This window comes from Gastrolobium bilobum, unplaced genomic scaffold (assembly GCF_033153095.1).
Source record: "Gastrolobium bilobum isolate Gb01-03AN ecotype WA unplaced genomic scaffold, APGP_CSIRO_Gbil_v1 utg7702, whole genome shotgun sequence".
In the NCBI taxonomy this organism is placed as follows: Eukaryota; Viridiplantae; Streptophyta; class Magnoliopsida; order Fabales; family Fabaceae; genus Gastrolobium; species Gastrolobium bilobum.
This window is the reverse complement of record NW_026897275.1, coordinates 146,995-219,083: the sequence shown is the minus strand read 5'-3', so window position 1 is coordinate 219,083 and position 72,089 is coordinate 146,995. Positions and strand designations below refer to the sequence as shown.

The window sequence follows — 72,089 nt, the reverse complement described above, 5'->3', positions numbered from 1 at the left end:
GCATCCAAACGGAGAAACCGAGGCAAGAGGGAAGGACTCATGGAATCAATGAGCCAACTCTTAATCTTCTTGTTCTCCGTGACCAAAGTGTCGAAAGCAGGATCAGTGGATGGGGGTTTCGATTTGGTTCCGGTGAGGAAACCGGTTTTGTTTCTGGCGCCGATCCTCATGTCCATCAGTTGGGACCATATGGGGTAGTTGGATTCATCTAGGATGATGGAAATAGGGAAGGACGATGAATCTTGATGGATGATTATGGGTGATGGGTTGCTGATGGGAGGGTGTCGTTCAAGGGATGAGGGATTCGATCGTGCAGGGGATGAGGGATTCGATTCAGGTGTTTCCATTTGCAAAGAAAAAAAAAAGGCAATCGAAGGAAATAAATGAATTGTGGGTTTGATGAACAGTAATGGGCTTCGGAAGAAAAAATACGGAAAGGAAAATTTTTTTTGAGACTTGTTCTCAAAAGTTATTTAGAACCAAGGCTTATGGTACCATGTTACAAAATAGATACATAAGAATTCATTGTCGCTGTATATTTCTTTACCTCAATGAAGGTTCTTTTTATACAAGAGGTCAGTAAAACTAATTGCTAATTAGTAGGTAACTAATTCTTCTATTCTAATCTCTATAGAATTAATTACTGAATAATAGTCTAACAAACAGCCTAACAAACTACAAACAGTCTAACAATACATAATTTTAAATTCAAATATATTTCAACAATAATATAGTAATAAAGTTGTAAGAGATTCTCGTAATCCATGATATCATCGATACTTCAAAAAATGTGATGTATTGTGTCTGATTTTTGACACTTCCAACACTACAATACATGTTACAGAGATTTAAAAAAAGGTTCAAAATTTGCGTTATATTTTTAAGTCCAGTTATCAGATTTGTTGGAGTACAATCACTATTTTATTGAATTAATATAAATATTTAGGATATATTATATTTCTTTGCAAAATTAATAGATATTATAAATTTAGTTTATTTTTTTGTTAGATTATTGAATATTAAATATAATATAACTACATAAATTAAAAATATTATTTAATATCAAAATGTGTCCTAATATGTCAAAATCTAACCTTTTTTAGAATTAACGTGTTGGAGTGTTGTGTCATGTCGTATCTAGGGGTAAAAGAGGGCCAGACCGACCTACAGAGGCCTACGGCCTAGCCTATATCAGGTCGGGCTTAACCTATTACATATAGTCAAATAGAACAGACTCGAGCTTTTAAAGAAACCTAATTAGAAAGTAAGTGATAGACTTTTTTATTTTACATGTCGGGCCTATAAGCCTACAAGTCGGCCTATATCATATTATTTGTTTTAAATTAAATAAAATAATATTATTCATAGTAGTACCAAATGCTGATAGTTTAGTTAGTGTACGTGAGCTAAGTAGGTGATGAAAAAACTTTAGTTCGTTCCCTCACCAATACTATGTTCAAGAGTGGCATAAAATCTATATCAATCTCTACAGTATCATCAGAATCAACATTTAGTGTTGGAGAAAGAGTTATTAATGCCTATCGTTCTAACTTGGCTGGAGATACCATCCAAGCTTTAATATACGTTGAAGATTGACTACGTAATAGGTATGACTTGAAGAAAAAATAAAAGATATAAATTTAATCAATTAAAATTATTTTATAATTTAATTATATTCAATTAAATTTTAATAGAAATTTGACTTTATTTTTTATGTAGGAGGAACTAACATCTCAGCATGTGAGATTGCCTATATAAATATATTAAAAGATTTTTTGTTTCTTAATCTTATTTTTTTGTTTCTATTATTTATTCTTGTTTTTATTTTTTATATTTGCAAATTGTTTGCCAACTTATGTAATCTTGGAATTGTATTTGTAGGGGAGAGAAGATGAAGAGAAATTTTTGGCTACTACAAGCATCATAATGTATTTGTTGGATTCATGAAGTTATTTTAATTTACATAGTATAGATTTATTTGTTGAGTATGATGAAATATATGTTATTTAGTTTGAGTATTTTATTTTTGAAAGTGACTTAAATGCAGATTGTGACGAGTTTTGTTGTGATTCATGATTTTGTTTGGACGTTGAAATTGTGATTTTTGTTTTAGCAACAGAATTTGAGTATTTTGTGAAGTTGATTCATGGTTCTGCTTAAAAGTAAAAAATTAATAAGTTAACGGGCCAAATCAGGCCATTTGATTTTTTTTTTTATAAATGAGTCAAGTCAGACTAACAGCTCGTACTAAGCTCGGGTTAGGTCAAATTAAATTTTTTTAACATAAACTTAGACTTTTTGGAGCAAAACTTAGCCCAGTCCAACTCACTTTTACCCCTAGTCATTTGTGCTTGTGATTGCCATATGTGTCAGGTCACAATAGGCAACAACAGCAGTTGGGTTGGGTATCCCACATTCAGTGCTCCTTTTTATTAAAAAAAATTATTTTTTTCCTTTTTTACCTATGCTTTTTATGGTGCATCAAAGTTTTATTTCTCACATAGATATATATCAAATAGACACTTATATTTACAACTAGTTTTTTTTTGTTCCCTGATTGCTTGGTAGGGGTTTACATGTGTTGTTTGCTCTTACCCCGACTGCTATTAGTAGCACTCAGAGATATGCGTTGAATTTATGTCGTTCATGAAAGTCACTGTTAAAGTTAAAATATTATGATTGCTCTGTGAATAAATTCCAAGTGACAGGAGTGATTGAAGCCCACTTATATGACAGATGATTGAAATATAACGATACATTTAGGTATTAATATCATGGTTGAATAACCTTGGGAAATGGGCTTATAAGGCCCTGGTTGAATATCTTCAGTCTATAAGCTTAGTTGGATGAGCTTAGGTGGGCTTATCCTTTTTTTTTTTTTTTTATTCTTATTCAAATTTATAGCTTAAGACACTAGGCTGAAGATAACTTATATATTGTCGAAGAGCGGTGTTAATGGACCGAATCGAGTCAAATTTTGGTCTTAAAAGATTAAGTTTGTGTTTAAATGTGTCAATCTGACCAAGTTTGTTACCTGTTATAAATATAATTATTGGCCTGTGGCCTGTCTTATTTACAAAAAATAAAAATCTGGTTTAGCCAGTTAAAAAAAAATAAGATAACACAAATTTATTCAAGCAGAATGTACAATCAACAATACTAGTAATTCCATAAATATTCATAAATTCAATGTATATCCAAACAGTATAATATAAAACAAAATCATTCAAAAAGTCTGTTTTAACCAATAAAATGAGGTGAAATGAATTAAGGAGAAAGAGAGAGCTATTACAAATAGTATAAAAAATATAAAATAATATAGTAGGCCAACATGATAGGCTCTAAGGCCCGGGCTTTTGAATTGGAGCCTGATGCCTTTTTACTAAACGAGCTTTTATACAAGTTCAAGTCTGGTGTCAGCAATCAATTTTAGACATATAAGCTCAGGCTTTCATGAGCCAAGCCAAAGGCCCCTGATTTGTTTAGCACTCCTATTGTCAAGCAACATACAAAACTGTTGTGGGGATTAGGGGTGTTCGCGGTCTGGATTGGATCGATTTTGGAAGCAAGAATCATCCGATCCAATTCCTTCGGTTTAATCATGTAATCATCCACTTAGTTTGGATTTTTTTTCAAATCCGATCCGATCCAATCCAATTTTTTTCGGTTTGGATTGGATCGATTTTTGGTTTTTTGAAAATTTTAAAATTTATTTCATAATTATTGTTCAAATAACATCTTTTGTATATATTGGCTTTGTAATTTTTTTTTTTGAAATTCAAAAGTACTAGTAAACGATAATATAGTTTTTCCTTTTAGACAATGAGATATGAAGCTCTACATAGATGAAATTTTGGTGATGAGATGTGACTATTTTTTCATGGATTTAGTTTATGGGTTAATGGTCTTTCATTTAAAAAATTTTGGGTTACGATTGAAGAAATGAACAAGTAGGTAGAGAGGAATTAATATATTGGATCGAATTGGATTGGATCGGTTTTCATCAACCAATCCGAAAACCGATCCAATCCAATTAAAATTTGCTGATTTTTTCGGTTTTCGTTTTTTCGGTTATCGGTTTTTCGGTTCGATTACCGCGGTTTGGATCGGTTGATGAACACCCCTAGTGGGGATTGTCACCAATAGATTAAAGTGTTTTACTAATCTTATGTTAAAGGAGATAAGTTATCTCGTGTCATATAGACAAATTTGTGGGCTCCACTACTTAAAAAAATACATAAAAAGAAAAGAAAAAAGTGACACAGTTATCAAAGGGTATATAAGAAGAAAAACTTATCTCATGTAACATGATAATAGTTTTTTCCTAGATTAAATTAGACTAATCACATTAAATGAGTCTGATATTATATTTAAACCTAAAACTTTAAAGTATTAGATTTATGAGTCTTTTCATTTACATATATTCTGCTTAATTCATTCTTTTGTGACTTTTTTTATCACTCACCTTTGAATTTAAAAAGATAAATTGTTTAAAAACGCTATTGTTAACCTATTTTGTATGTCCAGCATATCAAAGCCATTAAAAAAAAAATGTCATGATCAGTTCTAGATAATGCTCATGTTCCATGTTGTTTTTTCTTTACTGAATTTGAATGAGGATCGGAGTGTGTGTTAAAACAGCTATTGTTAGCTTATCAACAATGGTTGTGTGTGGTTATAAGCGATCTACTCTCTCAAGAAAGAATTATATAATTAAGTTCAAACTCTGGGTTAATCTCACAGTGAGGAACATTATCTTCGTTGAAACGTGAGCTTATAGATTTATTTGAGATGCCATAAAAGGATTTACTAGTGTTATATTACATTGTTCATGAGCTTCTTGTTGGGAACTCGGTTTCCTCAAGCTCAGCTAAGCAACATTTTGTGCGAAAGTCAATCAACAAGATCCTGATCTCGGATCTCAGCAATACCTCGGCCTGAACTTCACCAGGTCGGGCAGCGCAGCAAAAAAATCAAAATAAAAAACATGAGAGAGAGGAGAAGAAGAGAGAGAACACAAGCAATTTTTAACGTGGGAAAACTTTCTCCAATGAAAAAGTAAAAACTCACGGGACCTAGTCCAGATCAAAAATCCACTATAAAGATAATAATTACAAATAATCAAACTCACCAATGTGGTGGTTAACTCAACATTTCCAACAATGTTGATAATCAAATCTCCCTAGAGATGTTTCAGTCAAACTTTCTAGAGATCTCTCAAATACAAAGCATAAAACTTTGCTCAAATCTCTCAAATAATTCTCTCAAAATTTCTCTCTAATCTCTTAACCTAGCCTCCACCCACAACTAATGAATATATAGAGGAGGTGAGATCTAAGGTTAGGGTTTTTAGGAAACCCCTCAATGAACTTGAGCTTAACATTGAAGGAGGAAGTCCAACACTTCTAAGGGTGCGTTTGTATTGGCTTTTAAAAAAAGTTCTTTTTATCACTTCTTTATTTTAAAAGTACTTTCTGTAAAAGTTACAGCTATCTAGATTTTGAAAAAAATATTTGATTTTTGACTTTTTTTTTTTTAAAGTTAAAATTTTTAACTTCTAAAAAAAAGTAGATTTTTGACTTTTTTTTATGACTTATGCTTTTTTTTAAAGCTGACATCCAAACAGACTTTTTTTAAGAAGTGCTTTTTTTTCTTAAAAAAAAGCAGCTTTTGAAAAAAAAAAAAAGCTCATCTAAAGAGGCTCTAAGTCTAAGTCTAATTAAAAAGTAACATGTCGAAAGACTATTGGCCCTTATTCTTTTGAATGCTAAGCTGGCTTTGATAGGAAATCTAGGCCTTTAGACTTGAAAGATAAACTGCATCGTGTTAGGCGGTAAGTAGAGCCTAAAATTGAGACGTCCTTATCAACAAAAATAAGGGAAAACTATAATTATTAGCTTAATATAACATTATTACACAGCAGGCCGTATTAAATTTATCGGTCTTCACAGACTTATATAGTATTTATTTAGGGTCTGTATCAAACTATCAATGTCAAATTTCATACTCATACTCCAACACGCTTGCAGTTGTCTTTGCTGACTATTGTGTTTATAGTCAAAAGAATAATGACAATTTCACGTAATATTTTTGTCGCGTAATCTCAGGTAAGAGATATGAAGCAATAATCTGAACGAAGAAAAAAATATGAACGGTATTTATTAATATTATTATGGGACATTTTTTTATTTACTTTTTTGGATGTATAATATAAAGAAAAAATCTACTTGATACACATTTTCTTAATAACAGAACCATAGGATATAAAAATAATATATATAAAATTGATTGAAAGTCACACATGAAAACTCTAGTCAAAAGGCTCCTTTGTTCCGTAATTTCTTTGTTTATAGCATGTGATAGGGGCAGCAAAATGGACTTAGTTCGACGGAATATGTTAAGTTTTACAATTCACTATAAAAAAAGGAGACGGGTAGACTCATTTATTTTTTAACGGGTTAATGACAGTATGAATTAGTATAAAAAAATTCGGGTCAACAAGCCAACCCGGCCCACTCGCTAAATGGGACTGAACCGGTAGAGTTTTCCAGCTCACTCTCAAAAGTGGGATGAAACGGATAATCTCATTTTTTGGCAGATTAATAACAGGAGACGAGCCGCTAATTTTACCACCTCTAGTATGTGTCCATGCTAATCACACGGGCCAGAGGCGGACCGGTATTGTTGCCTGTGTCTGCACATGCAGACACAAAAATTTGAGAATTTTTTTTTTTAAAAGAGTGGGTGATTTAGGTCAAGTAAAAAAAATAAAATTAGGAAGATTGAAAAGAAAAAAGTAAAAATAGGTCCAAGGCCAACTCAACCAACCCATATAATTAAAAGCTTAAACCTACCCCATTGCTTTGTCTCTTCTTCTTTTTTTGAAACATAAACCTTATTAGCTCCAAACCTTAATGGACATCAATGATTTCTGAAATTCAATCTTCATCAAGTGTGGAGGAAAATCGCATGAGATTTTTTACATTTTTTTATGAAGCAAAAGTGGTCAACTTTAAATTAAATAGATATCGATAGAGGTTGGTTTTTGATCAATTAACCTTTATAATTAATACATTTAAAATTTTATTTAATTTTTTTTTTTGAAAGAGCTGCCCCATTAAGTTGCTCCTTTATGACCTTGTATGTGTCTATGCTGGTTACGCGGGCCGTCGCTGCTTTCTGACCACCGAGAGACACGCAAAGAGAGTATATACTTTTTTGAACCGAAAAAAAAAGTGAAGGGAGAGCGAGACATATGATAAAGGATGGCAATACCAATGAAACACAGTTCACACCAAATGATTTCAGCTTAATATACATCTTTTCAATGAGTGGGCTCAACATGGCCGACTTTCTAGAATAAAATGTCTCCAATCTCACATATTTCCCTCTTTCTATTCCCAAACACTACATATCCTTCTCATAAGAATCACGTAAATTCTGATGGAACACAAGTGTAAGTAGTGAAGTTTTATATTGGTTAAAAATATAATATTAGTCCCATTCTCCTTTGACGGTGAAGTTCAATATATTCGTTGTTTCAATGATAGAGGTAGCTTTTAGAGTCGTATTTCAAGTATAAGATGACGGGAGGAGGTTGAATGAGGTTACCCTCACTTTATACCAAATAAAATAAAATATACTAAGTGAAAAGATCCATAAACCTGATGTCTTAAGATTTTGGCTTGAGATGTGATGTTTAGCCCATTTATTATGATGAAATCCTGCTTAGTCAATTTGAAATCTTCCCTGATTATGGGCCCCCTGTTACCCATAGTGATATCAAAACCTATGGTTGATTGTCTTTCAAGACTAACAGTTGAGGGGGAATCTGAGTGTAATTAAGTAGTGAAGTCACTATTATTGGAGACCATATAAGTGAAAGGACCCATAAACCAAATGACTTAAGGTTTTGAATTGAGATATAGTATTTAGCCTAATTGCTGATTTGCTTAGCTTGTATAACCCATAAACCAAATGACACCAATGTAAGAAAAAGAAGTCTAACATTAAATCTTGATCGTTGATTTATTTAGTGATTCAAATATCTAATTAATCAGAACCATTAGATATAAATACAATTAACGATCAAGATTAAAAGTGTAACTTACACAGGTGAAAAATAATCTTGGCATACAGGGACAAGATCAACTTACATAGATGTAAGATTAATAAATTTTACACTAAATTTTAATTGTTGATTTCAATGTATCTAACAGTTGTAAATTATTAAAAATTAATAAATTAATAAGTATGACTCAATAAATTACAATCGATAGATGTACGAAAATCAATAGCTAAGATTTGATCTAAGACTTATTATTCTTACACTGGTGTAAATTGATCATATCTCTTTCTCTCACACACACACACACAAACACACACATATATATATATGGCTTCAATGTTTCTACAGTGAATATAGATAACTTATCTACATTTACTCCCAAAACAACGTCGTTTTGGCTCAATGTAGATAACTTATTTACATTAACTGCAGAAAAAACAAACTATATATATATATATATATATATATATATATATATATATATATAGGAGAGAGATCATTTGACTCAAGAGTAAGACTTATAAGTCTTACTCTCCATCATAACCGTTGATTTCCGTCCATCCAACGGTTATAATTTAGAAAGTTAAATTAATTAATTAATTATTAATTATACTATTAATGACAACCGTTGATTTCCGTCCATCAACGGCTGAGATTTGGAGTAAGACTTAAAAGTCTTACTCTGGAGTCAAAAGAACCCTCCCCATATATATATATAGGCTTATCATTTCTCAAGCTGTCGGAGATAAAGTTATCTCCGGCTACTAAATCATAACCGTACAAAGATAGATCAATGGTGATAAAGGAAGAGAGAGAAAAAAAGAATCATAACCATTCAAAGGTGAATCAATTAATATGAGGAAATAAATAAATAAAACGACGTAGTTTTGGAGTGGCCGGTGATAAATTTATCTTAAGTTGCCGGAGAAATATTTTTCTCTCTCTCTATATATATATATATATCATATATATGAGCTTATCATTTTTCAAGTAGTTTGAGATAATTTTATCTCCGGCTACTAAATCATATCGGTACAGAAAAAGAAAATCATAATCATTCAAAAGTGAATCAATTAATATAAGAAAATAAATAAACAAAACGACATAGTTTTTGAGTGAACGGAGATAAACTTATCTTAAGCTGCTTGAGAAATATTTTTCCCATATATATATATATATATATATATATATATATATATATATATAATATGGGAAAAATATTTCTCAAGCAGCTTAAGATATATTTATCTCGGCCACCCAAAACTACATCGTTTTGTTTATTTATTTCCTTATATTAATTGATTAATCTTTGAATGGTTATGATTCTCTTTTTCTCTTTCTTCTTTTATCACCATTGATCAATCTTTGTGCGGTTATGATTTAGTAGTCGGAGATAAAATTATCTCAAGTAGCTTGAGAAACGATAAGCCTTATATATATATATATATATATATATATATATATATATACCGGTGTCAAACTAAAAAGTTTAATATCAAATCCTATCGATTAGTTTCCGTCAATTGATGATTATAATTTCAATTAATAAGTGTGACTTAAAAAATTATAGCTGTCAGATGAACAGAAATCAATAGTTAAGATTTGGTGTCAAAAAATCCTGACCTTATATATATATATATATATATATATATATATATATATATATATAAAATCGTCATTTAGAGATTTGAATATAAAAATATAAAATATGTTATTCAACAAAATGACGTTTCAGACAATATATAATTCAATAGGCCTTTTTTTGGGTGAGGAATAAGCCTTTTCAAATTGACGTTGTCGCTGCAGTAATTCAATAATATATTGAATTGTAAATAGTTTAATTTTAACGCAGAGTTCTTTTACTTTATTGTTATCAAATATTGTATTAATACATCATTTCCCAAATTTAATTATGTACACGATCACACGAGGTATATAATAAATTTATTAAATAATGTGACTTATATATTGGTAGACGTAAATGGAAATTATTTTCCTAATTAAATTCTAAAGAGCTTTTTTTTTTTTTTTTTTTTGGAAATAAAGAGCTTTTAATATATCCTAATTGCGAATGCCAGCCGAATTCAACTTTTTTCTTTTTATTTCTTCAGTGAAATTAATGCGAACGTGATATTTCACCCAAAAAAAAAAAAAAAAAAGTGAACGTAATCAAGATATATTAGATTATGTCTCTCACATGTTGCACAATTTCTTAAAAGATTATTTAACAACCGTGAAAAGTTTGAGTCCAACAATGCGGTGCCACTATATTCGCCTAAAATCAAAGGCTAAGGCAGTAATGGCTTTGCCTCAGCCCACATGAGAACTGCACACAGAACAAACATTTCACTTTCTGGACCCTCCCCATTTAACAAATGATTCAAAATATTAATGATTCTAACAACTGAGAATGCAAAGTATTTTAGGGAGGGATGCAAAATGGTGTCGGCAATTGTAGAACATTGCATACTCCAAATTCAACCGATATATCATCAGTGTTCAGCCTAATGGACATATATATCACCTAATGGAATCAACAGGAACTTTTCTTTTGAAGCTTATAAGGAATCAATTTTAACTCAACATTAATGAACGTCAAGTAGGAAATTCATATTCTTATATTCTATGCCTGTGTTTTTCATAACATCATTATTATAATATATTGAATCAAGTAACATGCCTTCCAATCAAATTGCGTTGACTAGATCAAAAATAATAAGCATATGATATCGACCTAACGTATGAAAACAAAAGTCATTATATATATATATATATATATATATATATATATATATATATATATGAGACAGGATCCTTTGACACCGGTGTCAAAAAAAAAGTTTGACACCTTATCTGAGAGTCGTTAGATTAAAAAAAATCAACAATTCTGATTTGTAATCATGTGACACCATTGATTTTTTTAAATCTAACGGCTCTAAGATGAGGTGTCAAACTTTTCCTTTGACACCGGTGTCAAAGGATCCTGCATATATATATATATATATATATATATATATATATATATATAGATATTAATTATTTGTCATGTCATTTGACCATCGTGTCACCCAAAATTACGTCGTGTTGGATATTTATTTTTCTTATTTAATTGATCGAAAATGAATATTATATTTCTCTCTTCCTTCACCATCAATGATCAATCTTTGTATAGTTATGATTCTTCGACTAGACAAATCCTTATGTCAAATGATTTGACACATGATTAATCTTATTTATATATATATATATATATATATATATATATATATATATATATATAGATATAATCAACTTATATCGGTGTAAAAATAACAAGTTTTACACCACATCTTAATCGTTGATTTATGTGTATCCAACGGTTAAGATTTATTGCATCCACCAGTGTAAGAATAACCTACCACTATACACATCTTAATCGTTGATTTTCGTATAGGGGTGGGTTATTTTTTACCGGTGGATGTAATAAATCTCAACCGTTTGATACATGAAAATCAACGGTTAAGAAGTGGTGTAAGACTTGTTATTTTTACACTGATATAAGTTTATCATATCCCATATATATATATATATATATATATATATATATATGAGTTAATTATGACTGAATTGAAGCATATTATGTGAAGATGAAGTTCATTGTTGTGGCAAATCAAGGGGCCTCTATGTTCTTTCTTGTATTCTTTATAGCTCTTGTTTTTCAGACCCATGGAAGCAAGACCGATTATAGGAGCAGCAAGCAAGTTGCTTTATTCATTTTTGGTGATTCATTCTTAGATGCAGGCAATAACAATTACATCAACACTACAACCTATGACCAAGCAAATTTCTGGCCTTATGGAGAAACCTACTTCAAGTTTCCGACCGGGAGATTCTCTGATGGCCGGTTGGTACCAGATTTTATGGGTAAGATTTGCAGATCTTATGCTTCTTGTCTTGTTACTTGTAAAAAATCCAATTTGGTATAACTAACTTATTTTCTGTCTCCCATTAAAAAATAAGCTTCTCTGCATGCTCATATAACTTTTGTTAATTTTCCTCTGCTTTTTCTAGCTGAATATGCAAACCTTCCATTGATTCCACCATTTCTACAACCTGGCAATACCCAATACTATAGTGGTGTGAATTTTGCCTCTGGTGGAGCAGGTGCTCTTGTTGAAACTTTTGAAGGGTCGGTAAGTCTATTTCATTCCCCTTAGTGCTCTATTTTGCTTTGGTTAATGGCACTTTTAATATTAAGATTTTTAAATTAAGTTATGTGGTGAGAAAGTTAGTAGTATATAGTAATTGGGTTTAGTGTATCTCACGAAAACAAGGATGTCTCCCGCGATTATAATTATGTATTACGGATAATATATAGTTATAATATTATAAAATTATATATTTTTTTACTCTTTACATCAATAAACAGTTTTTAAAAAGAAAAAATAACTTTAATATTATAATTATATATCATTCATAATATATAATTATACCTGCCAAGACGACACAATTTTTTTTTTCTTTTAAAAGGATAAAAAATTTTCGCATAGTAATTTGTAATTGACCAATTATATGCATGTCAAGCATAGGCTGCATAGCTAGCTAAGCACGATCACATGGGGAAAGTCTATGGTAGCTTATTATTGAGTAAGCAAATGGTTTTTTTATTTTATTTTTTGGTAGATAGGATACACCTGATATTTATGTCCACAAGTTTCTCGAAGTGCATGTCATTGTGGTGATATGCTGAATATCAAGTAAAACCGTGACTCAAACAAATACTAGCTGTACGTGAGCATTTACCTTTTGGAAGATAGCATTGTCTATGGACCCATGACATTGAACATGCCCTCATGGGCCAACCAATGGATTATAATAGGCTATTCCTGATAAAAAAATATGTACACCGATCGAGCTGATCTTTTGAAAAAAAATGACGATTCTCCGAAATAAAGTGTGATGATTTCGTGAAAAAATATATAGTTCTATGAAAAAAATGTAACTATTTTTTTTCATGGTTAACATTTTATTAAGAGTTGGTGACTCAGTGTGTGTATTTTTTTAAATAATGTTCCAAATAAAAACCAAATTTTGCTAAGGGTTTGCAAATATATATTGAGTGAGGATATTCTAACTATCAAAAATTCTTACTACTAACTTACTACCCATCACATCACCATTGGATCAAATCAAAGAGAAAGAATGTTAAAAAGTTTTTGAAGAAAGAAAAAATATTAATCTAATGATGATTAGATAGGTAGTAAGTTGGTAGTGAAAATTTTTTGTAGTAAGAATATCCCTCCTCGTATATATTTATGGCTTTGTTTAGACTTCAGTAGACAGAAGGGACTGAAAATTATACATAAATGAATCAGAGTACAAGGAAATTAAATTTTAGGAAAATGCAATTATTATTAATTGAATCGATATTAATTACCTTAATCTACAGTTTCATTATTTTCTCTTTTAATTTTCTCCATTTATGTGACATATTATAGCAAGACGGAGACAATTGTAATATTCATCTTATATTATTCTCCTTTCCTTTTTGTTCATATACTTCATAACATTACGATAAATTATAGCCTCAAATATCCTGTTTCATAACAATAGAGGAGGGCTAAATTCATCTCAATTAAGAGGATGCACTTTTCTTTCCCCTCTATTTTGTTAACTCTTTGAATTTTTATTGAAATGCACTAGGCAAATAGGAACTAGGAATGGCCTAAAGCATGATGACTTTGTCATTTCAAATTTTCAGGTAATACCCCTCAAAACGCAAGCAAGAAACTTCAAGAAAGTAGCAACTTTGTTGAGGCACAAGTTAGGAAGTTCTGACGCTAAAACATTGTTATCAAGCGCTGTCTACATGTTTTGCATCGGATCTAATGATTACTTTGTTCCCTTCTTGACACATTCTGATGTTCTTAAGTCTTACTCTCATTCTGAATATGTTGGCATGGTTATTGGTAACTTGACTTCCATCATCGAGGTAAAAATATTACATTATTTTTTATGGAGATATTAATCTTATGTCACATAAGATAAGTATCTTATGTGGGTGAAACAAAGTTGTGGGGTCCACAATTTTTAAAAAAATATAAAAGAAAAAGAAAAAATAGGCAATTTCATGAGTGTGCAACGTAAGATAGTTGTCTTATGTGACATAAGACAACTATTTCCTTATTTTTTATATCTGGTTAAAGGCTAGTATGAAAACAATAACAACATACAGGAATGCGTATATTCATGATATATAGAGCTAAGAAGTGAATGAGAATGACATATATGCATAAATTCCATGCCATGACTTACTGAGAGGTATGTGCAGTGGCGGAGCCAGAAGTAAAACTCAGCTGGTGCTAACAGACCCAACCACATAGAATTTAGTCGGTGCCAAAGTTATATTATTTATAAAAACTCAACTAGTGTTGAAGTTGTATCATAATTTTTAAAGAAAATTTATATCATTTTTAAAAATTAGCTGGTGCCAAGGCACTAACTAAGCCACAAGTGGCTCCGCCACTGGGTGTATGAGTTAGTTTCACAACATTAACTTTAGGGAGCATTAGGAAAATATTTAGGGTGGTATGAGAGTACTTAATATTCTGTACATCATTTATTATATACGTAAAAAAAAAAATATTTATATTGACCTCATCTTTATGATTATTTTCACGCATATATTTTATTTTTCTTCTACTTGATGAGGACGTTATGTAGTTGTTTGAGTTTTGATTACCAAGTGATTAAGTCACACGCATGGTTCTGATTTATAAATGGTCTTTGCAGGAAGTATATAAGAGAGGGGCTAGAAAATTTGAGTTCATGAACTTGCCACCCTTGGGTTGTCTTCCAGGCACCAGAATAATTGAGTCGGAAGGAAATGGAAGTTGCTTACAAGAACTTTCATCCCTTGCAAGTTTACATAATCAAGCTCTATCTGTAGTTCTCTTACAATTGGAGAAGCAGCTAAAGGGCTTTAAATTTTCTCTCTATGATTTCCACACTGATGTCACTGAAATGATCAACCATCCCTTGAAATATGGTAAGTCTTTAGTAGTGTTACCATAAAACTGATTATATTACACTTTGATACTTTAATTATTTAGTGTCCCCACTTCTAAACTTCCATTTTGCAAATTAATTAATAATTGAGAATTGTTGTTATTTATTTGATGCAGGATTGAAGGAGGGAAAATCAGCATGTTGTGGAAGTGGGCCACTTAGAGGAGAGTACAACTGTGGGGGAAAAAGAGGGGAGAAGCAATTTGAATTATGTGACAAACCCAATGAACATTTATTTTGGGATTCTTACCATCTTACAGAAAGTGCTTACAAACAATTGGCAGATCGGATGTGGGGTTATACTAACAACTCTCACACTATAGGGCCTTACACTATCAAAGATCTCTTCCAAGCCCCATGATTTGTTTCCTGATTTATTACTTTCCCTTTCTTACTACATAAATAAAAACTTGATTACTATATCTTGTGTGAATAAAATGTATGTACAACTCTCACTCCTATAATTTTTTCATTACTTTACTACACTAGTGATAGTACGTTATAATTATAAAGCTTGTTTAGTTTGACAGACATTAATTGAATTTTGAAGAGAAAGGAAACTGTGATTATGGTGTGCTTGAATTTTTTTACTCTGAATTGATCTAAATTCTTGATATGGTGATTGGAAACCTGACTTCAATGACCAAATTAGTAATGAATAACCCTTTAAAATATGGTATGCCCTTTGCCTGCTGCTGTTTTATATGCGTGTTTATTTGAATATGCAGAGTTTTTTCCCCCCACTTTAGACATGGTCTCAAAGAAGGGAAAGTGGCATACTGTGGTAATGGTCCTGTTCTAGACCCATGTACATAGGCTCATTGTGGCCACGAGAAGTGGGTCTGATCCACCGTCAGGTAAAATCCTTTATAAATAAAAGGGTTAAGTCTCTTAGGTATGTTGCTAGAACCTTAACCTTTATTATCGCTATTGTGTGCATACACATCCCCTTTGGCTTTTAACCTTGTTAGAAATAATATTGTGTGTATTGATACGAAGAATGTTGAGAAATATAGTCTCACATTTGTTGTATGTGCAACTAATGTGGAGTTTATAAGGCCTTGTGTAAAGAACCTTGGGATACACCACCCCAAAAGCTAGCTCAAAGGGTGGGAGTGCCCAAGGCCTTATAAAGGCCATATTAGTTGCTCATCTAATCAATGTGGGACTATATATCTCAACACCTTGGACACTCCACCCTTTGAGCTAGCTTTTAGGGTGATGTATCCCAAGGTTCTTAACAAATCTCTTGTTTGTTCACGGTGATCTGCAATCATATGCAACTCTCTTCTCCATAAACATTACTAATCCACAGATCTAATAGCATCCTAGATCCACAAGGATCAGGTCCACAAAGAGGAGTTCCTAGTTGGAATAAGTACAACAGGAGAAGATTTTATGTGATAACGATAATAATTATGGTAGTCATCCAACAGAAAAGGTCAACCAGATGCTCTCAAAAGTAATGTAGGGGTGGAAAAGGCCGTGGACCATACAATCTCGTTAGATAGATTAGGTATTTCACTGATGCAAAGGGTTTTTAACAAAATTGGTGAAGGTGCACCTTGATCCATTGGGCTATAATTGCCAATTGGGTCATATATCAAGGATTTGCTCCAACATCTTGCATGGCAACAAGATTTAATGGTCCATGCCCGTGTATTCTTTCTTGCTTTGTTGCTAATCAATGGTCAACAACATAATCCAAAATTTCAAACTATATATAATTAAATAAAGAATCGGATAAACGATGAAGGATTGCATGGCACCATTTTGATGAAGGAAAAAGAGGAACCATACCGTGGCTTCGAAATTGTGATTTTTAGTTAATAAATAAATGGAAGTTGCAATATGTGCTCGCTCTTCGCCTCTTATTCTCACTGGGATTCCTTCATTTTTCAATCTTCCTCTCTTTTCTTTTTAAGTTGAAAAATGATAATAAGTTACTCTAATGTTACTAGCTAGGGCGGTCGTAATATGTTTGGTATTCACATTAGGATACCTTTATAAACTATTTCTCCATACAATTCACTAGTAATCCCTAAGCATTTGCAGATTTCGTTGGTAGTTTTTTTTTTATTCCAGCAGTGTTCCCGTTCATTTGGATGAAATTAATTTCCTTTATGACATAGAGAGTAATTTTTTTTGTTTTGGTATATCAGAGAGTAAATTTTTTTGTCACTGATCTGAGTTGTTTGGCCTAGGATTCGAATTAGAGACCATGTGTGTTTCATAATGTGTGGTTGGATCATAATTGTTTTTGTATAAATTATTGCTGCTTAAACTCTCTGCTGCAACATAATTTTTAATTGGGCTAAAGATTTAAATTTTTAAATGTATGATTGTATTTCTTGCACCTTCAAAACTAGGCTCCTAAATTAATTTCTCAAGCAAACGTGTTACCCTTTTTTGGTTGATTTATATGTCTGCAGCAAAGAATTGTTATATTGTCTGTTGTAGGAATTGTCAGTTTGTATGTGTGCTTCTCTGACTGTGTCAGTTTGAAAAAGTGTTGAGTGGTCACAAAATGTAGTTAATGAGGTAACATGCTGGAAGTTATGTGCAGTCACGATTATAAATGAAATTATGGAATCACTTTTTAGATCTTTTAGCATCAAAGCTTTAATGTTACTCACTGCCTCGAAGATAGATAAGGGAACAGTGGCACCTTAATGCTGATTAATATCGCAGCATATATGCACTGCATTTTACTTTTAATTTTCTGAGTTGTTTTGGAACCCCACTCTTTACTTTCCTCTGTTAAGTCATCATCTATGAGGCCTTAAGATGATAGCATTAAGTTAGTGGGGAGCATGGAGGCTTATTTGGAGGGAGGCTTTTATGTTCAAATTGCATGGATTTTGAGTAATTGAAGTTGATATTTTTTGAGTTCAGAGAAAAATTAATTGGGTTGGTTTTAAGGTGTGTAACTAGCAATGACAAGACATTTAAACTTCTTGTTATAATCAGAAAATTGTAAGGTCATATTCATATGGTACATAACAAAGAGCAATAAACATTTGCAAGAGTAGAAGTATGGCAAATACAACAATTTTTGAAACTCCGATATTTCTAGCTTATCAAAGTTAGGCCTCTTCAGACATATGCTGCAAGCTGATGCTTAAGTTTCGAAGCTAATCAACTGCGGAAAATTTCTATTTGATGATGGGATGTATTCCTACATTTTTTTTTCATTATTTTACAATAATGCTTCCTAGTGATTATCAAGCCTTAGATGAAGATTTCAAGAGTTTTGGGGTCCTTAGATGACATGTTCAACAGTTCAAGTACCCATGTAAAATAAGTCATGCTCACTAGGTCAAAAGTCAGCAAAAGGTCAATTTCTCACTGGATTTCTGGGATATGCCATTCATCATTAAGGGCAGAAGAGATATTGAGATGTGATACAGGAGAATGTTATATTTACAAATTTTTTATTTACAAACTCTTATAAATTGTACTGTTTTTTAAAAACCAATTCTCAGTTCAATTTACAATTCAATTAGTTATTTTGGTTTTTTTACACTCTTAATTTTGAGTAAAATCAAAACTTCCTAGCTTCTTTCATGTCTTTTACTTCTCCTTCATTTTCATTGTTAAAATTTTATGTTGTTTGTAGGTTTCTTTTTTAGGAAATGTTTTTCTTATATTTTTGGAGATAGTTATCTTATGTTAGTGTGAAAAAAATTTATAAGAAAGACCAACAAATAATTGGAGAGAGAAAAAATAAAGATGAGATCCACATTTATTATGTGTGTAGAAATTTAGTTTATCTCATGTTAAATGAGATAAATATAACCCTTTTTTATTTTAGTTGTAACTATGTGCAAAGAAAGCACTTGTAGTTTCTAACTCATGTTATAAATCAAGATTTTATTTTGTTTAAAATTGTAACTTATTCAATATGAAATGAGAGGAAGAATCAATTGTTTACCCCCAAAAAAAAATTCAATTTACATGGACGTAAATTTTCACATATTATTAATTATTCATCTCACTTGCATATAATAATTTTAATTTATAAATCATAATAATCATTAAATACAAGTAAAATTAATAATTATAATTGAATCTAAGACTCCCTATATATTTTTGGCTTTAATATTTTTATAGTAAATGTAGATAAATTATTTATATTCATTTTCAAAATGATATCATTTTAGGGTGAAAGATTAAAAAATCATAATAAGAAAGACTATTATAGCCCTGAAAAAAATTATAATTATAAAAATATCTTAATTTTCACCACAAAATGACATCATTTTAGGTTCAATATAGATAATTTTCTACATTAATGACAGAAAAACAGACCCTATAATTTTATGAATATATAAGAGATAAAATTATTTTCTGTAATAAGAAATATTGAATCTTATAATAATGGATTTTATAAGAGTTATGTTGTAGAAAAAGTGATTGTGTAATGTTATAGAGATTCGTTTTGCGTGTCGTAATCTTTTTTTTTTCAAAAAATATAGACCCCACAAAATATTATGTGTGTAAAAAAATTAACTGTATTATGTTAAATGACAAATACAAACTCCTACAATAATTGCCCATAATACCAAATCACCAATCACACATAACTGTCCATTGCTAACTAACGTGGCATTTTTCAATTGGGTCGTCCAGATTTGCGGATCATATAGTGTCCCACACCAAATTTTTCTGCGCCATCAATAATTTTTGTATTCAAAAGTCTCAGTGATAGGTGCTACTTTGGGACATGGGGTGACTTGCGAAATATCCAGTATATTACAAAAGTAGGTACACAAAAGTAGGTACACTATATTTATAGGAGCGCGCCACATCAACTGCTATTTTATTGTAGAGAAAAACAATAATTTTTATATTTTACACTATATATTATCAATAATATATAGAGGTAGGATTATTTGACATTAATATTAAATTTTAAATTTGACATTTCATCTGAGAGTCGTTAGATCAAAAAAGATCAACGGCTTTGATTTGTAAGCATGTGACATCGTTAATCTTTTTTGATCTAACAGCTTTCAGATGAGATGTCAAATTTAAAATTTGACACCGGTGTCAAAAAAAATCCTGATATATAATATAAATATACCGTCCAATCCAATAATTGATGCATCTATAATACAGAAGCTGCGCTCGGGTGCTTTGTTATTTTCATAAATTCATTAAATGCGAACTGGCAAACGGAAAACCTCATGTAACGCATGCACTTAGTTAATTCTGCTTGCTTTATTTGGTAGAATTCATCGGGAGCTTGTAATTTTCATGTTTATTCTAGTTTGGTATACATTCAATATATATATATATATATATATATATATATATATATATATATATATATATATATATATATATATATAAATAAGAGGACGGATTAGGGTTTTTTTTTTTTTTTAGGTTCACTAAAAATCAAATTATTTGAAGTACCACCCGCAGGTCTTTTTATCACTGAGTAAAAATAAAAGGCGAAAGAATAATTCTTTTTCCTTGTTTAATATTATTTAATGAAAATAAGTAAAAGTTCCCTTTAATTATTATATTTTATTGGGGAAAAAAAACGCATGCAAATGCACAGTGAGACCCACAAAATTATTATCTTTCTTTCCTTTTCCGTCCTTTTCTGTCCTTTCTTAAATCTTAATGATGCAAAAATAGTAAGATTCACAAAAAAGTTATCTCTGCAAATTCTTTCTTTTATCTTTCTTTTCTTTCAATTTCAAAAATTTGATTCCAAACAATTACACATGGAGAAGATGGTCGGACAGGGAAAAAATCGTTTAAATAAATCAAATTTATTAGATGTAGAAATAATAAAATAATTTAACATTAATTTGCACATATTTTATTCCTTTCTGCGATCAAAATATCGAGAGAGAAAAATCATCTATTATTTTTTCTATTAAATAATACCAACCAAACGGGTGATGCCTCCTTCATTTTCAATTGTAACCATTCTCTCCATGTTAGAGAGGGTCTCATTGTGGGACTAGAAGCCTCTCGTAAGGGAATTTTTTTTTCAATGTAGCGGATGTATAGTACATCCCTTCAAAAAAGGAAATTTTTTAGGATTGAGATGATAATATAAATCAAAAGAAGAATTTAAATGGAAATCTTTTTTCCACTTTTAGGAGGAAAAAAAAGTATCCACGTGAGCACTCGTGTTAAACTATAGATTTGTTCTCCTCATCACTCATCAGGAATGTGGGCTCCTAGCAAGCTTGCTCGGATATATATAGCCATTAACACCAAACACAACACACCAAATAATTGATTCCACCACGTGTGTGAATTGACAAATATTAATTTTATAAATATATATATTTTTTTTGCATTTATGACATCTTTTTTTTTTTTTTTACTTTTAGTATTTTAAATTTATTTTAAGTCTTCCCTAATTCGAGTAGAGTGAATATTCCTCTAGGAAGCTAAGTTCTCCAAACACTTTTTTTTTTCTATTCACAAGATTTTAATGTAAAATCTCCTTTTTAAAAAAAACTCCTTTAATTCCGACCAAATGCGTTGCTATTACTTTTGATTATGAGAATAATATTTTTATATTACAAAAGATAATTTTATCTCTTATAAACACATATAAATATATGAGATCCATGTGGGTTCATATAAAATGAAGAGAAAGGAAAAAAAAATAAATTTCATATATATAAAAAATAAAATTATCTGAGAAACACTAATTTCTTTTGATTTTTGGTACTTCAGAATAGAATTTGTACTAGACGACAAGTTTATAAAAGAAACGTGTTAAAGTAAAGGAAACCAGGCGCCGACGCGCCGTGTTACTATTTAATAATCTTAAAATAATATATTAATTTGGGGTAATATGAATGAGAAAAAGTGTAGTATGAGCATTTCGCAAAGCCTATATAATAACTGACAATGCTGTACCTAATTGTGCATGAGAAAAGAGAACTAGAATTTCTAACATGGCAAGCTTAAGGGTTTCCATTTCTATATTGGTTCTCTATCTGAGCACTTTCATTCTCAACTCTGTTCTCTCACTTTCCAAATGCAGCACCTACCTGCCAGAGAACCACAGAGCCCTATTCATATTCGGAGACTCACTATTTGATACTGGAAACAATGATTACATCAATGCCACCACTTTTCTTCAGGCTAACTATCCCCCATATGGGGAAACTTTCTTCAACTATCCTACTGGAAGATTTTCTGATGGACGTATAATACCAGATTTCATTGGTTTGTTTTCAGTAATCATTTTACCTATTTGAAGCATATTTTTATATTTTTCTTTATGATATGAAGTTTTTACTTTAGCTTATTAATTTCTATGGTTTGGTTTGGTGAGTGTTTGCAGCTGAGTATGCAAAGTTGCCATTAATTCCACCATACCTGCATCCTGGATATCATGATGAGCACATTTATGGGGTTAATTTTGCATCTGCAGGAGCTGGGGCTCTGGTTGAAACTAATCAAGGACTGGTAAGCTAGTTAACTACAGCAACATTAAATTAAATAAATAAATAAATAATAATAAAAGGAAGGGAAGAGAAGAGAAGCTTACCCAATGAGTGCAGCTCAGTTGGTAACTTGGCGCTGAGTTAGTGGGGTTGGATATGTGTTCGATTCCCGCTGAATGCATTCTTGGGGAGGGGGCTGAACCTTTAGCCATCACTGTTCCCCCGCACTCCGGATTAGTCCCATAGCCGGCTCAAAAAGTCGAAGCTCGTGAGGATACCGGAGGGAGCCAACTCGTCTCAAAGAGATAATTAGGATTGGGTAACTCCAAAAAAAAAAAAGAGAAGCTTTATATGTGTTGTAATGTAATGGATAGTCTTTATGTAGTACATAAGTGCTATATTTTTGTTTTATTGGGATTTGGATTTTTGAGGCTCAATTTACTTTCAGTTTTTTTTTTTTTTTTTTAATAAAGAGTGAACCAAGCAATGATATTTTTCCTAGATACTGTTTGCTTCGGGAGAAAAAATTTTTTACTAAGGAAATGTAATTGATAGAGAAATGGTTGGAAAGTAAGTTTGGTAGAAAAATGTAAAAAAAGTTGTTTGGTTGATCAAAATATTACCAGTGAAATTTATTTAAATATGCAAAATCTATGTTCGGGAGAAACTTTGCACCTGTTTTTTCACTTCCCCAGTTATCTCAAAATAACGCATCTCAAGTGGTATTCTGTAACAGTAAATTTTATCCAAAAAATCAACACAAATTATTTTTCCATCTATCCTATTTGTCTAGTATTTTTTGAAAAAACCTGAACCAAACGTGATATTTTCCAATATCCACTTACACTTTCCCATCAATTTCAAAATAAACCTTCAACCAAACACTATCATTGTATTCCAAAAGATATGTAAGCTTTTGTTATTCTTTTTTCAGGTGATAGACTTAACAACTCAGGCAAATCACTTCACAGAAGTTAGCAAACAAATAAGGCAGAAACTAGGAGATGTGGAAGCCAAACAATTGCTCTCCAGAGCTGTCTATCTATTTAGCATAGGAGGCAATGATTATGGCACCCATTTCATCACAAACTCAAATAGTGCTGTGGTTCTTCCATACCCTCAACAACAATTCGTAGATTTTGTGATTGGCAATATTACAGCTGTAATCAAAGTACGCTAAGATTTGAACCCTTTGCCTCACAATTCACAATCCTACTTTTTAATTTTTAACCAACATTACAGTTGTTAGTAATTTTAATTTCGAACATTGATATAAATATTTGACCATAGGGAATATATAATGATGGTGGAAGAAAATTTGGGTTTGTAAATGTGGGTCCTTTGAATTGCTTTCCACTTCTAAGGAGGCTCGTGAATGGAACAACAATAAGTGCATGCCAGGAAGAAGCAGCTTCGGCACTTGCAAGACTACACAATAATGCTTTTCCCAAAATGCTTCAGAAGCTTGAGAAACAGCTAGAAGGGTTCAGATACTCAATTACTGACTTCTACAATGCACTTATTGAAGTAATGACTAACTCTTCAAATTATGGTATGCACTGAAACTCTATATATTGTTATGAGTTGATTGTTTGTCATGTTACTAGGATATAAGATTTTGTCTTGTCACTTTTTTATAAATTTTTCATAAATTCATCGGCTAACGTGAAGAGAAAAAAAAAGTAATTTTAATATTATAACTATGTACTCTCCGAAATACATAGTTATAAGAAGGTGACTGGATACCAGATGGATCTTATTAATATTATTTATTCATTATAGATTTGTTTAGAAGCTGCATCATCTTTGTTATGATAATAGTTTTGTATTTGATATTTTGTTGGTAAGGTTTCATAGAGGGTAATGAAGCTTGTTGTGGAGGTGGTGCTTACAGAGGAGATTATAGTTGTGGAGGGAAAAGGGGAATTGAAGAATATGAACTATGTAACAATGTTAATGAGTATGTGTTCTTTGACTCTCTTCATCCCACGGAGAGGGCTGCTGAACATTTCGCCAAGATAATGTGGAATGGTAACAGAGATGTTGAACCTTACAATTTGAAGCACTTGTTTCACTACGGTTGGGACGAGTCCATTTTTGACACATATTATGGGTCAAGTATGGGTGACTTTGAAATGTCATAGATCCATGGAATAAGCTCATTTTGCATTTAGCCCAACCCGTCTCAAATCCATTTAGCCCAACAAGTTTACAACTACGTACTATAGGAGAGATGAAATATGAAAATGCGTGGCATTGCCAAGTTAAGATTGGCAGATTATAAACTCAACACTGCAGTTTTGGTAGTACGATTCTAGTTAATATTATTTTTATTATTTAGTTTAGGTTCTATATTTGTGTAAATTGTTGTACATGAGAAAAAAATTTCAGAGCTCTAGAACCACAAATAATATGGTGATTTTTTTTTTTCAAAATGAAAAAAGTGATTCCATTTAAATCTCTCAATTTTTCTATTTTTAGAAGTGAGCATAAAAAAAGCATTCGTTTAACATATACATGTGCAATATCCCTGTATTGCTAAAAAAAAAGGAAAAAATTGTTTTTTTTTTCAATTGCAATGGAAAATTCAAAAAAGTAAAAAAGATGAAAATTTTAAAAAAATAACAATTTTTTTTTTTAAAAAGTACTTCATTAACTTTTTTCCAAAATCAATTTAAATGAACCTAAAAATACTTTAAAAAAGACGTAATTTTGAATACTCCATTATATATAAAAAATACGTTGAGTGAAATTTTATACATCAAATCAAAATTTAATTTTTGCAATTTACAGTTTCCTTTATAAATTTTTTCTTTAAAATAAATTTTGGTGGCCACTATATCTTCATTGTATTGAAAATTTAAAATAAAATTAATGCAGTTTTTCAAAAAAGAAAAAGAAAATATAAATGTACGTTGGTATTATTCTATCTCCTTTTTTTTTATGTTATTCTCTTTTTGTGAGATTAGTTCATACTTTTGAATGAGTGATTCGTGTTCAAAGTAAGAGTAAATTAAAATTAATCTTACAGTAATAAATATTGTTAACAAATATTTTTTTTAAATGCTACTTTTTTTTTGCGAAAATTCAAAGTTTTTACTTTTTATATTAAAAAGTTGACATATATGGTCATCATGGAAAATACTTGTGAAGGCCATTAAATTTATTTAAAAAATTAAGGCAATACTCGAATGAGTAAAATTATTTATTTGAAAATCTGGATCAAGAGGATTTATGCTCTTTTCCAGATTCACCCAATGGAATTTTTTTACAGTATTTAGCTGATTTAAGTGATTTGGATAGAACTCGTTGTATTTCTTCTTCTTAGCCTGTTGGGCATTCCCAAACAGGATACCAAAAAAAATATTTATTTTTAATTTTTTTTTCTCAATTTGAATTCTTCTTTTTTATTTTATACCGAAAATTTAGAATAAAAAAACTCATTCACTTACCTCATTATGAAAAAGCATTATTTATATACTATTATATAAAAGATTCACTAATTGTTTTCAATATTTAATATAAGTGACAAAATATTTCTTTAAATATTATTTTTGTCTTGAAAATACAAATTGAAGTCCAATTTTTATTGACTTTATTCATTTATTTAAATATAAGTTTTTTAATTACTTCGACTTTTTTGAAAAATATAAATAGGTTTAATAGTATGAAAAAATGAAAAATACAATTTTTTATAACTAATATACATATCTAGTGTTTATCTCAAAGGAAACAAATATACTTCTTTCATTAACCATAAATGAAATTAAAAATTAAATTTTATTCTTATTTATATATATTCTTTTTCTCATTATATAATTATTTATAAATATATTAATTTAGTGATGCGATTAGTAATATAACAAAAGTTTCTTCTTTCAAGCCCATCTCTAGTAAGACTTATAGGTTTTATGATAATATTATTACGAGATAAAATATTAGAATCGCAAATCCTTCTCAAAATTTTATAAAACCAACTGAATTTTAAAATAAAATATAACAATTAAAAACCAACTGAAGTACATTTAATCATTCAATTCATTCTTCATCTAACATTTCTTAAATTAATCTTATTCTTTATATATATATATATATATATATATATATATATGTTATTCTCTTTTTGTGAGATTAGTTCATACTTTTGAATGAGGGTGACTCGTGTTCAAAGTAAGAGTGAATTACAATTAATCTTACAGTAATAAATATTTTTAACAAATATTTTTTTTAAATGCTATTTTGTGTGTGACAAATTCACAGTTTTTATATTAAAAAGTTAACATATATGGCCATCATGGAAAATACTTGTGAAGGCCATTAAATTTATTTGAAAATTAAGGCCATACTCGAAAGAGTAAAATTATTTTATTTTTAATTTTTTTTTTCTCAATTTGAATTCTTCTTTTTTACTTTATACCGAAAATTTAGAATAAAAAAACTCATTCACTTACCTCATTATGAAAAAGCATAATTTATATACTATTATATAAAAAATTCACTAATAATTGTTTTCAATATTTAATATAAGTGACAAAATATTTCTTTAAATATTATTTTTGTCTTGAATATACAAATTGAAGTCCAATTATTATTTATTTTATTCATTTCTTTTAATATAAGTTTGTTAATTACTTGGACTTTTAAAATTTATAAATAGGTTTAATAGTATGAAAAATATGAAAAATACAATTTTTTTATAACTATACATATCTAGTATTTATCTCAAAGGAAACAAGTATACATCTTTCGTTATCAATAAATGAAATTAAAAATTGTTTTATTATTATTTATATATGTTCTTTTTCTCATTATATAAGTATTTACAAATATATTAATTTAGTGATATAACTAGCCAAAATAACAAGCCAAAATAACAAAAAATTATTCTTTCAAGCCCATCTCTGGTAAGACTTATAGGTCTTATGATAATATTATTACGAGATAAAATGTTAGAATCATAAATCCTTTTCAACCTAGGTTTAAATCAAGTTATAAGCCTTTTGATGAATCAATTAATGAGCATATATATATCGACTTCAAAGATCTGTTCTTTTTGGGCAGACAAATCACCTAGACCAATGCACCTCCAATAATTTTATTTCAGACAAGCTTCCAATTAAAACACAAAATAACTCCCTTTAGGCAGGAAATTGCATGAAATAACAAGAAGCTTTTCTCAAATTTAGAAAGAAATTTACATGACAAATAAATCAATTCTACTTTAGTGGTAATACCTATAGTAATTCATAGAAACTATTACAAATCTTGGTTCCACAAGAAGGTGCAATACCTTTATTGATCACGAGTTCAAATACAATAGCATTCTCTAATTTTTTTTGCATTTAAACAGTTCAAGCGGAAGCATACAGCTCAATGAATAAAAAAATATTCTATAAATTATACATCTCTATTTCTTATAATTTGACATAGTCAATAATTCAACAATGGCATGATTGTTGTTAATTGTAAAAATAATTAATTGGTATACACAATGCAACAAGACTAAATTTGGGCAACAACAAAATAATTTATATATCATAAACCTCCTTTGGGCAGGGATATAATATACAAGTATTTTCCATCACATAAAGATTTGAACAACAAGGAGAATTACATACATTTATAAAAATTCATCCTTTTGGCAGACAAATTTTTAAATTATACATATTTCTCCATAATACCACATCAATTTAAAAATAATTTATCCCCTTTGTGCAGATAAATACTTTTAAATTACGTAATCTTATTAATAATTTCTTCATGAAATTTCCCAAATTATTATATGTAACAACCACTTTGGGCATGTTATTTAACATATAATAATTCAATATAATAGATCAACAACAATGCTCAATAACATGAAACACTTAAAAACATGTGTTTCTAACAACATAAATCGCTTCACAAATCACAACATGTGTTTCCAAAAATCATATTGCATTTGTCAATCCAACAAATTTTGTCAAAATAAAATAAAATAAAAATCCAGCATTTAACATTAGATTATAAGACCAAAAATACTAATTACGCTTAAGTAGTAGAAAATTATATATAATTGTCTAAAATTTATCCTCGTTGGGCATATAAATTTTATAAATTATATATTTCCATAATTCCAACATAAAGGCATCACATGTAATTTTTAAAAATTTATCTCACAAGAATTTTTATTATATTTGCATGATGAATTATAATTAATGTCACGCCATTTATGTGATCCAAAGACTCTTAATATATAATTGAAATAATTAAGGGTGCTGAGAGTAATCCCTAATTAAATGAAATTAAATTATATGGATCACTTGATGTTAATTTCCAAATCCAAATTATTGCTTCAAACCCTAGGCAATAATACCAAAATATTCAAATTATTCATCTCAATATTGTTTGTATAAGGAAACATTAATTAATACGTACAATCAAATCATTATAATACATGACATAAAAACTTGCTTAATTTAATTCACACGGTGCATAAATATTAACCTTCAGACATGGGTTCAGAATCTGTTATACCCATTTACTTTCATTTTGCCACATGCAATTAATGCCAAATTATATAGTAGTTTTACTCCCTTTTATTCAATAAAATGATCCAATAGCACCGCCAAATAGAGTAAATATTAACTCTTATAAGTTAAGTTATAATAAAAAATCTCAATTAATGTAAAATATGATTAATTGCAGTCAATCCATTGTCAGTCACAAGTCACGATACAATACACTGCAATCAATAAGCCTAAAAACATTGCAGTGCCAAAAACCAATGACATTGAACTAGTCATAAATGATGCACTTACAATTGACCCATTGTACATGGCACAATCATTAATTCAAGAAGCTCGTAATCGACTAAAGTTGTGGCCCAATAAGTATGACCCAATTGTTGCAAAAGACAATAATTTGAAATATAACAAATTACAATCAAATTCAAGTCCCAATAAAGTAGCAGATGTGATTATGATTTGTTTGAGAAGAAAAAGAAAGCAACATATTTGACGTGATTTGATATTCAAGATTTGAGATATATTTTGAATTATTTATTTGTAATTTTTAGATGTTAATTATTCTTATATTTATTTTAGGAAGTTTTATTATTTTTAAAATTTTATATTTTGAATTTTGAATCAATTTGTAATTAGTCTATAAAAGAATGCTTATGACCCTTATTTTAGGAGTTGAATATTTTATTATTTAATTTGTTAATAGAAATTGAGAACATGAGGGTTGCTCTTTTATTGAAAATTCCAACTTTCTGTTTAGCCACTTTTCTATGCAATTAAATAAAATATTGAACAACCATATAGCCAAATGAAATATGAAACCAATTTCACTAAATCCAAAATGTGAAATGTGAAAATCCACTAAAATGTACTAAAATGTTTCAAAAAGGACAAAGTTTATTAATTATGGGACCTACCCATGTGAACATATTTCACAAAAATATACAAAACTCCAAATGGTTTTCATTTGTCTCGCTAAAGTCAAAATCAAAGGTCCAATAATTTAGAGGTCCAAATCAGATATGAAATCTAAATTACGAAAAATAACATGACAACGATGCTAATACTAAATATGAATTAAAAAAGAAAATATCAACTGTGAAGTACAAAAATGTAAACATCATGTTTCTGAAACTATTTACTAAAAGCAAAGTTTCACTAAAACCAAATTGTGAAATGCAACAATGAAATATTCAATAAATAATTTACCAATATTAAAATAAAAATCAAAATAATATATGATATCAGAAGTAGTGTCCAATTCACACTAAAAATGCCAATATGCAAAAATGGGATCCTGATTCTAAAATCTGAGGCCCAACCTTAAATGCAACCCACGTTGATTTATCACTAACAAAAACTAATCAAAACAGTAAAAATAAAAAACGCTAATCATGGTAACTATAACTAGAAATGCGAAACAATAATCGAAAACAATGTTTCATGAAAATCACGAATTCAATACCGGAATCATGATCAGCGCAAACTGCTCTAACAATTCACGTTTCATGGAGAGTAACATGACAACAAAATCTAAAATATCAAAAAGGCAAAATAAGCTGCAAACGAAGATGTTTACAAAATCCAATAATCAAACAAAAATCCAAAAGCTGATGATTTCACAAAATTCAAAAGTGACAAAAAAACACACACACACTTAAAAGTTACCGTCAATCAAATTTCACTAAAGGCACGTTTGAAAAAAATCGAAATAAAATGAAAATGTGCACAAGCATTATGGATGTGAATTTTAATCAAGATAACAGTATAAAAAAAACTGCAACTACCGTTTCACCAAAATATTTTATTAAAACCAAAAATAAATCATGTAATAGTGAAAAACCGAATGTGAAACCAAAAGTGTAATTCAGGTCACTATTAATGAACAGCCCAACATTAATACAATTTGAATATGTAACCACAAAATGCATATCAAAATGGAAATTATATGTGTGAAATAATTTCTTGAATATATTGAGTAAAAGTGAAAAAGTGTGTACAATACAAGCCAAGTGTGGCTTTTATACAGAAACCTAAGAAAGGAAAGTAAGCTGACTCAGCTAACTAAGTTAACTAAAAATAGTTACAACTAATTAACTTACTCACTAACAAACTAACAGATCGAAGTTAATGCACGCGTACATAAGTTAGTTGAACTAACTGTACAATGAGCTACTAAACAGAAAACTAAAGCTAACTGAGTCCTGATGCTGTGCTTCATGATGGGCCTGAACTTGGGCTTGATTCATGATGGACTGGATCCACAATATGAGAAATGGATGTTGTCACCCCCCGCAAGCTGGACTATGGAGGTCAGAAAAACCCAAACGAGAGACAAGATGATTAAAGGGAGAAGGATGGAGTGCCTTTGTGAAAACGTTAGCAAGTTGCATGGAGGAGGAAACAAGGAGTAGATGTAATAGGCCAGCTTGAATTTTCTCGCGTGTGATGTGACAATCAAGCTCAATATGCTTGGATCGTTCATGGAAGGTAGGATTATGTGCGAGGTAGATGGCAGACTGATTATCACAGTACACAGAAGCTGGACGAAGAACAGGGATCTGCAAGTCACGAAGGAGATAGCAAAGCCATTGTATCTCACACGTGAGGGCAGCCAGGGCACGATACTCAGCCTTCGAGGAGAAGCGAGACACGGTTGTCTGCTTCTTGGACTTCCAAGAGATTAGGGAAGACCCAAGGAACATGCAGAACCCAGTAACGGACCTCCTGGTGTCGGGGCAACAAGCCCAGTCAGAATCTGCAAAGACGCTGAGAAGCAGTTCATTATTGGCAGGGAAGAAAAGGCCCTTGGCTGGAGCTAGCTTGAGATATTTGAGGACTCGAAGAGCTGTAGTGTAATGGATGTCAGTAGGGCTGGAAATGAACTGACTCAGTTGTTGAACTGAGTAAGTGATGTCAGGACGGGTTATAGTTAAGTACAACAGCCGACCAACCAATCGACGGTAAGGCCCATCATCCTGCAGTCGAGAACCCAGATCACGACGAAGCTTAGTCGAGGGATCCATGGGCGTGGAGACAGGTTTCATAGCCAGGAGGCCACTGTCTGAAAGAAGCTCCAACGCATATTTACGCTGGTTAAGGACGATACCTTGTTTGGAACGAGAAATTTCCAATCCCAAAAAGAAACGGAGTGTTCCTAGGTCCTTGATTTTAAATTCATCGTCAAGGAACCTCTTAACATGACGAATTTCAGCCAAGTTATCTCCAGCAAGAACTATATCGTCAACGTAAATGAGCAGAGCTTTAAAACTGGAATTCTCAAAACGGACAAAGAGACTGTGATCTGCCGAAGACTGAGTGTATCCCATAGAAAGAAGTGCAGTGGATAAACGAGCATATCACTGCCTACTCGCCTGCTTCAAGCCATAAATCGACTTCTGAAGCTTACAAACTTTGGTAGGACCAGAGACATGAAGGTCAGGAGGCACATCCATGTAGACTTCCTCATGCAAGTTGCCATGGAGGAACGCATTGTTTACGTCCAATTGTTCCAAGAACCAGTTCTTGCTAGCAGCTAAAGCAAGCAGCATGCGTACAGTCGTCATCTTCGCAACAGGGCTGAAGGTATCGAAATAATCAATGCCCTCCATTTGAGTATACCCTTTGGCCACCAAACGAGCCATATGTCGTTCAATGGTGCCATCTGAGTGGAACTTTGTCTTGTAAACCCATTTATAGCCAATGCTTCGCTTTCCTTGGGGGAGATCAACAAGAACCCACGTTTTGTTTTGCTCAAGAGCAGCGACTTCCTTTTGCATGGCATCCTTCCAGCAATCTAACTTGGAAGCCTGAATATAAGTCTTTGGCTCACATTGAGAAGTGATATTAAGACAGAAATGCTTGTAACCAAGAGAACATCTGTCATAGGAAACAACATCAGATAATGGGAAATGGACATAAGGACTGGTCAGAGAAGTACCTGAACACGATTGATTGGATGAGTCTGATGCAACAGATAAACTACAGTGGTAATCCCTCAAATAGGATGAAGGTCCTCTGGTGCGGCTAGAGTGTCTAGGAGGTACGGTTTGTGTATTATGGGCTGGCTCTTGTGGATTATGGGCTGGCTCTAGTGTAGCAGGTAATATAGGTAAAAGGTCAGGATGGGGCAGTATGGGTGTAATAGGTATATCAGTAGGGTAGGTATCATATAAGTCTGGTGGTGGACCCGTGATAATAGGTTGGCTTGCAGCAGTGGAAGGAACAAAATGAACTGGATCCACAATATTGAGAAATAGGAAGTGGTGCTCAAAGAAAACCACATTTCTAGAAAAAGTGAGTGATCGTGACATAAATCAAGTAGAACATAGCCTTTTACCCCTGCTGTATAACCCAGAAAAACAGCCTTTCGAGCCCATGGGGAAAATTTTGTTCGATGAGAAGTATAGGTTGATGCATAACATAAACAACCAAACACTTTGAGATTACTGAGTATGGCTGGTTGGTGATAAAGCATTGTAAATAGACTCTTGTTCTGTAAAAGTGGTGTGGGCAACAAGTTGATTAAGTAAGCAGCATGTAGGACTGCATATAACCAATATGTAAGGGGAACTTTGCTTTGAAACATGAGGGTTCTTGCTATGTTAAGTAAATGTTGATGCTTCCTTTCAACAATACCATTCTGCTGAGGAGTCTCTACACAACTCCTTTGATGTAATATACCCTTAGATTGATAGAAATTTTCCATGTAAAACTCAGGTCCATTATCACTCCTAATGACCTTAAGGGAAGAGTTGAATTGATTCTCCATGAGAATGATGAAATTTCAAAGGCAATTAGGAGTTTCACTCTTGGTTTTCATAGGGATTACCCATGTATATCGGGTGTAGTCATCCACCAGTGTTAAAAAATACTTATGGCCATGCACAGACGGTACCATATAGGGACCCCATATATCTACATGCAATAAGTCAAAAAACTGCTTTGTATTGCTATTGCTTATGGGAAATGATAAACGTCTTTGTTTTGCGTACTGACAGGCATCACAAGGAGAGATGTGTACATTTGGAATGAAAGGCAATTGCACTGACATTTCTTTCAATAAATTGGAAGAAATATGGCCTAGTCTAAGATGCCATAATAAGGAAACATCAATAGAACTAGGAACAGGCTTATTGCAACTAAAAACTTCAGATCTGCAGGTGCTGAGAGTCCATTCTGCAGGTTCTTTATTGGGCTTATTTTGGATGAAAGGTTGTGGGGAAGAGGTCTTTATCACATATAGTCCATCCATTGCTTCAGCTGAACCAATCGTCGCTCTGGTTTGGATCTGTTTTATGACACAAGAAGAATTACAAAAGATTAGATAACATGGTACATTCTTCGTAAGCTTTGCAACAGAAATCAGGTTAACTCGAAAACTTGGCACATAAAGAACATTGACTAAATTCAAATGAGAAGAAATGTGTATTGTTCCAGAGAATAAGGCTAAATTTCGTGAACCATCAGGGAGGGAAATGGAGATTGGATCAATCCTTTGGAGATTCACAAAAGTAGAACGAACGAAGCACACATGATCTGTGGCTCCTGTATCCAGGAACCACATAACAGATCTGTTACCTGATGTATAATTGGAAGTAGCATTCAGGACTGAAGTCTGGATCATATTGGTTGAAGATGTAGGAATTTCTGTGTTGATCTTTGATGAGTGTAAAGCATTAAGCAATCAATCATATTGCTTGTGTGTCATGGAAACCAAGTCCTTCATTTCTTCTTGGTCTTGTGCTGAAGTATCAGCTACATCATTCATCGATACACAGTTAGCAGCATTTCTTGGCTTAAATCCTGGAGGAAAGCCATGTTTACGATAACAAGTGTCCACTGTATGATTCTGTCTCCCACAGAATGTACAGATCTTGGTATAGCCTCTTCCTTGGCCACAGTTGCCACGGCCTCTTCCTCTACTTAGAAAGCCACTTCTTCGTGCATTCATATCAGCCACAGTATTGCTGTTACTAGCAAACATTTTTGATTCATTGACAGCAACATTCTGTCCTTCTCCTAACATCTGTCTTTCTTGTTGAACCACCATCGAAAATACACGATTCACATTCGGTAAAGGATCAATTAACATAATCTGAGAGCGAACGTGAGAATACTGTTCGTTCAGACCTTTTAAGAACCTTATGATGTGATCTCGCTCTCTGTGGTTTCTCGTCAGCTGATATCCTCCACATTGACATGGAGCAGCACATCTACAATTGGGGAGAGGCTTCAAATTATCGAGCTCATCCCACATACTCTTAATATCTGTAAAAAAATCAGTAACTGAGCGTTCTCCTTGTTGCATCTTGTAAATGTCCTCTTGCAAATCAGAAACACGAAAGATATCCGATTGAGAGAACCTATCTTGGAGGTCAATCCAGGCATCACGAGCCTTATCTATCCATAGAATGGATTTTGCAATCGATTCACTAATAGAACGGTGAATCCAGGCAAGCACAATCGTATTACACCGTCTCCAAGCACTGAATGTAGGATCTGCATCAGGTGGAGCTTGAATGGATCCATCTATGAATCCCAGCTTGTTCTTTGATAGCAACGCCATACTCATTGTTCGCGCCCAATTGTGGTAGTTCTTTCCATCAAGAATCAGATTCACTAATACCAACGCATGGCTTTCATTAGGATGAAGAAAAAACGAATTTGCAGGGTTTGTAAGAAAATCTAGAAGTCCTTCTTGATTTGCCATTGTTCAATCAGAGATTGAAAATTTGTAGCGGAAGAGTGGGGTACCAGAGCAAAGCTCTGATACCATGTGAAATAATTTCTTGAATATATTGAGTAAAAGTGAAAAAGTGTGTACAATACAAGCCAAGTGTGGCTTTTATATAGAAACCTAAGAAAGGAAAGTAAGCTGACTCAACTAACTAAGCTAACTAAAAATAGTTACAACTAATTAACTTACTCACTAACAAACTAACAGATCGAAGTTAATGCACACGTACATAAGTTAGTTGAACTAACTGTACAATGAGCTACTGAACAGAAAACTAAAGTAACTGAGTCCTGATGCTGTGCTTCATGATGGGCCTGAACTTGGACCCGAACTTGGGCTTGATTCATGATGGACTGGATCCACAATATGAGAAATGGATGTTGTCAATATGTTCACGCAAGCTAATATGGTGAAACAAAACCAATTTTTTTTTATTAATAATATACTTATTTTAATTAAACAATTTGTTGGCAGTGGTGCAGACACCTTTTCGTTAGATGCTACAATTCTTGCATAAAAGCTTTATATTTGACTATGTTGGCATACCATGGCAGAAATAAAATTTAGATATACGAACAAGGTAAACAAAGTGGAATGATCAAAAAATCATTTTTTTTGGTAATGACTTGTAGAACAAGAACCCTTAGATTTTCAATTCAATTAAACAAGTTGATGAACTAATGCATAAAGTTTCAACCTTTATAAATAAAATAAAACAAATTCCAATTTCTTTGATTCTATTCAACATTCTATAATCATATACACATATAGCTCATATACCAAATGATAGATTTAAAATTCCAGATCATGAATATGATTATAAAATATCCAAATAATATGAAGTTAAAGTAGGGATTATGCGTACCTTGCTGGGTTGGGTTGCAAAATCGGCAAGTATACCGTTCGTTTCAAGTAATAAAAGTGATAAGTAAGATATTGTTCCCTCGAGAGGATTAATGAACCAATGATTAATTTTAACTATTCCCTTTTTAATTGAAAGAAAAGAATTCAGGTTTGACTGTGAATGTGATTGGTTGTTGTAATTTTTAAAAACAGAATTTTAAAAATAATAATATTAAAACGCATGCAAGAAAAGATCAAGAACGTCACAGAAATTATGAGATTAATTAAATATTGTAAAAAGACTGCAGCCATGATACACTTCACCTCCGATCCTCCCTTATATTCTTATATTGTATTTTATAATTAACTAATTTGTTTATTCAGACAATTCATTATTTTCCTATAAAATAATTGAACCCTAACGTCTTAGTGATTTCAACCTTTTAACCCAATTAGAATCCTAGTGTCCTAGTAATTCCTCTTGAATCAAGCATTAAGCAAGTGAATTAAAAGTCTGCAATCTATGTAAGCCTATGTCTAGGTCATGCACAAATTATTATTCTACTCTTGTCCAGATTAAAACCTTAATATGTCTATTGCGAGTCCTAACCCTCAAAGCCCTATAATTAGAGTGATCAGTTTCTAATAAGGATATAGAAAAATTAACACATGCAGAATAAAACTAACTAAAATAATTAACTTATAAAAACAATACAGGAAATATAAAGAATTCACATTGAGTCTGTGATCCCAACTACAAAAATAAATTAGCCAGACATAGCTGACTTTAACAAATTAAAATAGTAAAAAGAATTTATAACAAAGAAAGAAAAGAAAAAGATGAAGAAGAAAGATCAATGGTCTTCAATCTTCAAATTCTTCAGAATCCTGATCTCCAGCGTGAGTCTCCTCCTCTGAATATTGTTGCCTCTGTAGAATTGTCCCTTTGAGTTTCCAAGATATGCCTTTTTATAGGGATGAAAATCATATCTTTTAATTTTCTATCATATCTTCAATGGAATCTTCACTAAAATCTCTAATCATATCTTTGATCCAATCTTTCAAATCTTTCCCTTTTTATTTAATGAAAAACTTTCCTTAAAAATATTCAAACGAAGATTTGATAAGATCTCGAATGATTTAGAAATCCAAAGCAACTCTATTTGATCTCTCCAATTTATCTTTATTGAGCTGAAATTTACTGCAAAATATGAGAAATCTTATGAGAATATTATTGAGAATAAAATAACAATTTAATTATAATTCTCATAACTTTTAATTACTTTTAAATCAATTTCATGCTCATATTGACTCTTAATACATAGTAAATTGGAGACTCATCAGGTTGTCACAAAGTCGGAGGAAAGGGGAACTACATGCCAAGATCTTCATCTCTATGACCTATTCCGAAAGTGGCAGCCTCAATGCGATGAGAGCATAATGACTTATGGGACTTAATACCATTATAAATAAGTTAGAGAGGGAACCTAACCAAATACCATGAAAAGAGTTTGTGTCCACTAGGTTCACCCATCAGGGGTGATCATGGTCTGGATTGGATCGGTTTTGGAAGCAAAAATCATCCAATTCAATTGCTTCGGTTTGATCATGTAAGCATCCATTCGGTTTGTATTTTTTTTTCAAATCCGATCCAATTTTTTTCGGTTTGGATTGGATCAGTTTTCGATTTTTTGAAAAGCATAAAATTTGTTTGTTGAACAACAATAACCCATACAATAAAAACATATGATGTATCTTAACAAAAAAAAGCATAACATAAATCTAGCATAACCCACTGACAACATTGTTTACAAAAGAATAAAATCATTGTCGACAATAATTGGGCACTGAGTATTTTCTGATACAGTAGTTTAATGCAAGTACTAATGGCATATTTTCCATAAACTGAATACCTACTCTGGTGTTATATGTGCAATGGTATCACATACAGTAGTGGTAATATAAGTATCGTTGTAATCCATAAACTTTGCTAAACCAAAATCTCCAACAATTACTTCAAATTCCTAATCCTACAATCAATGATGGACGCAGGTGGTTGCAGTTGTCTGCACTTGCAGACACAAAGTTGGGGGAATTTTTTTTTACATGGGGTGTGTGATTCAAGTCAAGTAAAAAAGAAAAAGAAAAAAAAGAAGTAGGATGATTGAAAAAAAAAGGTAAAGATAGGCCTAACCCAACCTACCTGTGTAATTAAAGCTTAAAAATTAAATCCTAGCTCATTGTTTTGTCTCTTCTTTTTTTTTTTTACATAAATCTTATTAGCTCCAAATCTTAATAGACATCTGAAGGTATATCATCAGAAACGCGGAAGCGCATCGTACCGATGTGATGAGGAATGAAGAACACCGCTTTGATTACCTGAGATGAAGCAGCGAGCGTGACAATTTCTCACGTTCTGTTCTCCTCCTCAAGCCTCACGATCTGCAACAACGCACCACGAACGGTCGCAATTCCGCTCTACGGTTGATCTTCCAGGCTATGACTCAAGGGGGATCAGGTGGTCGTGTGGGCAACCGTTCAGATGATGAATGTCTGCCTCTTTGTGTTTCTGATGTCTGTAACCCTCGGAGGCACTAGAGAGAAAAGAGAGTTTATATACTCTGCCCAATCTCAGACTAACCCAAAGCTTCATGGGTTGAAATTAGTCTTTTGAGCTCACTCTCACTAAAGCTATTGGGCTTAATTGAAAAGAGCATATTAAACCCAACAATCTCCCACTTTCTCTTTTGGACACAAACTTGAGTTCATAAACTAAGACTATGTAGCCCATAAGCCACCATCATCTGATTATACAACCCGTCCCTCTTCTCAAGCTAGCCTGGGGATCTACCATCTGCTATTAATCAAGGCTCCTGATAATCAACGAATGATTATTTAATTCGGTGCTACTCCACTAAAAGCCCGAACTTGAACTCCAAGATTAACAACACTTATAACATGAATATGCATCGCCCCTTTGTAGAATGTCTATAATTGATTGACAAGTTTTCTGTAACTCAATCAATTATTTATTCCCTTGACTATGATAGTTTCTCTAATGGATTACATGCACTGGCCAGTGTCTTTAATATCCAAGTACTGAAACATATCAAGGGGACATATCCTACAAATTACATGTTGTTTATCTCATAAATACCGATAATCAAATAATCTCACTCCCAAAATACCGAGTTATTGGCCGTCAATAGATCGAACCTCACCCGTTGGTAAATCAAAGAATGAAAACTATTTGATTACCTATTTATAATAAGCTCAGGATTAAGAGCAATCACATAACTATAGTTAACTGGAGATTTGATACCTTATGACAGAAAAACAACCTTAATCAAATCTCTCCTTGATCCTTTCAATGTGAATGTTAATTCACACCAATATTTTACAATGATTCAAACAAAATTATTTCATAAAATATTGCAGCCTGAATAAAGTGTCCAACTTTATTTAACGGCTGTGACTCCATTCATCAATTGTGAGAACCTATGATCATGTCCTCCATGAACGTATCCATATGACCATATACTCCACAATTTGATCTGGACCTTTATGTTTGTAAATAGTGCGCAAAATAAATAAATAAAACCTTATTTATGAAATTCAGAAAATTATTTTATTGTTTCATCGTCTTACTCCAAGAGCACAATGAAACCAATAACTCTCACTTGCTTAATGCAAGTCTGGGATACTCCTAAGACCCAAAGAAGTAACATGCCTCTCGAACACAAGTTCAGGCAAACTCTTAGTAACTGGGTCTGCAAGATCCACCTCTAATGCTATCTGAGTTTAGTGAAAAACTCATAACTCGAGGTTGATTTTCTTGAGTCAATATCCACTTGAAATAACTGAATTTTTGAAAACCCATCTTTTCAAGACTCCCACTAGAATATACCAGCATATAATCTCTCGTTCTCCAAAGATACTTGAGTACATGCTTAACAATAATCTAGTATTCCTCTAGGTTCAAAATGGTACTATCTCACTACTCCCACTGCGTGACAGATGTCAGGTTTAACGCCCAACATGATATGCATGAGTCTACCTTTGCCAAAGCATAAGATATTCTGCTCATGCATTCTTCCTTCTTAGAAGACTTTGGTCACTCCTTAGGAAGATGAATTCCACATCTGAGAATTATAAATCTTCTCTTAGAATTCTCATGTTGAATTTTGACAAGAGTTTTGTCAATGTAAGTAGCCTGAAGTGATGCCAACAACTTATTCTTCCGGCCTCATAAGAGTTTTATACCAAGAATATAATTGACTTCCCCAGTACTTCCATACCAAAACACTAACTTAGCCAACTCTTTATGCTTGATATTACCTCCACATTGTTTCCAATAAGGAGCAAATCATCTACATAAAGTACCAGAAAAACTATTGTCTTCCGTTGGATCCTTTACATACAAATACACATCATTCATCAAGGTTTTCTCAAAATCAAAATTTTGATAACCTGATCAAAACTAATGTTTCAAGACCTGGATGCTTGCTTAAGTCTATGAAATAGACTTTCACAACTTGCATACCGTGTGTTCCTACTCATTTGCTATAAACCCTTTTGGTTGTTGTATGTAGATATCCTGACATCCAACTCCCAAAATGAAATCTCATAATTGAGACTTATAGCAACTAAGAGAATCTGGATAGACTCAAGCATGGCGTCTGGCAAAAAATGCCTCCAAGCTAGCTTTGAAGGTTTTCATCTTCCTGTACATCCTCTCTTTGCCTTTTATGTCCACATGCACCTTGTGGTTTTTACCCCTCTTGGTGTTTTTACTAGGACCGAACGGAGTTGAAATACAAGTATTTCATCTCATTGTTCATAGCTTGAGCAACACTTGATCAACAACATCTTCTAGTGCATTATCGTAACTAGTAGGATCAATGTCACTCAACAAGAGACAACTTGAGAGTTAACAAGGTTCTCTCTCACTACGAATGTACTGCACTAGACCTTTTGTATTTATAGGTAAAACAAAGAGTGGGTCAAATGATGGATCTTCAATTTCTTGATGATCCGCTTATCCTTGATATTGTTCCTTTATATGTGATACTAATATTTCTACTAGTTTCACTTATATATTATCATGTTGAATTTTCAATCATGGTTCTCTTGTTTGTTCGCTTAGAGATATATTTATCCCCTCTTGAACAATCAAGGGAACAGTGGATGAAGCTTCTAGAGATTTTGGAAATTCTTGATCTGAGATAAATCTCATCAAGAATAACCTAACTTAAGAGCTTATAATTTCTTATCTAGTCCTCCTTTGAGAAAATCATGTGAGTGCTCACTTAGATTATCTTGTCCTTAAGACTAAATAAGAAATCATCCCTAGTTCTCTTAGGGTAGCCAAAAGGTATGCACTCTTCCATACAAGATTCTATCTCATTTGACTGCTGTTGTAGGACGTGTGCCGTAGCACCCTAAATCCGAATATAGTTTGATCTGGGCTTGCACCCCTTCCATAATTCTTTAGGTGTCTTTATAACAAACTTTGACGGAACCAAGTTAAGAAGGTAGATTTCCTTCTCTTAGGCATCTCCCTTGAACAACATTGGCAAAGATGAATAACTGAACATGATCTTCACCAAGTCTAGAAATGTTTGATTTTCGCATACTGCAACTTCATTCAACTAACGCGTTCTTAGAGTTGACAGTTACGAAAACTATCCCCTATTAAATCAGGTAAGACCTGAACTTACCAGACAGGTAGCCAACACTTTAGTCAGACTAAAGTGTTTTGATTTCAACACCTACATGCTTTTATGCCTCAGACTTAAACCTCTTGGAAATTTCCAAAAGCTTTAGACTTATGGCTCACTTGGTTCATCTGTCCAAATCCAGAGTAAACATTCATATAATGAAGTACTCATCACCTCTTCTGGTCTGAACGCTAATTGATCCACATACATTAGTATGCACCAGTTCCAGTTGAATAGTTGCGCAAACCTTTTTGGCCCTTGTAGGATTGCTTGGCCATGTTACCTTCCAAATAGGACTAACATGTAGCTGTCAATTAAGAGATTCTTGAACTTTCAGTCCCTCTTTTAACTAAAACATGTTTCCTACTTGAGATAATGTGACTCAATCACAAATGCCAAAGTTATGTTTCATTTGAAACTTTTATTTCTTTGGTGAATATTCTTGTTCATCACCTTTTCCATTCAACATAACAAATTTAAGAGGGTATAGGACATAGGTAATAAAGACTATTTAAACAATGTACCAGAACAAAACAAGACGAAGATGAACTTCGAAATGTAACTGAGGAATCAATTGCATTGTCAAACCATGTTTTAACCAAAACAACTAACAAAAATTGAATTCCTCTTAAAATCTGGAACAAATAAACAGTCACCCAAAACCACAGTCTTATAAATAACTTGTCCTACTGCAAATGCAGACACAAGTTCCCATTTTCAAGCTTAAAATATCAATGTCCATTGCTGACAGATATGCCATGTTTGAACTACAAAGAGTAACAAACATAAGCAGTGATTCCTGAATCAATAATTCATTCACTGATCAGGCCTTGATATGCCCATGTCTGGTTCTTTTCATCACCTCTGGGCAATTTTTCTTTCAGCATCCCTTCAGTCTGCACTTGAAGAACTTGCCTTGCGGCTTCTTCATAGCAAATGGTTTGACAACTGATAACCAAGTCATTTTGTTCTTGTTACCACCCTTGGGTTTCCCTTTGGATTTAACAAGACTTTTAGCAAAACCTGCACCGACTGCATTCTGTCTAGCAGAGCTGCTAGACGCAGCAAACATGTCATTAAGAGTCTGAAGCATTTCTACTCCATTCTTAATCATGTACACTTGCTTATGCAAGTATTTGGAAAGACTGACAATAATATAACAGCGAACTACCATATATGCCCTTTCCTAATCTGAGAAATGCATCTTAGTTTCCTTAGACGCATTCTCTGCAGGTTGCTATGGCCCTTGCATTGTCAGGACAAATTTTAGCTTCCATGTTTTAGAACAATATCAAAAATTTCTTTTTCACTTATTCATAGTTGGTACCATCTAGAGGTTTTCGACTCAAAATCATTTCTAAGATATTTTCTGAAAAACATATAAAGCACACAATTACAAACAAATAATGCAATAAACAAACGAAGTGCAAGTAGATTCTCATAACTACTATTGTTTATTCTTAACAATCCTTCAGTTTATCTTTACAAGGCTTACGATGGGCAAGTCACTTGTAAAAACCAAAATTGTTATTTAGGCCTTCAGTGCCATTGCCAGAGCCTCGATGGGAGGGTTAACAATTTTACCAAAGTTGAATGTAATTAACCATTGTTTAATTTCAAAATTATCCTTAGTGTCTAAGCATTGCCGACGATAGGCCGTACAATACTTTACTAAAATTTTGAAATTATTAAGATTTAATCTAGTGAAATATGATTATCCTTATCCGATGGGGCTTCAGCGATAACCATTTCACTAATAAACCCACAAATGGAGCCCGCATGTTTTAAAATTATTTAATTTTTAAAACCTTCACCCATTCAACATTTTTGTTTGGGAATTTTCAAAGCCCTGTCGAATTCATTGTTTAATTTCAAAATTATCTTTAATAACTTAGTATTATCGACGATGGGCCGTACAATACTTTATTAAAATTTTGAAATTATTAAGACCCAATAAAATCCAATCATGCTAATCTGTTGGGGCCTCACATGATTATTTTATTGATAGGCCCACAATGCGCCTGGAGGTTAAATTCATTTCTTAATTTAAATCTCCTCCCATAATTATTTAGGTCCAATCTAATAAAATCCAATCATGCTTATTCGATGGGACTTCACATGATTATTTTATTAATGGCCCTTATAATGCGCTTGAAGGTTAAATTAATTTCTTAATTTAAATCTCCTTCCATTCAACATAAGCAATATTTTCCAATTTCCAATAATTATTTAATTGAGAGTATCCTTTGTTTGATTTCAAAAACTATGTAAGCAAGAGCGCCGATGAACGTGCATCACTTAGCTTATCTGAATTTTGAAATCATTAAGGTCCTAAAATTCGGTCATGATAGGCAGCGTGTGCTTCACACAATCATGATACATGATTGTGGTATGCAGCGTATGTTTAACACATGACCATTTTATTAGACCCACAAATTACTCGCAAAATAAAAGAATTATCTTAGGAAATTTTCTTACTAATTTTCTTGATTTTAAACTCCAAAAATAATCAATTTGATTATTCTAGATTTTACCAAAATCATAATAATTAAATTAACTTTTGAAATTAATATAACCATTAATCTAGATTTTGCTTCCAAAATCATAATAATCATAATTTTATTTTACCGGAATATTTAAAATCAAAAACTACACGCATATACTATCATACTAATCGGTAATGACATAATAGTAAATATGCACGTATGACATGTGATCAAGCAGCAATATGGCACCTTCCTATCCTATATGACATTTTATCGCAAATATCATGTTAATCGCACATATAATTCATACCATTCAATAAAAGCATTAAATAATAAATCCTAATTACTTTAATCCATGGCCTTCCTATTTTAAAAAAATAAAAATAAAATAAAATAAAATAATACAACTTTGGAATTCGACTTTCGCCTAGTCCATAGTATCTGTCTCAAGCCCCTTTAGGGTTTCCATGGGCCCAAAAGCCCAAAGACCCAATCCTTTGGCGAGAAACCCTAGGACGCGAAAGAGGAACCCTAGCCGTCAGGTCTGTGCGCCATCACCCGAAGTCAAATCAGGCCGAAACTCCAGGGGAAGGACCGCCACATAGAGACGAGTGCACCGCCGCCGGAATCACCCAAAAAGGTTGCCGGACGCTCCCTCACTCTCCCATTCTTTGCCGGAGAGTGGCAGCGACTCTCAGAAGATTGTGGAGGCACGTGGAGGAGCGTGGAGTCTCTGATGGCGGCGATCCACCCACCGTTGCGTTCATCTTTCCGTCCTCTTTCCAACCATTTATAGATCTCCCTATTTCGAGATTGGGAAGTCCTCGAAAAGTCTCCGACAGTACTGACTGCGCATCTTCCTCGCGATTTCTCGATCTTGAATTTTTACAAAATATTAAAAAATACACAAAAATTCCGAAAAATTAAAAAAAACAGTAAGGAGGAAACCTAATCATATGGGATTAGCCTCCTTGTTACAAATCGAGAAATACACGAGAGACCCTAACCATGGATTAAAGCATTTTTACCGATTAAAATCTAAACTTTCATGAAAATGAACTATAAAGAATTAAAACATGAGTATCAATAACAGATACAGAATAAAGGTGCCATATTTTCAAAATCACAAAAAATAAATCAATAAATCAAAGCTGATCTTAATCCCCATCACAATCCGGCTCTGATACCAATTGAAGGTATATCATCAGAAACGCGGAAGTGCATCGTACCGATGTGATGAGGAATGAAGAACACCGCTTTGATTACCTGAGATGAAGCAGCGAGCGTGACAATTTCTCACGCTCTGTTCTCCTCCTCAAGCCTCACGATCTGCAGCAACGCACCACGAACGGACGCAATTCCGCTCTACGATTGATCTTCCAGGCTATGACTCAAGGGGGATCAGGTGGTCGTGTGGGCAACCGTTCAGATGATGAATGCCTGCCTCTTTGTGTTTCTGATGTCTGTAACCCTCGGAGGCACTAGAGAGAAAAGAGAGTTTATATACTTTGCCCAATCTCAGACTAACCCAAAGCTTCATGGGTTGAAATTAGTCTTTCGGGCTCACTCTCACTAAAGCTATTGGGCTTAAGTGAAAAGAGCATATTAAACCCAACAACATCAACGATTCCTGAAATTCAATCTTTATCAAGTGGACGAGAATCACACGAGATTTTTCACCTTTTTTTGTGAAACAAAAACGGCCAACTTTGGATCAAATAGACATCGACAAAGGCAGATTTTTGATCGATTAACCCCTACAATTATACTTTATTTTACAAATATCTTTTTGTGGTGTTTATTTTTTTAAATTATCATCATCGATTATTTCCTTAAAACTTTGGTTGATTCACCAAAGCTTTACTTTTGAAGTGGAAGCAAAAATTGGATCATGATCACAATCTTTAAAAAAAAAATCGGGGGCGCCGAACCCCAGCCTTAAATGTGCAGACATAAAGAAAATTTTCTGGGTCCGCCACTACCTACAATATATTAGCTGCTTTGACATCACGATGAATAATCTTTGAGTCATAATGAGCATGCAAATAAGCAAGCCCCTAATAGCTCCTAGGCAGTGGCGGACACATGAATTTTAATGACGGAGGGCGAAAATGAAAAATATTATATTAAAAACCAAAATATTTGAAATATAATATAGACCTAATATAAAAAAATTTAAAAGAAATCTATTACAAAGATTAAGATCACTTTATTTGACTTTTATTTTACGTATTTTCTTATTGTTAAACTCATATATATTTGAATCCGTGTTAAAACTCAAAAAAATTTCTTTTTTAACGTATGTAATCAAAGAATCATCAAGAAATTGGTCTTCTATTTTATTTCGAAGCTTGTTCTTGATTTTATTTTACACATGCGGATCCTGACTTTTTTCTTTCTTTTTAATTGTCAGAATCCCCATGTGTAAATATGTTTGCTACAAAAAAATTTCATATGCTATTGCTGCAGAAGAGGCGAACCCATATATAAATCATGTTATACATTATCAATAAATTAGATACCCACAAAGTTATATGTAACACCCCGTAGTACTCCGGTTGTTAACATACATGATCTTTAACATTCACAGCGGAAGACTTTATTTGAAAAGGAATAAAGCATCTTATAAAAATACGAGTAAACTTTTTCCAAAACATTTCATAAAAACATTTCTAAAAACGTTCACGTCAGATACTGCGAAAGCGTAAATCTAAATATACATCTACTAATTAATCCCATAAGCCAGTATTAGTGGCCATTGACCATCAAGATATGACATCAAGTGTCATTCCTGACGGAGTCTCACGGACAGCATAACGGCTGTATTTCGGATAACTAGAAACATGATTCCACACATACAGATAACCTAATTAATACAACAATTTAAACAGATAGCTTGCAAGTCTCACACGGACTGCAATCCCCTTAATGGGTCAATACAACTAATAAGGCTCCATGCCCAAATTAACTGAATACATGCATCAAGTCTATATTAATTTGAAGTATAAAAGTATCAGTAAATAATCCATGGCTCTAAGAATACTATCATGAGCCTAAATAAATACATACAATAATCTCCATAAAATAATTAATCATGTTAACAAGTCTACATGCCAACATCAAATCTAAACATAATATAAAATCATCAGTTGCAACATCAACTACTCCAATGCGGGGGCCTTGCCCCTAGAAGCATCACCACTACTCTGGGTACCTGAAATGATGTCCCCAAACGGGGTAAGATAACAACATCTCAGTAAGCTCAAGGTTCATAGAGGATCCTCTAACCCCTGAGCCCACTTCCTGCATAACAAGTCAGATATAAAGCATATAATACAGACATACAGCATAAACATAGCATCATCATATCATCCTTGTGTAACCCCAGGGTCAAAGCCATAGACGGTTACACATGTGTGACTTCCAGGGTCAAGCCATAGACAGTCAACACAACCTCAGTATGAAATAGCTCCCAGAGTCAAGTCATAGGCAGCCTACAAACCATGATCACTGGCCAGGATCCTCATAACATATATCATCAGTGCATCATCATAACATCAAGATCATATAACATCTATATGAATGTGAATGAATGCACATATACATCATACCATATACTTCCATACAATATAACCATAATGCCCACCATCATGGTGGGGCCACAAGAGAGAGGAGTCAACTAGAACTAGGAGCTTACCTTAGGGAGCTTAGCACAAGCCCACACTCCAATATAATACGTATGCTCCAACAAAATCCTCAAGTGCACGGTTCTCTAGGCACACCTAGAGTAGGAACCATTCACATCATTAATTACATATTAATTAATCAAGTCATATCCACGACTTAATCATTTAATGATTCCACTTTTCATACTCATATGCCAATAATATGCCCATTACAAGCCTAGACCAATTATTACTTATTACATATTTTAGTGCATTATTACAAGCCACTTTAATCTTCAATTACTTACATAGCTTAGAATCACATGCAAGGCTCACTTAGATTATTTTCAACTCATCCAAGTCATATTTATGATTATTATAAGTTACTAAGGGTTCCCCTAAGCCCACTTAGCTTAAATATCACTTTTACGGTTTTTCCATAACTGTACATGCTTCTGTTTTCTAGTTACTGGGCGTGACTCACTTGTTATAAAATTCTCATCTTTTAGTATGTTAATCTAGACTCAATTACCTTTCCAAAAAGGTGTCATATGCCTCATTTGAAGTTTCCTAGCCCCGGTTATCACCATTTGAAGTTGGACAAACAAAGCTGTTTGTCAATTCCGAACAGGGCCCTAAACATCCTTTACCATTTCTGCGATTATGGAAATTCTACTAAATCAATTGCTCTAAAATTTTTATGTAGACAACTAGACACCTTTATCTTTAATTATACATATTATGAGACTAATTTGAGTAATAATTGAGGGAGAAAAAAATCCATGGAAGTGTCAGCCATGTATAGCACCCTTCACATGCCTCCCTGTGCAGTCCTCACTCAAACGAACATACAGAATGGAATATATCTTCATCTGATACCAAAATTTGACACCACGTAGATAACATCTCAATATTCAATTTTACATAAGGCACATCCCTATATGACCTCTATGGAGGGAGATATGCTCTCCCCAATTTTGCCTAAAAACTGGTTACTTAGCCTTAAATGTGTTTACTTAACAAACCTTAATTACTTTTGATTATAAATCCTAATTCACATTAATTCTTGGATTTTTCTATTATTAAGTCACATTATGAAATATCCTTAGTCCCATTATGTCATGATACTTAAATTTTACTAAGTATTTAATTAGTGTACCTAAACCTTACTTTAGTCAAATTTTAGAGTTAAATCCTTGATTACTTTTGTTAATTAATCTCTACCCTTAGTTAATCACCTAATTCATCATCTCCTTAATTTTAACACAACTAAACCCTTATGTACTTTATGGGGCAGATTTGATTAGCTATATTAATTAGGATTTTTAGCCATTATTAATCATGATTAGTGAGTTTTACTTAGAGTTAACCCACCTAGTTAATCTTTCTAATCATTTTTCCACACTTAACAACTTAATCACATTTTTTTGTCATCAAACCCTATCCTTACATGATATGGCTGAAATGTTCATGGTCCATTTTTGAGTTCATAGTCATCTTTTTACATGAACATCACTCAAAGGTCAAAAGGTGGCACCTTTAGTCATCCAATCCATCATTCCATGGTTCCAAACACACACACACACACACACACACACACACTTAAGAATCATCATCAAACCATGACATTACGAAATTTTAAACAACATTCTCCTCATGAACATATCAAAACCAAGGCACTCAACAAGAAAAAGGGAGGCTTTTTGGTTCATATTTCCCAAGTGGGAGCTGACATCTTCAAGGTTTCTCCTTTAGCTCAAGTCTCCACCTTTTTCCACCAAGAACACACCTTTAGGCAAGCCACACCTTCATGAACATGCTCATGAGTTAGGCTCAAGAACATAAGAAGAAAAGATGATATTTTTCATGAAAAAAATTTAAGAACACTTACCCAAAAATCAAAGGAAACAAGCAAGCAAGTGTGATTCTTCAAGAGAGCTCAAGAACACAACTCCATAGCCTTTGCTCTCCACAAAACCATGGCTGTTTGGGATGATAAGGGACACGAAATTTTTGATTCACACCATGAAAATGGTATGGTTGTGAAGAGGAGAGTGAGGGGAACAATCTTTGTGAAGGAAGTTTGGTGGTTTAGAGAGATTTAGGTGAAGAAATCTTAGAGAGAAGTGAGAGAGTTTTCAAAATTTAAAACTTAGAGAGAGAAGGAGGTGAAGGGGCTGCTGATCAGAAATGGAAGGGAAGGAGAGGAGGGTGCCCTAATGAGGGGTGTCATGTCACTTAAGTGATATTCGTCCTTTAGTGAGACCCAGTGTAATTTTTAACTGATCCGTCGTCAAATTTTTACCCGGAAACTCTCAAGACTCTAACCTTAAGTACTTAACATTAATTTTGTCTAATTATCATGTTCATAACTTAAAAATTTGATTAGTAGATCACAGATCCACTAACAGTTGTTTAATTGCACTGTAGTCTTTACCGGTGTTCTTAACTGTACCCGGATTTCGTAATCTTCTTAACTTTAACATTTTTGGTCTAATTATGACTTGTTAGAAATATATTGGTCTTTATTTATATTTTCTTATCTTTTTCCTGTTTTGGGATTCTACCGGATGCTGCTACAGCAATACAAAATACCCGACAGAAGTGACTTTTCAAAAATACCCCAATATGGGTATCAATCTTCACCAAATCATATCCTAACCTCATTCATGATGTTTATATCATTAGATTAGCTCTCTAACTATAATTTTCTAACTTGGAGCTATTCTACTAACTGTTATTACGTCAGCAGTCAAATTTAACAGATAAAAATTCATCTGTGCATAATACCTCAATATGGGTATCAAAATTCTTATAATTTTATGCTCATCCATTTATGACTATAAGGTCCTCATTATAACCCTCTAATTTAAAAGTCATATAATTAGGATTATTATATTATATGTCCTTTCATTCTTTTTATAGCTAAAATTGTTGAAAATTTAAAGAGATTAAGAATAATTTAGAAGAACACACTACAATTTTTTAATCTCGCAATCACATGTTTGGTAGGAGGTGAAAAAAATTTCCTAGGAAAATTATTTGCTTATGATTGGTAGGAGGTGAAGTAAAAATATGGCTGGAAATTTTTTTTGCCCATCATTTGCTTTTCTATGTAAAATAGTTGAGGAAGATTACTATTGAAGGGGTGAAATTATTTTTTTACAATGTGGTGAGGAAATTAACACACAACATCATTAAAATTAACTCAATATTTTCGGAAATTTTTTGACTTACCAAACACTTTTAGTAACTACCGAATCAAGCCCCCCACTTTTTAATATTTTAATCCTAGAAATATTTAACTTCTCTTTGTCTTCTTCTTTACCAAAATGGTCCTTGACTTTTAAACTAGTACAATTATGAGAAGCTGAGTGAAAAATGAAAATGCAAAAACTGAATCCTTTTCTTAAATTTTACGCCAAAAGAAGGTAAGAGAGGCTGAGGCGGGTTATTAACTATCACTGAAAACTGAAGAGTGAAGAGGTACTTGAAGAGTGTTTCAAGATTCACGCCCCCCTTCAATGAAAATGCATGTGCTTCCTCTTCAGTTGTCTTCTCTTGCAATTGCAGGCTGAACAATTTTCAGAAGTTTGATTTGAGCCGTTGAGGTTTTGTGCTACCTATTCACGCTCACGTATGTCAGTAATTTACTCACTCACACACATTTTGTAATATTATTAAAATATCATTTATATATATAATTTTTTCCCATCAAATTTTAGGAGGGGGGGGGCGAGGGCCCTGCTCCTAGGGCAATACGCTTTCTTATTGACCACTCTACAACAACAAAATAAATCTTAACACATTTTTAGCATGAACAAATGATTTAAAATGTCACAGTGAGAACATTTTTAATATGAACACATATTTTAATAAAAGCTATGCATTTATTTACAATAATCCAAAACAACCATTTAGAGCATACATCTTCTACGGTTTAGAGCCATAAAAAATATGAACACATGTTTTAATAAAAGCTATGCATTTCTTTACAATAATCCAAATAAACTGAATACAATAATTCAAATAATCGGTCTTGGGTTTAAAATTTTTTGAACTATGATTGGGGACCCAAGTAGGTACAGAGGAATAAATATATTGGATCGTTTTTCACCAACCAAATCGAATACCGATCCAATCCAATTAAAATTTGTGATTTTTTTTCGATTTTCTATTAATTCGGTTATCGATTTTTCGGTTTGGTTATCGCAGTTTGAATCGGTTTGGATCGGTTGATGAACACCCCTACCACCTATCACAGAAAACTAGAGTCACATTTAAACCTACACTGATGTTACCCAACTAGGTCTAATATCAGCAGATGCCAAAAGCCCAACTCAACATGATCACAATGAGCTTATCATAACAGATTAAATTGGAATATCTATTAACACGATTATTTTAGAAAATACAAAATATTAACTAATACTACCCATATATAAAAAAAATTTCTAACATATTAAGCTAGTTTTTTAAGTATAATGCTCAAGTATATAACTTACCTCATATCATAAACAACTATACATAGCATGAGTAAATTTTGGGAAGTATATAAATTTTTTTATATATAGGTAAACAAGTTGCTAAAAATAAATTTAACCCAAAAATTTAGGTTTATATATAAATAAAAATCTAATAAATAATTTTTATATTATATCTCCATAATATAATTATATATTAAAATAGCTTGAGTAGTTTATTGAAGTTCAGTAAATTATAAGCCAAAATAAAACTTATATGAAATAGCAGATATTACGTGAGCAATCTAGTCATTGACTAGCAGCACTCGGCAAGTAAAGAGTATGACATTAGAAGGTCGCGTGTCAAACTTGAAATCGTATATAAGTTAGAATATAATCTAGTCATATGAGATGAAGATCACGTGTCGAACTTGAAATCGTACATTGAATATTCCATTTTAATAATTAATATAAATATAGCCACTTAGTTTATGGCAGTCATTTGAAGAGAGAGAGGAAGATATAGAAGGAAGTCCTTCACGTAATTAAGGAGAAAATGAGTTGGGTTAAGGTGATTTGTTTCTTACGTATATAATTAGTAGTGTTGTTCTAGACCATATAATGGGCTCCGATGGCTCTGGGAGATTATGAGTTGATCCATTAAATAGTAAATCATCTATCAATAAAGTATCCTATCACACATGTACATTCTTCTAAAACCCTAACCTCAATTGTATATTATATTTTTGTATACACATCATCTTCATTGACTTTAATTAAGCTCTTTCTTTCGGTACAAGTGATCCGCCATCATCGTCTATGACTCTCTCATTCAAATTTTCAACGTTAATATATTCTATTCATTATGTGAGGTGACACAATAAATTGTCAATAACTTGTAATTTAATTTTTAAAATTATAATTATATAAATAAGCTAAAATTAATAAATAAAAGTCTAAATAGATATAAAATTATATACTTATTTAATTTAAATGAGTCAATTGCGCATCGACAATGACACATAGTCATAATTTTTTAGCTTTTTGACTATGTTACCGTAAAAATAGTAATATGCCATCTGAACAATTCTTTAGTTAAACTAATTACTCATATAATGCAGATAGTCGTGCAGTGGAGTTTAACCTATACCTACACGCATATGATATGACGGGCACGCATTTTGTGTATTAGAGACGTACATGTTAGATGAAGCACCATGTCTAAAAGCAAAAAGAAAAAAAAAATGTGAGCAACTTTTTAATTTAAAAAAGGTACGATAACTTATTTGGTTCGAACCCCCAAAACTATCACCTTTATAACCCTTTACCAATTAAAGTGTACCTCTTTGATTGTAATGAGATAATACTATTTTGTGACTATCACACTTGTTTCATATTAATCTAATCCGTACAACTTTTTATCATCGCCGACTTAACATATACATGACTATAATGCTTCTTTGTATATTTTATTTGAAAGATATTTATCTTTTTAAATGCACAACTTATATCATTTTACTCTTACAAAGAAGTGAGATTCATACTCTTTATTTTTTTTGTCAACTCTCTCTTCTCCTTTATCTATTTCTTTCTCTATCTTAAAATGACACAACTTTACATCTTTTAAAATGACACATACTTTTATCATATTTTATTGTATCTTATAGTCAAAGAAATCAGGCATCGTCTTACTGTTTAATCACATAATATCTCAAAATAATATATTTTCTTTTTCTTCAGAAACTTGTCGACTGACATGAAAAAAAAAGAAAAGATTATCAACTTTAATATTATAACTATATATTTTTTGAAAGGAAAAATTGTTTGTCCTTTTAAATAACATAACTTATATCCTTTCACTCTCATAAAGAGGTGGGACCCACACCTTTATATTTTTTTGTCCACTCTCTCTCCTCATCTATCTATCTCTTTCTCTCACTTAAAATGACACAACTTTACATCCTTTAAAATGATACACAATTTTTCCTTTTCGAAATACATAAGTACAATAATATCGTCACACTGAGCATTCCACCATAGTACTAAAGTTTTATTCATTAATTTGTTGGAATATGAATCAGAAAAAGTGTAGTACGAGCATTTTGTAAAGAGAATATTACTTTCATGTTATGAGAGTAGTTCTCTTATGTTATATGTGTAGGAAATCTTAGATTTATGCGGAATCGGTTTAGGACCTAGTACATTGGTATGCTTACCGAATCATCCTTGTTTCACAATTACCTCTCGGTGCGCAGGTCTCGTGTAGAATCTTCCCTTGTAGGATTCCCCTTCACGAACAGCTCACCTCAGTGCCGCAGCACGAACAACCTCCTTGAAGCTGGACTGTGGCAGATCTTCCAAACTATCTCTCGAGGAGGAAGGGGAAGTGTGTGGGCACTGATTAGATTATGAGCTTGCCTCTTTCTCACAAAGAAGACCTTAGAGGCTGATGACTTAAGAGGTACTATTTATATGGGTTCCAAGAAACCCTAGCTCATTGGGCTCTAGGTTCCTTGGGCTCTTCTCATACTAATAACCCATTTGGGCTTTAGTAAAAGAGCAAACCCAACAATCTCCCACTTGCTCTTTTGGATACAAACTTGAGTCGTAAAACCCAAGATCATGTAACCCATAAGTCATCATCTATCCGAAAAATACCCCATCCCTTGTCTCAAGCTAGCTTGGGGATCTACCATCTGTTATTAATCAAGGCTCCTGATAATCAACAAATGATTATCTAATTCGGTGCTACTCCACTAAAAGCCCGAACTTGAACTCCAAGATTAACAACACTTATAACATGAATATGCATCGCCCCTTTGTAAAATGTCTATAATGGATTGACAAGTTTTCTGTAACTCAATCAATTATTTATTCCATTGACTATGATAGTTTCTCTAATGGATTACATGCACTGGCCAGTGTCTTTAATATCCAAGTACCGAAACATATCAAGGGGACATATCCTACAAATTCCATGTTGTTTATCTCATAAATACCGATAATCAAATAATCTCACTCCCAAAATACCGAGTTATTGGCCGTCAATAGATCGAACCTCACCCGTTGGTAAATCAAAGAATGAAAACTATTTGATTACCTATTTATAATAAACTCAGGATTAAGAGCAATTACATAACTATAGTTAACTAGAGATTTGATACCTTATGACAGAAAAACAACCTTAATCAAATCTCTCCTTGATCCTTTCAATGTGAATGTTAACTCACACCAATATTTTACAATGATTCAGACAAAACCATTTCATAAAATATTGCAGCCTGAATGAAGTGCCCAACTTTATTTAATGGCTGTGACTCCATTCATCAATTGTGAGATCCTATAATCATGTCCTCCATGAACGTATCCATATGATCATATACTCCACAATTTGATCCGGACCTTTATGTTTGTAAATAGTGCGCAAAATAAATAAATAAAACCTTATTTATTAAATTCAGAAAATTATTTTATTGTTTTCATCGTCTTACTCCAAGAGCACAATGAAACCAATAACTCCCACTTGCTTAACGCAAGTCTGGGATCCTCCTAAGACCCAAAGAAGTAACATGCCTCTCGAACACAAGTTCAGGAAAACTCTTAGTAACTGGGTCTGCAAGATCCACTTCTAATGCTATCTGAGTTTAGTGAAAAACTCATAGCTCGAGGTTGATTTTCTTGAGTCAATATCCACTTGAAATAACTGACTTTTTGAAAACTCAGCTTTTCAAGACTCCCAACCAGCATATAATCTCTCGTTCTCCAAAGATACTTGAGTACATGCTTAACAATAATCTAGTATTCCTCTAGGTTCAAAATGGTACTATCTCACTACTCCCACTGCGTGACAGATGTTTGGTTTAACGCCCAACATGATATGCGTGAGTCTACCTTTGCCAAAGCATAAGATATCTTGCTCATGCATTCTTCCTTCTTAGAAGTCTTTGGTCACTCCTTAGGAAGATGAATTCCACATCTGAGAATTATAATTCTTCTCTTAGAATTCTCATGTTGAATTTTGGGTTTTGTCAATGTAAGTAGCCTGAGGTGATGCCAACAACTTATTCTTCCGGACTCATAAGAGTTTTATACCAAGAATATAATTGGCTTCCTCAGTACTTCCATACCAAAACACTAACTTAGCCAACTCTTTATGCTTGATATTACCTCCACATTGTTTCTAATAAGGAGCATATCATCTACATAAAGTACCAGAAAAGCTAATGTCTTTCGTTGTATCCTTTACATACAAATACACATCATTCATCAAGGTTCTCTTAAAATCAAAATTTTGATAACCTGATCAAAACTGATGTTTCAAGACCTGGATGCTTGCTTAAGTCTATGAAATAGACTTTCACAACTTGCATACCGTGTGTTCCTGCTCATTTGCTATAAACCCTTTTGGTTGTTGTATGTAGATATCCTGACATCCAACTCCCAAAATGAAATCTCATAATTGAGACTTATAGCAATTAAGAGAATCTGGATAGACTCAAGCATGGCGTCTGGCAAAAAAATGCCTCCAAGCTAGCTTTGAAGGTTTTCACCTTTCTGTCCATCCTCTCTTTGCCTTTTATGTCCACATACACCTTGTGGGTTTTACCCCTCTTGGTGTATTTACTAGGACCGAACGGAGTTGAAATACAAGTATTTCATCTCATTGTTCATAGCGTGAGCAACACTTGATCAACAACATCTTCTAGTGTATTATCGTAACTAGTAGGATCAATATCACTCAACAAGAGACAACTTGAGAGTTAACAAGGTTCTCTCCTACTACGAATGTACTGCACTAGACCTTGTGTATTTATAGGTAAAACAAATAGTGGGTCAAATGATGGATCTTCAATTTCTTGAGGATCCGATTATCCTTGATATTGTTCCTTTACATGTGATACTAATATTTCTACTAGTTTCACTTATATATTATCATGTTGAATTTCCAATCATGGTTCTCTTGTTTGTTCACTTAGAGATATATCTATCCCCTCTTGAACAATCAAGGGAACAGTGGATGAAACTTCTAGAGATTCTGGAAATTCTTGATCTGAGATAAATCTCATCAAGAATAACCTAACTTAAGAGCTTATAATTTCTTATCTAGTCCTCCTTTAAGAAAATCATGTGAGTGCTCACTTAGATTATCTTGTCCTTAAGACTAAATAAGAAATCATCCCTAGTTCTCTTAGGGTAGCCAAAAGATATGCACTCTTCCATACAAGATTACATCTCATTTGACTACTGCTGTAGGACGTGTGCCGTAGCACCCTAAATCCGAATATGGTTTGATCTGGGCTTGCACCCTTTCCATAATTCTTTAGGTGTCTTTACAACAAACTTTGACGGAACCAAGTTAAGAAGGTTCATTTCCTTCTCTTAAGCATCTCCCTTGAACAACATTGACAAAGATGAATAACTGAACATGATCTTCACCAAGTCTAGAAATGTTTGATTTTTGCATACTGCAACTTCATTCAACTAACGCGTTCTTAGAGTTGACAGTTACGAAAACTATCCCCTCTTAAATCAGGTAAGACCTGAAATTACCAGACAGGTAGCCAACACTTTAGTCAGACCAAAGTGGTTTGATTTGAACACCTACATGCTTTTCTGCCTCAGACTTAAACCTCTTGGAAATTTCCAAAAGCTTTAGACTTATAGCGCACTTGGTTCATCTGTCCAAATCCAAGGTAAACATTCATATAATGAAGTACTCATCACCTCTTCTGGTCTGAACGCTAAGTGGTCCACATACTTTAGTATGTACCAGTTCCAGTTGAATAGTTACGCAAAACCTTTTTGACCCTTGTAGGATTGCTTGGCCATTTTACCTTCCAAATAGGACTAACATGTAGCTGTTAGTTAAAAGATTCTTGAACTTTCAGTCTCTCTTTTAACTAAAACATGTTTGCTACTTGAGATCATGTGACTCAATCACAAAGGCCAAAGTTGTTTCATTTGAAACTTTTATTTCTTTGGTGAAAATCCTTGTTCATCATCCTTTCCATTCAACACAAAAATTTAGGGGGTATAGGACAAAGGTAATAAAGACTATTTAAACAATGTACCAGAACAAAACAAGACGAAGATGAACTTCGAAATGTAACTGAGGAATCAATTGCATTGTCAAACCGTGTTTTAACCAAAACAACTAACAAAAATTGAATTTCTCTTGAAATCTGGAACAAATAAACAGTCACCCAAAACCATAGTCTTATAAATAACTTGTCCTACTGCAAATGCAGACACAAGTTCCCATTTTCAAGCTTAAAATATCTATGTCCATTGCTGACAGGTATGCCATGTTTGAACTACTACAAAGAGTAACAAACATAATCAGTGATTCCTGAATCAATAATTCATTCACTGATCAGGCCTTGATATGCCCATGTCAGGTTCTTTTCATCACCTATGGGCAATTTTTCTTTCAGTATCCCTTCAGTCTGCACTTGAAGAACTTGCCTTGCGGCTTCTTCATAGCAACTGGTTTGACAACTGATAACCAAGTCATTTTGTTCTTGTTACCACCCTTGGGTTTCCCTTTGGATTTAACAAGACTCTTAGCAAAACCTGCACCGACTGCATTCTGTGCTGCTAGACGCAGCAAACATGTCATTAAGAGTCTGAAACATTTCTACTCCACTCTTAATCATGTACACTTGCTTCTGCAAGTATTTGAAAAGACTGACAATAATATAGTAGCGAACTACCATATCTGCCCTTTCCTAATATGAGAAATGCATCTTAGTTTCCTTAGACGCATCCTCTGCAGGTTGCTATGGCCCTCGCATTGTCAGGACAAATTTTAGCTTCCATGTTTTAGAACAATATCAAAGATTTGCTTTTCACTTATTCATAGTTGGTACCATCTAGAGGTTTTCGACTCAAAATCATTTCTAAGATATTTTCTGAAAAACATATAAAGCACACAATTACAAACAAATAATGCAATAAACAAACGAAGTGCAAGTAGATTCTCATAACTACTCTTGTTTATTGTTAACAATCCTTCAGTTTATCTTTACAAGGCTTACGATGGGCAAGTCACTTGTAAAAACCAAAATTGTTATTTGGGCCTTCAGTGCCATTGCCAGAGCCTCGATGGGAGGGTTAACAATTTTACCAAAATTGAATGTAATTAACCATTGTTTAATTTCAAAATTATCCTTAGTGTCTAAGCATTGCCGACGATGGGTCGTACAATACTTTACTAGAATTTTGAAATTATTAAGATTTAATCTAATGAAATCTGATTATCCTTATCCGATGGGGCTTCAGCGATAACCATTTCACTAATAAACCCACAAATGGAGCCCGCAGGTTTTAAAATTAATAAATTTTTAAAACCTTCACCCATTCAACATTTTTGTTTGAGAATTTTCATAAGCCCAGTTGAATTCATTGTTTAATTTCAAAATTATCTTTAATAACTTAGTATTATCGACGATGGGCCGTACAATACTTTATTAAAATTTTGAAATTATTAAGGCCCAATAAAATCCAATCATGCTAATCCGTTGGGGCCTCACATGATTATTTTATTGATAGGTCCACAATGCGCCTGGGGGTTAAATTAATTTCTTAATTTAAATCTCCTCCCATAGATATTTAAGTCCAATCTAATAAAATCCAATCATGCTTATTCGATGGGACTTCACATGATTATTTTATTAATGGTCCTATAATGCGCTTGAAGGTTAAATTAATCTCTTAATTTAAATCTCCTTCCATTCAACATAAGCAACATTTTCTAATTTCCAAGAATTATTTAATTGAGAGTATCCTTTGTTTGATTTCAAAAACTATATAAGTAAGAGCGCCGATAAACGTGCACTAAGCTTAACATAATTTTGAAAGCATTAAGGTCCTGAAATCCGGTCACTTTACGTCAGTGTGTGCTCCAAACAATCATGATACATGAATGTTGTATGCAGCGTGTGTTATTCCATGACCATTTCAGAAAACCCACAAATTACTCGCAAAATAAAAGAATTCTCTTAGGAAATTTTCTCTAATTATTTTTCTAGATTTAAATCATCCAAATAGCTGATTTAATTATTAATCTAGATTGCAACAATCATAATAATTATCATTTATGAGGATAATTTGAAATCAAAATAATTTCCATAACGATTATTTGTCTTGATGTTAATTATCCAAAATTAATTAATTCAATTATTAATCTAGATTTTTAATAAAAATCATAATAATTATTAATTAATTTCTTAGGATGATTTAAAATCAAAATAATCCCATAATAACTATCATACTAGTCGCTGAAGACATAATAGCTATTATGCTCATGCAATCATACAAGTTATGCAACAATATGGCACCACCTATTCTATATGGCATGTTATCGCAATAAAGCATGTTATCAATCATATAATTTATACCAATCAATAAAAGCATTAAATAATAAAATCTAATTACTTTAATCCATGGCTTTCCTATTTTAAAGAAAATAAAATTAAATAATACAACTTTGGAATTCGACTTTCGCCTAGCCCATAGTATCTGTCTCAAGCCCCTTTAGGGTTTCATGGGCCCAAAAGCCCAAAGACCCAATCCTTTGGCGAGAAACCCTAGGACACGAAAGAGAAACTCTAGCCGTCAGGTCTGCCGCGCCGTCACCCGAAGTCAAATCAAGCTGAAACTCCAGGGGAAGGACCGCCACGTAGAGACGAGTGCACCGCCGCCGGAATCACCCAAAAAGGTGGCCGGACGCTCCTTCACTCTCCCATTCTTTGCCGGAGAGTGGCGGCCACTCTCAGAATCTTGTGGAGGCGCGTGGAGGCGCGTGTAAACTCAGATGGCGGTAAGCCACCCACCGTTGAGTTCGTCTTTCCGTCCTCTTTCCAACCATATATAGATCGCCTCATTCCGAGATCGGGAAGACCTCAAAAAGTCTCCGACAGTTCTGACTGCGCATCTTACTCGCGGTTTCTCGATCTTGAACTTTTACAAAATATTTGAAAAATACACAGAAATTCCAAAAATAAACAAAAACAGCAAGGAGGAAACCTAATCATATGGGATTAGCCTCCTTGTTACAAATCGAGAAATACACGAGAGATCCTAACCATGGATTAAAGCATTTTTACCGATTAAAATTTAAACTTTTATGAAAATGAATTATAAAATACACATGCTAGATTCATACCATAATCCTAGAACCCTAGGTGCCACATTTCAAGAAGCAAAACTAATTACATGAATAGTGAAACTAGATTCACATACCAATGTACAGCCAAGGCTCTGATACCAATTGTAGGAAATCTTAGATTTATGCGGAAGCGGTTTAGGACCTAGTACATTGGTATGCTTACCGAATCATCCTTGTTTCACAATTACCTCTCGGTGCGCAGGTCTCGTGTAGAATCTTCCCTTGTAGGATTCCTCTTCACGAACAGCTCACCTCAGTGCCGCAGCACGAACAACCTCCTTGAAGCTGGACTGTGGCAGATCTTCCAAACTATCTCTCGAGGAGGAAGGGGAAGTGTGTGGGCACTGATTAGATTATGAGCTTGCCTCTTTCTCACAAAGAAGACCTTAGAGGCTGATGACTTAAGAGGTACTATTTATATGGGTTCCAAGAAACCCTAGCTCATTGGGCTCTAGGTTCCTTGGGCTCTTCTCATACTAATAACCCATTTGGGCTTTAGTAAAAGAGCAAACCCAACAATATCAGAGTAATTCTTTCATACTATAGAAAAAATTCAAATGGGACCCATCATTTAAAAGCAAAAAAAAAAAGATGTAATTTTCGAAGTGAGAGAACATCAGATAATTTCACGTAAAATGAGAATAATATTTCCGTTTTACAAAGCCTATATAATAACTGACAATGCTGTACCCGATTGTGCATGAGAAAAGAACTAGAATTTCTAACATGGCAAGCTTAAGGGTTTCCATTTCTATATTGACTTTGTATCTGAGCACTTTCATTCTCAACTCTGTTCTCTCACTTTCCAAATGCAGCACCTACCTGCCAGAGAACCACAGAGCCCTATTCATATTCGGAGACTCACTATTTGATACTGGAAACAATGATTACATCAATGCCACCACTTTTCTTCAGGCTAACTATCCCCCATATGGGGAAACTTTCTTCAAGTATCCCACTGGAAGGTTTTCTGATGGACGTGTAATACCAGATTTCATTGGTTTGTTTCCACTAACTAGTAGTATACATGTCTAAAGCATTATTGTATTTTACTTTAAGAGATGAAGTTTTTACTTAAGCTTTATTATTATTATTATTATTATTTTATTTTATTTTGTGGCTTGGTTTGGTGAGTGTTTGCAGCTGAGTATGCAAAGTTGCCATTAATTCCACCATACCTGAATCCTGGATACCATGATGAGCACATTTATGGGGTGAATTTTGCATCAGCTGGAGCTGGGGCTCTGGTTGAAACTAATCAAGGAAGGGTACGTTGTCCTTTTGCTAACTTTTATATCATTAAAGACTTAATGAATGGTAATTTGAATATGGTCACATGACTTGGTTTATGAAGAGCAGGTGACCCTGTTTTAAAAAAAAGAAAAAGAAAAAGAAAAAGAGCAGGTGACCCTTGTACATAATTTTTAATTCTTAATTAAAGGAACGTGGGATACACCACTCCAAAAGCTAGTTCAAAGGGTGGGAGTGCCCAAGGCCACATTAGTTGCACATACAACCAGGGACTATATATCTCAACACGCCCCCTCACACAAGAGTCCATTGGGCTCGAAGAGTGGACAATGCAACAGACCCAGCCTACCTGCGCTAAGAAACACCACAAGAGAAAGTGGGGGGCGGCGAGGCTTTGATACCATGTAAAGACCTTGGGATACACCATCCCAAAAGCTAGCTCAAAGAGTGAGAATACCGAAGGCCACATTAGTTGCACGTACAACCACGGACTATATATCTCAACAAAGGGAGTGGTATTAGATTAAAAGGGGGTGAAATGTAGCACCCAAATAACCTGTTTACAAAGCAAGAAATTAAACTTACTGAAATTCATAAAGAAAGAATAAAAATTGTTGATCCAATATAAAAATAATAATTTGAAATTAAATGGTTGATTATCATATTAATACTGTTGAAATTCTACACAGTATCGTTGAGTTAAATGTAAAATGGGAGTTGGGTAGAATCAATTTTTTCCTTAATATTTTTTATGCATAAATTAAGAGTTGGACCAAGTAAATTCTTTAAGTATACCATTAATAGTGCTTCTACGTGCCCTGTGTGCACTCATGAGTCATGATTTAGTGCATATATAATGTAAGGAAAATATAGCGAGAAGTTTTCTTCTCCTGCAATGAATTAACATTATGTATTACGGGTATTACATAGTTATAATTTTATAAACAATTTTTTTTCTTTCTTCTCAAAGATCGTCGGTTGACATGACGAAGAGAGAAAAATCAAATTTAATATTACAATTATGTATTACCCGTAATACATAGTGTTAATTCATTACATGAGAAGTCTCTTCTCTTACGACATGAGAAGTTGGGTACCATAATAAAAACTCTTATTTTAGCTAAGATATTTGTAAGTTTTGTATTATCAATTCTCACACTACATTCAAAATTGGTTCTTATGTATGTAAGCTTTTTTTCCCTTTTAGGTGATAGACCTAAAAACTCAGGCACTGTACTTTGCACAAGTAAGCAAGCTATTCAGGCAGAAACTAGGAGAAAAGGAAGCCAAGAAATTGCAGTCCAGAGCAGTCTACATATTTTCCGTTGGAGTCAATGACTATGCAGCCCCTGTCTTCACAAGCTCCAATGGGAATGGGGTTCTTCCATACCCTCAACAAGAAATAGTGGATTTAGTAATTGGCAACATTACAGCAGTGATCAAAGTACCTTATTATCCACATTAAAAATAGATTAGTGCTTGGTGTGGGAAAGGCTTTTCCCGTTAATTAATTTTTGATTTTTTTTTAAAAGTCCTTACTATTAGAAGCATGGTAGTTAAAAACTCATTTTAAAACTGTACTTTTGGTTTTTTACAAAAAAATTTATCAAAATGTTTTTATTAACATTACAAGCGCTTTTTTTCTTTTTACGATTTTTGATCGTTACAATTTTATGTTTTATGATTTTTTATCTCCTTTCCGTTTTTAACTAACTTAGTAGAAGATTTGAACCTTTGGCCACACTATTGCACTAACTCTTTGTTTTAAAATAATTATTTTCGTCGTACCCAGTTTTTAGTACTTAGTTATTTTAATGATTGATTTTTTATTTTTTTTGTAGAAAATTTATAATGAAGGTGGAAGAAAATTCGGGTTTCTAAATGCGGTTCCTGCGAATTGCATTCCAGGTCTGAGGATATTTGTAAATGGGACTTCAATAGATGCATGCCTGGAACAAGAAGCTTCAGCACTTGCAAGGCTACACAATAGTGCACTTTCCAAAATGCTTCAGAAGCTTGAGAAACAGCTCAAGGGATTCAGATACTCAATTACTGACTTCTACAATGCAATTATTGAAGTAATTAAATACCCTTCAGAATATGGTATGTGCTCTTCAACTATATATATATATATATATATATATGGCCTAGTTTTTACCGATGAAAAAAAGAGAAACTGCATCATTTTTTTTTGTAACTATTGCTTTCTATTTTTTTTTTTGCTGGTAAGGTTTCAAAGAAGGGAATACAGCTTGTTGTGGAGGTGGACCTTACAGAGGAGATTTTAGTTGTGGAGGGAAAAGGGGGATTGAAGAATATCAGCTATGTAGCAATGTTAATGACTATGTGTTCTTTGATTCTTTACATCCCACGGAGCATGCTGCTGAGCTTTTCGCCAAGTTAATGTGGAGTGGAAATAGAGATGTCATTGAATCTTACAATCTGAAACAGTTGTTTGGCATTTGAAGACTAGCTACTTAAATGTAGTCCGTCACAGAATAAAATAAAAAATAATAAATTCTAAGGTCATTATTATTCTGTGTATAATTTCATATTTTATGCTATAAATAGCATAATAAAATGGATCAATGGATCACATTTCAAACGTCTTTTCATGCATGGTTTTCTATGTTAATAGAAATAGCAAAATAGAATCATATTTGAAGTTTGAACAGATATACAGAAACTAGCAACATGTAAAGTTTTTCTTAAAATCTTTATTCTTCACAATTATTTCTGAAAGCTGGTGCTTTAGGTTGTGAACCAAGCGATGGAGCAACGAATGATGGTTGTGCTGAAAATTTATATAAAGTACTTGAGAAGTTAGAGATATCAAGTTATTACCAGGATTTAGATATTCAATATTTGATTATTACCAACCATACACTCACTTGGAAACAGAGTAAATAGCCCTCTGATGTATGGTAGGCTTTGGCCATAAACTTCACACTAGATTGTTTGCAGTTTTGATAGTCAATTTACTTGAATAATGTTTTTTTGGTTTTGGTTTGCCAACCAGTTCATCCACTTTTGGAATATAAATTTGCATCAATACTTAGATATAGTGTTGATAAATATCTTTTAAAAAATGACTAAAACCGCTCCCCATAAAATTCCAATTTGATAGTAACAAAAATGTTATTTTCTGGATTTGAGCCGGTAATCTTTTAATTATAAAGAAATAATTCTATCACTATTTTTTCCTCTTAAAATTAAAATTAAAGAAAGTGGAGGTACGTAACTAACGAACAGGTTCCTCTAAATACCCCACATCATCGGTACCCCTGTAACACTCCGTTCTAGAACCGGTTTGTTAACATCACATTATGATATTAAGCGCAGTTACAATCACATGGTTCAATTAAAATCCGGTTAAATTTTTCTTTTTAAAACATGCTGAATTTAGAATGCCCAATTGCGTGATCATAACCGTATTACGTTGCGGAATAAAATAAATTAAGCTTAACATCATACTCTTATCCTTAGGCCAGACGTTGTTAAATATCTTCCTCTATTCATTAGCTACGCGTGGTTTCGAACCGCACCTCATTTGGAGCACTGTAGCTCGCGTTATGACAAATTAGAGCAACATAAGTGTGTGTTGGACACAGGCCCCGCGCGCTTAAGCACGCTATCGGGCGCTCAAGCGCGCGTTATCGGGCGCTAAGCCTCCATCTGGGCGCTTAAGCGCACGGAGGCCGAGAGCATCAGGTTTTTCAGCATCAATGGGCGCTTAAGCGCGCACCAGGGCGCTCAAGCGCGCTATCCTGGGCGCGTAAGCCCCCATTTGGGCGCTCCAGCGCGCAGAGGCAGAGAGCATGGGCTCTCACAGGGGCAGCAGGGCGCTGGAGCGCGCTCCTGGGCGCTTGAGCGCGCTGCCAGGGAATTCCAACACCCTCATTTTTCAAGTCTAATTATAGGGAAGGTGCATTTCCATTTTACAAGCCACACTTGTTCAATCATCTAAACTTAACCCTAGCACTTTTCCAACCTCTCCTCATGGCTTATACTAAAATTTGGGCAGCATAACCTTTGTTTTCTCAACATTTCCCAATTTAGCACTAGGTACCTAATTTAGTTTCCAGCTCAACAATCCAATACATAAAGAGCATGCATATATTGAACTTAAAGTAATCATCAATTACAGATCATGTTTATTACAAATCCTGGAACTTAGCTTACAAAACACTACGATCACTCCCTTGGCTCCCATCAACAAAAGAGATAATCAAAGGCATGAGCATAGGCTAAGTTCATTCCAAATACACAGAATCTACATCCATCCATTGGCTATCAATTAACAATCCTATACATGTGAACTACAAAATGACATGTATAATATCAAAAGACAGGATCCTCATGCATCACTACTAGTCCAAGTATGGCCATTTGCCACTGTTGGCTCCTGCAACATACTTACCTGAAAGGGGGTCCCCACAACACGGGGTGAGATATACGAATATATCCAGTAAACCAGGGGTCCTTGGAGCATCTCTCCACCCCACAGTTCCAAAAACAGTGTAATAGCAATAACAATAATAATGCAGTAAATACATATCTATGCAAAGTGTAAACAACATCTCCAGGAGAAATCCCTCGAGCTCTCAAGCTGTCCTAAGGATACTCAGATGCAAATAGTCCTACTGGCCAGCTAAACTACCGAGTATGATTTACGCATCGTCAGACAACATACCAACATAGGGAAACACCATCCTATGCCACATCAAATGCATACACAAACGTATAACAAAACATTAAACTATTTCATTGCATTTATATACACTATCAACTACCACTACCCTTTCAGGGCTTGGTGGAACAATTGTTGGGAAATTCGTTCCCTCAAACTCCAATGTCAAGCGGATCTAGGGGAAGCCCGTGGCGGGGGGCCACCACCAATGAGCTAAGGCTACACCAATCGTAGCAAGTGGATCCGACACCATGTCTCAACCCAAAACCTTAAGGCATTGGGTTCATGGGTCCTTTCACTTATATACTCTTCACTTAGCTCATTACCAACCAATGTGGGACTCATCACACTTGAATATCTCAACAATCTCCCCCTCAAGTGTGAAACCCACCATTGGTATGCTCCCCCTCAACCGAGTACCCGAAGCGCAAAGTACTCGACCCGCCTCCTAGCCAATCACTAGTCTAGCTCGAGCCCAATCCGGCTCTGATACCACTGTTGGAAAATTCGTTCCCTCAAACTCCAATGTCAAGCGGATCCAGGGGAAGCCCGTGGCGGGGGGCCACCACCAATGAGCTAAGGCTACACCAACCGTAGCAAGTGGATCCGACACCATGTCTCAACCCAAAACCTTAAGGCATTGGGTTCATGGGTCCTTTCACTTATATACTCTTCACTTAGCTCATTATCAACCAATGTGGGACTCATCACACTTGAATATCTCAACAACAATCAAGGGAATTACACCCAAGGTCCGAAGGCTTACCTCAAAGCTTCAGTTCAACCTTTGTTCACCACCAACAGGTTCAGCAACCAATCAACTCTGGTTTCAACTATGACTTACAAGTAACACACCTACACCAAGGTGTCATAGCATCAATCATACTATCCAATGAATATTTACATATATCCATTACTACCAAATCAACTCTACATTTTAACTTAGCACGAGCTTACCTATTCCAAGAGCTAATCAAGCTCCATAGCTTGCTCCAATGGTTGCTCACTCACGGTTGGTCCAAATGCCTCAATCCTAGACATCACATGAACACAATAATTATTCAACCAATGACTATCTAAGCTCATTTTCACCGATTAAATGCCATTACTAACATTTCTCATAACATACGCTAAGCTCCAATACTCCTAGAACATAGCCAATCTATCAACATTTCATAAAAATCCTAAAACACTATTCATAGAACCCTAACTCATGCAAAACTAAGGAATTTTGTGTGAAAGAGAGTGGAAAACTCACCACCAAGGATCACACCACAATGGAAATGTTGCCCCTCAAGCTTCCATGGAGGTAGAAGCCATCAAACACCTCAATTTATCCAACGGGCCGAATTTTTGGAGGAGGATATCCCACTCCTCAACGCTCTCCACTAAAAACTAAGCTAGGATTATGAAAGAGAGGAAAGTTCTAGGTGATTTAGATTTTTGAATCACTCAAATCGGTGAAGATTTGCTCACTCTTGGTTCTCTCTTCCTCTCCTTCTCTTCTTCTTCCTCTTCTTTCCCTTTCTTCTCCTCTTCTGTTTCTCGACGGGCAGGGGTGGGAAGTGGGTTCTTTTTGTGGCTTGGTCACTTAACATATGTTAAGTGACTTTAAGCGGGTATTGGTTCGTCTATCTATTCAACTCCATTAATTACCAAACTTTACCCAAAAGTCTGAAATATTTTTCTATGAATATTTCTAATTTTATTTTTATATTTTAGGTACTTTTGCCTGCACCCATTTATACCCCTTAATTTTTACTGAGTACACTTTTTATCTCAAAAGTGACCCCAAATAATTTAATTAGACCTTATACTTAATTTTACTCTCTAATATATGCTTAATTATTTAATTACACGTAATTTACTAATTAATTAGGTTAGAGCTATTATAATACCTCTACTCCAAATTTAGTTATTGATTTTAACACTTTGATTTTCATTAAAGTCGCTGTGCCTCCACTTTATTCTATATATCCTTTCACTTTCTTATGCTAGGTCGTGTAAAGCCTTCGTACATTATGTCCTCTATGTCAAATTAAGGGTTCTTTTATTCCTACATTTAATTTCTACACCAAATTCCTTGTACCTTCTTCAATACTCATACAAGATAGAGAAAAGAATAAGCATTACCAAAAAAGTGTTGGTGCATGCAGGTCAGTTATAAATAATCTATTCCAGTTATAAATATTAGTTGCACCTACCATCATTAATGCTGAGATTAGAATATTCTGAAAAATTTCACAAAATCCTTTGTAACCTTGAGATAAAAAATGTACTGTCAAAATCTAGCTATTGATTGATTATATAGAAGTACCACCAGTATAAATAAATATGATTTCTATTATTTTACATTAAATTAAAAGAAAGATAGATTTACTGTAAATAAAAGTAACCTCTATTTTGCTTCTAACATATCCTCCTCCTAACACTATATAGTGATTGCCAAGTGAACTAGGATTTACATCATGCATGGCAAGTTTAAGGGTATCTGTGTGTATGTTGGTTCTCTATCTGAGCACTTTCATTCACAACTCTGTTCTCTCACTTTCCCAAAGCAGCAGCCTGCCAGAGAACCACAGAGCCCTATTCATATTTGGAGACTCACTATTTGATCCTGGAAACAATGATTACATCAATGCCACCACTTTTCTTCAGGCTAACTATCCCCCATATGGGGAAACTTTCTTCAAGTACCCCACTGGAAGGTTTTCTGATGGACGTATAATCCCAGATTTCATTGGTTTGTTTCCACTGACTAGTAGTATACATGTTTAAAGCATTATTGTATTTTACTTTAAGAGATGAAGTTTTTACTTAAGCTTAATTATTATTATTATTATTATTTTTGTGGTTTGGTTTGGTGAGTATTTGCAGCTGTGTATGCAAAGTTGCCATTAATTCCACCATACCTGCATCCTGGATACCATGATGAGTACATTTATGGGGTGAATTTTGCATCAGCAGGAGCTGGGGCTCTGGTTGAAACTAATCAAGGAAGGGTATGTTGTCCTTTCGCTAACTTTTGAGAAATTGTATATCATTAAAGACTCAGGTTTTTAATTCCAATTTGGTAATTTCAATTTGGTCACATGACTTGGTTTATGAAGAGCAGGTGATTCTTGTACATAATTTTTAATTCCTAATTTAGGAAGTGGTATTAGATTAAAAGCGGAAAAAATATAGCACCTAAATCACCTGTTTACAAAGCAAGAAATTAAACTTGTTCAAATTCATAAAGAAAGAATCAAATTGTTTATCCAATATAAAAAAAAATTAATTTGAAATTAAAAGGTTGATTATCATATTAATATTGTTTGTTAGAGAATTATATAAATTATTGGTGGGCCTTCACTTAAAAGCTTAACCATTAATGTAACTATTGGGTGAGGCTACATTAATAGTTTTTTAGATATGTCTAACACGCCTACTCAACACGAAAATGGGGTGCGGCAAGTATCGAACCCAGGACACTGATGCTCTGAAATCATATAACCAATCAATTTAACCCAAAAACTTAAGTTGTTAAGTAAAGGTCCATTAATAGTTTATATACTTCTTTAACACTCCCCCTCACACCCTAACACAAGAACTCATTGGGCTTGAAGGGTGGATGATGTACAGGTTCACCTACCTGAACTAAGAATTCTAGAAGAGAAATAGGGACGGTGAGGATCGAACCCGTGACATCGAGGCTCTGGTTCCATATAAAGAACCAATTCAACTTAACAGCTTAAGTTAGCTATTGAATGAGGCTACATTAATGATTTTTTATATATCTCTAACATTGTTAAACGTCTACAAACCAAGTAAATTTTTTAAGTATACCATTAATATTGCTTCTATGTGCACTCATGATCTAGTGCATATATAATGCAACCTCTTATTTTAGCAGAGATATTTGTAAGTTTTGTATTATCAGTTCTCACACTACATTCAAAATTGGATCTTATGTATATAAGCATTTTTTCTCTTTTAGGTGATAGACCTAAAAACTCAGGCACTGTACTTCGCA

General features: G+C 33.3%; 6 protein-coding genes and 1 long non-coding RNA gene across 7 annotated transcripts in view; 4 read left to right on the top strand and 3 right to left on the bottom strand.

The window, feature by feature from the left end:
- Positions 1 to 11,694: 11,694 nt before the first annotated feature.
- LOC133305687 (GDSL esterase/lipase 5-like) lies at positions 11,695 to 15,506 on the top strand. Its single transcript, XM_061505926.1, has 5 exons — positions 11,695 to 11,971; positions 12,119 to 12,240; positions 13,809 to 14,039; positions 14,840 to 15,095; positions 15,232 to 15,506. Exons 1-5 carry the CDS (start codon positions 11,695 to 11,697, stop codon positions 15,474 to 15,476), a joined length of 1,131 nt encoding a protein of 376 aa, XP_061361910.1. The 3' UTR covers positions 15,477 to 15,506.
- A 6,544-nt stretch (positions 15,507 to 22,050) lies between these two features.
- Positions 22,051 to 24,689, top strand: LOC133305671 (GDSL esterase/lipase 5-like). The gene is made up of 5 exons (XM_061505909.1): positions 22,051 to 22,324; positions 22,443 to 22,567; positions 23,480 to 23,716; positions 23,836 to 24,097; positions 24,394 to 24,689. The coding sequence occupies exons 1-5, from the start codon at positions 22,051 to 22,053 to the stop codon at positions 24,687 to 24,689; spliced, it is 1,194 nt and encodes a 397-aa protein (XP_061361893.1).
- Positions 24,690 to 31,333: 6,644 nt separating this feature from the next.
- Positions 31,334 to 32,377, bottom strand: LOC133305670 (uncharacterized mitochondrial protein AtMg00810-like). Its single transcript, XM_061505908.1, has one exon. The coding sequence runs from the start codon at positions 32,375 to 32,377 to the stop codon at positions 31,334 to 31,336; it is 1,044 nt and encodes a 347-aa protein (XP_061361892.1).
- A 2,357-nt stretch (positions 32,378 to 34,734) lies between these two features.
- On the bottom strand, positions 34,735 to 35,760 carry LOC133305669 (uncharacterized). The gene has a single exon (XM_061505907.1). It carries the CDS (start codon positions 35,758 to 35,760, stop codon positions 34,735 to 34,737), a length of 1,026 nt encoding a protein of 341 aa, XP_061361891.1.
- A 27,099-nt stretch (positions 35,761 to 62,859) lies between these two features.
- LOC133305685 (GDSL esterase/lipase 5-like) lies at positions 62,860 to 65,850 on the top strand. Its single transcript, XM_061505924.1, has 5 exons — positions 62,860 to 63,133; positions 63,277 to 63,401; positions 64,592 to 64,828; positions 65,226 to 65,487; positions 65,615 to 65,850. Exons 1-5 carry the CDS (start codon positions 62,860 to 62,862, stop codon positions 65,848 to 65,850), a joined length of 1,134 nt encoding a protein of 377 aa, XP_061361908.1.
- Positions 65,851 to 67,495: 1,645 nt separating this feature from the next.
- Positions 67,496 to 69,574, bottom strand: LOC133305663 (uncharacterized). Its single transcript, XR_009750797.1, has 4 exons — positions 69,333 to 69,574; positions 69,032 to 69,107; positions 68,841 to 68,929; positions 67,496 to 67,804 (listed from the first exon to the last, which is right to left on the bottom strand). It is a non-coding gene; the product is annotated as an uncharacterized LOC133305663 (long non-coding RNA).
- Positions 69,575 to 70,546: 972 nt separating this feature from the next.
- The window catches only part of LOC133305688 (GDSL esterase/lipase 5-like), a 2,474-nt gene continuing 931 nt past the window's right edge, over positions 70,547 to 72,089 (top strand). Inside the window, exons 1-3 of the mRNA XM_061505927.1 lie at positions 70,547 to 70,817; positions 70,952 to 71,076; positions 72,054 to 72,089. The exon at positions 72,054 to 72,089 is cut by the window's right edge and continues 186 nt beyond it. Coding sequence (XP_061361911.1) covers positions 70,547 to 70,817; positions 70,952 to 71,076; positions 72,054 to 72,089 — 432 coding nt within the window. The remainder of the gene's footprint in view (positions 70,818 to 70,951; positions 71,077 to 72,053) is intronic.

Bases quoted from the DNA above. Each gene is read 5' to 3' on its own strand.
- LOC133305687 (XM_061505926.1), top strand. From the start codon at position 11,695: ATGAAGTTCATTGTTGTGGCAAATCAAGGGGCCTCTATGTTCTTTCTT. The intron at 11,972-12,118 runs GTAAGATTTGCA...TGCTTTTTCTAG, and splicing joins GTTGGTACCAGATTTTATGG to CTGAATATGCAAACCTTCCA. The intron at 12,241-13,808 runs GTAAGTCTATTT...TCAAATTTTCAG, and splicing joins TTGAAACTTTTGAAGGGTCG to GTAATACCCCTCAAAACGCA.
- LOC133305671 (XM_061505909.1), top strand. From the start codon at position 22,051: ATGGCAAGCTTAAGGGTTTCCATTTCTATATTGGTTCTCTATCTGAGC. The intron at 22,568-23,479 runs GTAAGCTAGTTA...TTCTTTTTTCAG, and splicing joins TTGAAACTAATCAAGGACTG to GTGATAGACTTAACAACTCA. The intron at 24,098-24,393 runs GTATGCACTGAA...TTTGTTGGTAAG, and splicing joins GACTAACTCTTCAAATTATG to GTTTCATAGAGGGTAATGAA.
- LOC133305670 (XM_061505908.1), bottom strand. From the start codon at position 32,377: ATGGGATACACTCAGTCTTCGGCAGATCACAGTCTCTTTGTCCGTTTT.
- LOC133305669 (XM_061505907.1), bottom strand. From the start codon at position 35,760: ATGGCAAATCAAGAAGGACTTCTAGATTTTCTTACAAACCCTGCAAAT.
- LOC133305685 (XM_061505924.1), top strand. From the start codon at position 62,860: ATGGCAAGCTTAAGGGTTTCCATTTCTATATTGACTTTGTATCTGAGC. The intron at 63,134-63,276 runs GTTTGTTTCCAC...GAGTGTTTGCAG, and splicing joins TGTAATACCAGATTTCATTG to CTGAGTATGCAAAGTTGCCA. The intron at 63,402-64,591 runs GTACGTTGTCCT...TTTCCCTTTTAG, and splicing joins TTGAAACTAATCAAGGAAGG to GTGATAGACCTAAAAACTCA.